General features: G+C 45.0%; 1 protein-coding gene across 6 annotated transcripts; it reads right to left on the bottom strand.

Moving 5' to 3' along the window:
* Positions 1-23,204: 23,204 nt before the first annotated feature.
* Positions 23,205-63,297, bottom strand: LOC140626863 (interferon-activable protein 203-like). 6 transcript variants are annotated; one of them, XM_072814616.1, is made up of 10 exons: positions 62,725-63,297; positions 40,888-41,006; positions 36,084-36,366; positions 35,047-35,177; positions 33,899-34,066; positions 33,242-33,364; positions 32,239-32,406; positions 26,073-26,492; positions 24,512-24,697; positions 23,205-23,548 (listed from the first exon to the last, which is right to left on the bottom strand). In XM_072814616.1, the coding sequence occupies exons 3-10, from the start codon at positions 36,346-36,348 to the stop codon at positions 23,480-23,482; spliced, it is 1,530 nt and encodes a 509-aa protein (XP_072670717.1). In that variant the 5' UTR covers positions 36,349-36,366; positions 40,888-41,006; positions 62,725-63,297; the 3' UTR covers positions 23,205-23,479. The 6 variants fall into 6 exon arrangements, with proteins under 6 accessions (XP_072670717.1, XP_072670719.1, XP_072670718.1 ...); XM_072814618.1 differs by having other exon boundaries at positions 62,815-63,297; XM_072814617.1 differs by lacking the exon at positions 62,725-63,297 and adding an exon at positions 41,328-41,368.
* Positions 63,298-64,976: the final 1,679 nt, after the last annotated feature.

The following is a 64,976-nucleotide window of genomic DNA, read 5'->3' as shown; positions in this document are numbered from 1 at the left end:
GTAATGTCCTGCTACACAAATCTATGAATATACCACAATTTATTTGCCCATTGGACAGTTGGTTACTTACTTTTTTTGTTTGTTTGTTTGCTTTTGTTTTTATGGTTACTTACTTTTTTTTTTAAGATTTTTTATTTTATTTATTCATGAGAGACACACACACACACACACAGAGAAAGAGAGGCAGAGACACAGGCAGAGGGAGAAGCAGGCTCCATGCCGGGAGCCCGATGTGGGACTCGATCCCGGGTCTCCAGGATCACGCCCTGGGCCGAAGGCAGGCGCTAAACCGCTGAGCCACCCGGGTTGCCCGGTTACTTACTTTTTTAAAAAACAAACAGTGCTACTAAAAATCTTCTCTAGGACTTGGAGCGCTGTGTCATAGGATAGGTGTTTATCTTTATTTTTTTTTCTTTTTTTTTGTTTATCTTTAAAATTAACTAGCACTGTATGTTTGTAAACCACACATCTGATAAGGGTTAATATGCAAAATAAATAAGGAGCTCATACAAGTCAATAGTAAAAAAAACACAAACAAAAAACAAAAAACCTCAAATATTGCAATTTCAGAATGAGCAAAAAATCTGAATAGATATTTTTCCTAAAAAAGGTATTCAGATGGCCAAACAGATACACGAAAAGATGCTCAGCATCACTAATTGCCAGGAAAAATGCAAATTAAGACCACAGCCAGGTATCACCTCACACCTGTTAGAGTGACCATCACCAAAAAGACAAGAATTAGCAGGTGTTGGAGGAGAGGGAGCCCTGGTGCGCTGCTGGGGGGAACGAAGACTGGTGCAGCCACTATGCAAAACAGTATGGCGGTCCCTCCAAAAATCAAAAATAGAACCCGTGATTCCACCTCTGGCTATAAATCTGAAGGAAATGAAGTCACTGTCCTGAACAGATACACGCACCCGTGTGTGTTCACTGCAGCATCAGTCACAACAGCCGAGACGTGGAAACGACCCCGCGTCCACCAGCAGATGGGTGGATACAGAAGACGGGGGCGTCTGCAGTGGAGTGTCATCCAGTCACAGAAGAGGAGGGCATTGAACTCTCTGAGGGTGGACCTGGAGGGCGTTTTGCAAAGGGAAACAGGTCCAGGAAAGACAAATACTCCATGATCTCACGTATAAGTAGAAATTTTTTTTTAAAGATTTTATCTATTTATTCATGAGAGACACAGAGAGAGGGGCAGAGACATGGGCAGAGGGAGAAGCAGGCTCCATGCAGGGAGCCCGATGTGGAACTGGATCCCGGGTCTCCAGGATCAGGTCCTGGGCTGAAGGCGGCGCTAAACTGCTGATCCAGCTGGGCTGCCCTGTAAGTAGAATCAGGAAAAAAACAAAACAAAACAAAACAAAACAAAAAAACAACAAGACAAAAAAAGACCCAAACTCATGGTGATAGAGAGGTCAGAGTTGTGGTTCCAGAGGTGGGGAGTCAGGCCTGGGGCCCCGGGGAAGGTGGCCAAAAGGTTCAAACTCCCAGGACTAAAAACCATTCTGAGGATGGGATGCGCGGCTTGGTGACGACAGGTAACAATGCCTCGTGTGTATGTGAACGTTGCTGAGACGGTAGATCTCGAAAGTTCTCATCACAAGGGGAAAAAAATTGAACTGTGTGTGTCGACGGCCGTTGCGTAGATTTTCTGTGGCGCTCCTTCCACTGCCTGCACGATTATCGAACCATGATGGTCTGCGCACTAAGCCCATCAATATCAGGTCAATCATAGCGGAATGAAATTGGGGGAAAAAACAACCCTTAATTATCTATTAAAGATAATGCCACGCTATGCTCCCAGCACATCTGCCTCCTCACACTTCCCCCGCAGGAATAAGGTTTTCTTTTCTTTTTTCTTTTCTTTTCTTTTCTTTTCTTTCTTTCTTTTCTTTCTTTTCTCTTTTCCTTTCTTTATTTTATTATTTTATTTTATTTTATTTATTTAATTTTAATTTTATTTTATTTTAATTTTTTTTTTTAAGGTTTTTCGCACCGGTCCCCGGCCTTGTCAGACCTGCACTTGCTTCTCCCCGGGCCTCACGGTGGCTCCGCGTCCGGTCCCTCGATGGCCCGCGTTCGAGGGGCAGCCCGGGGCTGCTGCTCTTTGGCCCCCACTTTGCAGGTACACCCCTCGGCGGGCGCTGCACATGGGTCCTTTGTCACTTAGGCTCTGCACACGCTTGCTCCCCGTTTCTGGTGGGTTCTTCACGCTTCCTCTGAAAGGTTTTAATGAACAGGTCATCTCAATTTTCATGTAATAGGATTTATCAACTTCTTTCCCCCCCTGGTTTTCATCCTGGATGCTTCACTGCCGTGAAGCTGCTGTTTTATGATTTCACCTAAAAGGGTGAGGATTTTGTCTCTCTCACTTCAGTTTCCAGTCCACCGGGAACTGATTTACGTGCATTGTTTCCTTTCTACTTCCCACCGAGAGATGCAAGGCCCTATTCACACGGCCCTTCCTGGTCAAATAGGCGCGGACACATTTCATGTGTTCTATGTTCCAGGACTTAACTGGGTGAAAATTAATTCTGCCAATATTTGGTGCATATCTGTCGTGGCCCGTGTAGGTTACCTGAGAACTCTCTTGCGCTGACCAGTATCCGCAAGCCTCCCCTTCCATCCTGGTGTTTTCAGCACATCTGCCCGGTGTTCTCCGCGGCTCCGCATGAATGATGCACGGCTTGCTCGGAACCCAATCCCGCGGCACGTCTCTCCGCATATTGTTCTTCTGGGCTCAGTTCTAGCCAGAGGTCAAAACTCCAGAGGTGCGCATCTCGAAGCACCTGCAAATTCACCGATCAGTGTCACGAATGTGTTCCGTTCTTGGTGATCCATTGCAAAGATTAAATCCAGTCCACCCGCCCAGCCCCCCGAATCTGATGCGCCTGCCCGCATCCCTCCACCGATCCTCAGGACATTCAGATGCCTTAGAACACTCTGCAGCCAGGAAGGAGAACCGAAGTAACGTGCTCTACCTTGTGGAATCCCGTACGCCGCCACGGATATTGTTTCCACCTCTAGATGGCACGGAGGGGCGTGTGTGGGCGCGTGAGCATCTTTGTAGTATTTTATTTACGCAGAAACAAACCGGTGTTTGGTTAAGATTTTAGGCCCCGGAGGAAACACTAGCTGGGATCAAATTCTGACTCTTCTACTGTGTCTCCGTGACCTTGGGGGGGGGGTAACCTCTCCTCTTCACACCTTTGTTTCTCTAGCCGAACCTGGACAGCAGAGTTGTTCCCGTTCGCAGGGCTGTGGTTAGGCCCGGTTGACCCCAGAACAGCATGAGGATGGACCCCCGGCCTGCGGAGGTGGGGCCTGCAGAGAACGGGATCCAGTCTCTACTCTGTGCAACGGAGCCTGTCGCGTGGGGTTCCGTCTCTGCCTCGGGAGGATGAGAACTGTGACGCGCCGTCTCAAACTCTCGCTGCATAGATACGCAGGGAATGTGGGTCATCTCGTGGGTGGAAGGTGGTCACTCACTGTCCTCAGATAATGCGACACCGTGAACCAGTCCCTGGGGCGCATTCGTCTTCGACACCATTCTGGTAGCCGGGATCGCACTTTGGCAGGTAACGTTTTCATATTTTACTGTTCAAATTGCATGAAGAGGGCAGCCCGGGTGGCTCAACGGTTTAGCGCCGCCTTCTGATCAGGTCATGACCCTGGGGGGTCCTGGGATGGAGTCCCACGTCGGGCTCCCTGCATGGACCCTGCTTCTCCCTCTGCCTGTGTCTCTGCCTCTCCCTCTCAGTGTGTCTCTCATGAATAAATCAATCAATCAATCAATCAATCAATCTTAAAATTGCATGAAGATGAGTAGCCATTTATTTAAGTCTGAGGTCACACGTGCATTTCCTGAGCTAAACACCGGCGAGTGGCTTGCCACCTTATGACCACTTGCTCTCCCTTTTTGAAGAATCTTTCATTCACTCTAAGATCCAGCCTAATCTAAGGCTTTCGCTCGGTCATTTCCTTCCTTAGTGTGGAAGGAAGCGCTCTCTTTGAGGGATGGGATGCTCTTTGGACAGAAAACCCGTTACCTTGTGAGCCTGAGCCACCCAGGGGCCCCCTGGGGGTTATTCCTGCCGTCCTGGCGCAGAGGAGGGCCTCGTGGGCCAAGTTCTGGGCCAAGTTCCCTAAAGCTAGGGTTCAGACTGAGATTTCCCACCCAGCTGATTGTCTTCCTCACTTTCACAGCCTGTGTTCCCCCTTGAAGAGGAAACGCGAGGGGCAAGGATGTGAGGGGGCAGCTCCTCTCTCCTCCGCCCCCCTCCTCCTTCCTCCCTCCCCCGTACAGTACACGTACACCCCCTCCTCCCTCCTCCCTCCGCGCCCTCCTCCCTCCCCCTCCCCCCTTCCTCCCCCTCCCCCTCCTCCTCCTTCCTCCCTCCTCCCTCCCCCGTCCGCCCCCTCCTCCCTCCTCCCCCCTCGCAGGTGGAGCTGTAGTTCTGCGCGCTGTCGCCGGGGGGCAGTGGTGCGTCACCTTTCGGGGCGGGCGCTCGGGCTTGGGGCTGCAGATCCCAGCGGGTTCCCTCCGCGCATCACCCAACACCCCTGCCCCCCCTCCAGCTCCTCCTCTGTGAGACCGGGAGGGTCACGTGGCTCACTCTGCACGCTTGTAGGCGAGCCTTTTTTTTTTTTTTTTTAAGATGTTATTTATTTATTCATGAGACAGAGAGAGAGAGGCAGAGACGCAGGCAGAGGGAGGAGCAGGCTCCGTGCCGGGAGCCCGAGCGGGACTCAATCCCAGGACCCCGGGGTCACGGCCTGACGCCCAACCGCTGAGCCACCCGGTCCCGCCCGCCAGCAATCTTCAGTGACCTAGGGCCTGCGCCGGGAGGGGAGGGGCCGGAGCTGCGGAGCAGACCCTGTGCATCTCCCCGCTGCCTCAGCAGGGACAGGGACGCGGTGTTTCCCGGAGGGAGAGTCCTTGGGGCGGACGGTGCACTGGCGCCCGGCTGGGGGGGCAGGGGGTGTGCACGCCGCGGGGCGGAAGAGCACGGTTCCCCTCCTGGGGGGGCGCCCAGGCAGGTGCTGCAGGGCAGGCCCTGGCGAGTGGAGCCCACGGTCAGCAGGAGCCCAGGCCTCCCCAGCACAGGGTCCCGGCCAACACCCGCGCTCCACTCTCTGGCCGCCTCCCTGCAGGTGTTCTGCGCCCCCCCGCCACCCCCCCCCCCCGCGCCCTCCCTGCAGGTGTCCTGCGCCCCCCCTGCCCCCCTCCCCGCGCCCTCCCTGCAGGTGTCCTGCGCCCCCCCGCCCCCCTCCCCGCTCCCTCCCTGCAGGTGTCCCAGGCAACAAGGGAAGCGCCCGACGATGCAGAAGCCCTGGGGCTGGAAGGGCCGCTGGCGCTGCAGAAACCTTCCCGCCTGTGCCACTCGTCACCACCCACCACCGGGCTCCAGAAGGAAGGCGAAGCCAGGGGTTGCCTTTCCGGACACACACGTGCTGTGACGGATTAGCCTCATTAAAAATCCATTAACACATGATGAAAATAAATGTTGGGATTCCAATACCAATTGGAATTCCAACTCCAATTCACCATTCTGGGCCCCCTGGTTCTGGGGTCAGGTGCCCCCCCCCCCGCCCCCCCCGAGCTCAGCGCAAGTTTGGTTCCTTCAGGGGGGCTGGGGGGGCGGGGGGTTATAGGGTGACCTAGTGTCAGGTATGGTGGCCTGTGGATTCCTTATCACAGCCTCGCCCGCCGGTCGTCATCCCTACGTTCACCGGTTCACCGGGTCTCACCAGTTGCACTAGTGGTCCTGCAAAGAAGGATGAGGGCTGGATGATGGGGACACCGAGGAGGGGAAAGGGAGAGGAGGGGGAAGGGAGAGGAGGGGGGAAGGGGAGGGGCAGGGGAAGGGGAGGGGGAGGGGAGGAGGGAGAGGAGGATGGAGGGGGAGGAGGAAGGGAGAAGGGGGAGGAAGGGGGAGGGGGGAGGAAGGGGGAGGGGGAGGGGAGGAAGGGGAGGAAGGGGGAAGGGCAGGGGAAGGAAGGGGAGGGGGAGGGGAGGAAGGGGGAAGGAAAGGGGGGAAGGAGAGGAGGATGGAGGGGGAGAAGGGGGAGAAGGGGGAGAGGGGGAGGGGGGAGGAGGATGAAGGGAGAGGAGAAGGGGAAGGGGGAGGAGAGAGGGGGGAGGAGAGAGGGGGAGGAAGAGGGGGGAGGAGAAGAGGGAGGGGGAGGGGAGGGAGGGGAGGGGAGGGGGCAGTGGGCCGGTGGGCGAGGCCGCGCTGCTGGAGCGGTGCTCCCTGGAGGATGCTCTGCGGGGCGCAGGGAAGGTGTGGAGGGGCCTGGTCTCCGCGCTGCAGGATACCTGAGGTGGGGTTTTCATCCCACACCTGGACGGAGCGCCGTGAGCTCCTGAAGGCTCGCCTCAGGGTGGGGGGCCTGGCCATTGTGGCGAACTGTTCTTTACGCGTGGGACACGAGGGTCGGACGTTTAACAACTGCGCTGTCGCCCTAACCATATTCCGAGCCCCGGGCTGGTCTCTTTCTTATGTTTTTAAACGCAAGAGACGCACCGCAGTCCGCGGCCCTACAGGGTTGACATTTGGGTGCATCAGGCGGAGGAGCCATTGGGCCTCCTGAATCAATATGAAGACAGCGGGGATGCTGGTGGCCGTGGGCGCGGGCGCGGGCGCGGGCGGCCTTGGCTGAGCACCTTCCCCCTTCGGGTCCTCCTGGTGCGCTGGGGCATCGCCTTGTAACGCCCTGTGCATCGGGGCCCTCGGCCTTCCCAGGTCAGGAGCCGGGCCCAAGGTCTCACGGCCGGAGGGGCGGGGCGGGGCGGGGCTTTAGGCCCCAGCGGAGGTGCCAGAGCCTGGGTGGGGGCTTGCGCAGCATCGCCAGGCCAGAGGCGGCGGAGGGGACGGGAGAGGGGGGAGGGAGGGGGACGGGAGAGGGGGAGGGAGGGAAGGGGACGGAGAGGGGTAGGGGGAGAGGGGGACGGCAGAGAGGGAGGGGGAGAGGGGGAGGGAGGGAGGGGGACGGGAGAGGGGGAGGGGGACGGGGGTGACCACGCAGCAGCCGCAGGGGCGCGCTGGCGAGTAGGGGCGCTGGACCCCGGGCGCACGGGTGGGGCGCAGGGCTGGCGGGGGGCGGGCGGTGCTCTGGGGCGGCGGGACGCGGGGAGGAGGCGCAGCCCGGCCGCCTGAGCCATTATCTGGGACCCTTCCCTGGACGGGTTTGCTGGGTCTGGGCGGTGCCTTCCCGGAGGCCCGCCTGGCTCCCCCTCCTCCTCCCCCTCCCAGGGCTCCCGTCGCCGAAGCGCCCTGCCGACTCTTCCCCTTGGGCCCAACTGCAAGCCCTCGAGCTCCCACGGCGCCCAGGCCCAGCCTCCCCTCACCCGCAGGCCGGCCCTGCCCACGCCCCCCTCCCCGCCCTGCGCTGTCGGATGCACCTGCACTGCGAGGCCGCCCGCGTGGGCACCTGCAGACCTGACCCTCGGCCCCTGCACCCCCTTCCCGGCAGTGACCCCATCCCTCACCCACTCTCCGGGGCCACACACCAGCCAGGACTTCTCCGCTCCCCTTCGTCCTTGCACGGGTAGAGGGTAGGCACGCATGTGTGGGGGGGTGGCCCACGTCTTTTACATGATTCCCGTGTAGCAGGTCATCTCCGCATTCCGAGGTCACACCTGCAGCCTGTCGCTGCCGGGAAGCCACAGTCATGGGGCCCAGGCCTGCCGGTGCCTCCTTTCTGCTGAGGCTGGATCTGGAAGTGGCCAGGTGAGAAGCAGGCTCCACGTGAGGCATCTGGCTGCGATGCACCTGCTCCTAGAGGCCTCTCTGGCTCACGGGGTGGGGGGGCCCGGGGCAACTGCAGGGTCAACTCCCTGCTCCGGAGGTGGCTTCGGGCAGGTGTTGACATCCCTCTGCCGCGGCAAGGCAGCACACCTGCTCACTGAGCCTCGCTCTTGCTGTGGAGCATCCCTGTGCGTGGGGCGGGGAGAGGACAGCCGCTGGCTCCGGGGGTTTCCTTCCCCGAGTTTGGGCTGCACTCTCCGTAGGCGTGCCCATGACCAGAGACGTTGATAGTTTCTAATAACACTGCTGTGAGCATGTCCACCAAGTCATCGCATCGTACACCTTTTGAAAAAATCACATTGTGCAAAAGAAAAAAAAAATTAAAGATTTTATTGACTTACTCATGAGAGACACAGGCAGAGGGAGAAGCAGGCTCCATGCAGGGCACCCAATGTGGGACTCGATCCCGGGACCCCAGGATCACGCCCTGGGCCCAAGGTGGTGCTAAACCTCTGGGCCACCCGGGCTGCCCACCCGCCTTCCCTCTTAAGTCTCAGATCCGTGTCACCGCCTCCCACAGGGGTAGAACCACTATGTGTTGCAAAGTCTCGCTCCTACCCGCCGCCGTCCCGCACGTGCGTGGTACGCTCATAGCTGACTTTGAACGTCTGTCCTTTGCGAGGCTCTATGACACGGTTTGACTTCCCTGCGTGGACTCCTCTCGTTCTAACCATGTCCTTCAGTTCAGATCGATAGCGTCCCCCCCATTTTATAGTTGAGGACGTAGACACGGGGAGGAGGGATGTCATTTTGCACATGTCCTACGTAACTACGAACGGCCCAACGAGGGTTTGCACCCACGTGTGTCTGGCTGTTAGCAGCAGGTCAACGCAGCCGGACATCCTTGGGGGGGGTCCGGAAATCCCGGGGGTGCGAGCAGAGTGGGCGCTGCTCCCTCGCAGCAGGTGCCACGCAGGGAAGCACTGGGTGGCCTTCCTTTTTTTCCAGGGTGCATCGCAGACAGACACCTTCTAAGGCGCCACCGATTTCCTCCCCCTGCCTGGCCTTTCTCAGTATGAAAACAATCTGTTATTTCTCTCCCAGATTCAAAAAGCCAGTGAGCCCACGGAAGACCTCCCCGCGCCCGCATCTCCCTCCTGCTTGCAGCGCGTTCCCTGGCTCCTTTGCCACCAGCGTGTCGGCCTTGCTGGCATTGTCCCGTGTCTCTGCAGCGCTCCATCACGTCTGCCCGCCTCAGGGGCACCAGGGGAGTCACGTTGCCCGGTCCATCAGAAACACGTGCCCCAGGTGAGAACTCTCCTGTATCCCCTGAAGAACTCTCTTAACACCTCTGTGCCGGTTTTCATCGTCCCCCCACAAGACTCCCTCTTACCGTCCTAGGGGCTGGTCAACCTTTGCCCCGCACGCTCTGAACACCTGCACGGTGTTTGCTCACTTTACAGACAGACTGATTATCTTTTCCCTTATCAATAGACCCTTTTCCATATGTTCCAAATTTGAGACTTTTATTAGTTACACACATTGCAGACATTGTCTCCGTTTGGGACTTGTATTTTTACTTTGTGTACTGTGTATGTGTGTATGTGTGTTTCTTCCCACAAAGAGATTCAGAACTTGCATGCAGTTATATGCGACCAAGTTTCTCCCTCTGGCTTGTCCTTTTGGGCCTCGTTCGAGAAGCGCTGCCCCGTCTCACTGAGAGACTGTCCTGTGACTTCCTCGGCAGTATGCTCTTCCTGCGTAGGTGCTCAATCCACCTACATACATATTTTTTTTTTTGTAAAGATTTTATTTATTTATTCATGAAACACACAGGGAGGGAGAGAGAGGCAGAGACACAGACAGAGGGAGAAGCAGGCTCCATGCAGGGAGCCCGATGTGGGACTTGATCCCAGGACCCCCGGGGTCATGACCTGAGCTGAAGGCAGCGCTAAACCTCTGAGCCACCGGGCTGCCCTAGATACATGTTTTGTATGGCGTGAGGTAAGGCTTCCGTGTTATGTGTCCCCACGTAGATTGCCATTTGTCCCTCCACTCCTAAGAGCTGCCCATCCCCTCCAGGCGATGCGTAACGCCACTTCATTATAGACCATTTTCATGAACACGTGATTCTGTTCCCACATTCTCTGGTTGCTGGTCGATTTTTCTCTGTGCCACTATCACATCACTTTAATCGTCACATATTCGCAGTAAGTGTTGATATCTAGGAGGATGGTCCTTCCTAACAGATCTCTTAAACTTGTGCACTATTTTTGTCCTTTGTCTTTTTTTTTTTTTAAGATTTTTATTTATTTGTTAGAGACAGAGAGCAACAGAGAGCATGAGTAAGGAGGAGAGGGAGAAGCAGGCTCCCACTGAGCAGGGAGCCCGAGGTGGAGCTCGATACCACCTGGGATCATGACCTGAGCTGAAGGCAGACGCTCAACTGACTGAGCCACCCAGGGGCCCCTTGTCCTTCCTCTTTATCCTGATCTTGGGCTCACCCTGATGAGCGCTACCGAAAGCCCTTTGAGGCTCTGCGTGGAGTTTATAGGTTAATTCGATAAGTGGCCATTTTCATGTTATTGAATCTTTATTGATTAAAAATATCATCGATATCCTTATTTATTTAGCTCTTCTTATAAATCATTCAACAAAGCTTTAAAATTTTCTCTTTAAAGACCTTACACATCTTTTGTGAGATGCTCTCGAGTACCTCATAGTTTGTTACTGGAAATTGTACTTTTTTATTCAAGATTTTTTTTTTCTATTGGAGTCTTCCTGAAATAAAAAAAAGCGCAATTTTTGTATGTTTATCTTATCTAGGAATATTGCTGAGTTGTTATTGTTGATATTTTGTATATTATTTTGGATATCTCACATAGATAGCAAAATTATAATGTGGGTATTGGCAACAGGACAGAAAAATCAATGGCATGAAATAAAGAATCCAGAAATGGACCCACTTATACACGGATAACTGATTTTTCACAAGAATGTAAGACTGAATGAGTAGAATCTGGTTTTATTTTTTTATTTCTTAAATTAAAAAAAAATTAAAGATTTTATTTATTTATCATGAGAGACACAGAGAGAAAGAGAGGCAGAGACACAGGCAGAGGGAGAAGCAGGCTCCCCATGGGGAGCCTGACGTGGAACTCGATCCCGGGACCCCGGGGTCATGCCCTGGGCTGAAGGCAGATGCCCACCCACGGAGCCCCCCTGGGCTTCCCTAGAATTTGTTTTTAAAATACCTGTAGAAGGTATGCTATTTCCTGAGAATTGCAGAGGCGTTGTGCAACCTCCGGAGACTCCCTTTCTTGGACATGGATCCAGGACGTCACCACAAGTTCTTAACCATTAATGCAAGCGTGCAGTGTTCCCTCCACCGCAGGCCTGAGGTCCCATGAAGAGAGGATCTCACTGGGCACCGCAGTCTGTTTCCCGTCCACGTACCCTGGCCCCTAGGCTGCCGTGGTCCCACCTCCCCTACCCACGGATCCTTCCCTTCCGACTCAGGGGTTCCCTCCCACCACTGATGACAGTTTCCATTTCCCACCATTTCATATCACTCAGTAAAGCACTGAATCTGAAAAAGTACCCGCAGGTGCTTTTCATTCCTGATTTTGTTCCCTGACAGCATCTGGCTTTACATCAGCATGAGCATCAGAGCCAGCAACGGAGCCTCTGCCCAAGGACCCCTCGCAACGTGAGTCTCCAGGTGCAGCAATCTAGGGTTGTACCTACGCCTTCAATAGCAAAAATCTCCACGGCTCTTGTATACTACTTGGGTGTGTGCACCGTGAACATCACCGCTTCCCACGCATGACTCTACAGTGGGTGACGGTGACTGTGAGTAGCAACCTAAGCCTACGGAGCTACCCAGGGAGACGGCTACAGCACCCGACCCGCCAGCAGAACTCAAGGCGTGGTCTTTTCCTGGGCCGGGAAGTTAGACCGTGCGGTTCTTGGGCTTGGCCCCAAGAGGGCACTAACTACACGTGATTGCTCCCAGAACAACATGGCCAAGGCCTCTCGGATTCTGAGCCAGGAACTGAATCTGGGCAGACGTAGGCTGACAACCTAGAGAGAGGTCTTTCGGTTTTTCTCTCAAATCTAGAATCCATCCTTCTCCCTGTCTGGGAGAGCCCCCAGTTTCCCTTCCGGCAACCTTTTAACATTTTGCTATGGTGACAAGAGTCCTAGGATCTTATTATCCCAACTAGGTAAGCGTGATCCAGTCTGGGACCACGGAGGACGCAGGACTGGCTGTAGCTGTGTGGCGCATTCAGGAAGCCGGCTGCAGTTCTATTCTGTGACCCCACCACGGCTTCCTAGGTCACCCTTAGGCCTCCTCTGGAGGGGAACGTTTACCTGTGCTGCCCTGAACTACTCTGGCAGGAAACCGGGTTTTGTTCTGTTGCCCGTCGCCCTCCATCCTTTGTGGAATGTTCTCTCTGCCCGACCGCTGCCCGTCCACACTCCCCACGACCTCACCCCAGGGAAGGTAGAGGAGACCTGGGCAGACCGTGAATGGGCACAGAGCCGATGATCCGTGCTCGGGCCCGACTAGCACAGGAAGAGAGACGAAGAAGAGGAGGACCCTGAGGGCCAGAAGCAGGGGGCCGAGAGGAGACGTGATCAGGGCCTGAGAGAGCTCCGCACGATTAAAGCAGAAGGTTGAAAATGAAACTGGGATGATACGTAGAAATGTGCACCTGCTTGTTAAGGAAAGTGAGATCCTCGGGACCGCCGATGCCTCCTTGGTACCGCTGGGTGTGGGGTACGGTGGCAGCCGTGCTAGGGGTCATGGTGCGGTGACTCCCCCTGTTTCTGGAGCCCGTGTCTCTCCCATGCCACCAGCGTGGAAGGGACATGTGATCCACACGCCTCCTGACACACCTGCTTCGTGGGACTAACTTACCTGTGGCACTAGTCCCCCTCCTGCCCAGGGCAGGGATCTCTCATGCTCCCCCGGCACAGAGCCTACCACTTTCTACTCTCTGAGACGGAGTGACAGAGAACCCTGTGCCCCATAAGACAGCTCACTCTACACTCAGACAGCCCTACTAATTAAATCATCCCTCTTTCAGTAAATTCACAGATTGTCTTGTTCCTTTTAGCCCCAAACCACTCATTTCTATCAGAAACAACATCCAATAACTCTTCGCCTTCTGCTGCCTGAGAGTATCTCAAATAACTGACCGTGACCGTCTTGGTATTTTGAAAATCACGACTGGAATCTGGCTTTTCGTGATGAGATCTAACTTGGCCATCGACCTGGGGCACCGTAGCCAGATTATACAGCTGCGTTACATGGTCTTGGTGAGGAGCCAGCATGTCATCCACCCTTCCATCTATGCGTCCTTTCAGTAAATACGCATTGAGCTCCTACGAGGCAACAGGAAGGTTCTGGTGATAAAACAGGGAGTGGAAAACAAATCCAAGTTTTGGAGAGTGTACGCTCTAATGAGTGAGGTCTAATTATTTTTCTGATGAATGAAAATTAATGAATTAATAAGGTGACATATGGCTTATAAATGAAGAAGATGGTCCTTCAAGACCAGGTGTCAAGGGAACCTAACAAAAGCCAGGAGTGAGGGGTCGTGGTATCAGATGAGGCCTCTCATGGCAGGTGACCATTGGGTTCAACTCTGAGAAATGAATAGGGGTGGATGGTGCTTCCGTCGGAGGGAACACCATGTGACAAAGCCTTGTTGCAGAAGTCGTTGGCTTATTTAAGGACTAGAGAGAAAACCAGTGTGAGTGGAATGCAGACAATCAGCAGAGGGTGGTTGAGATGCCCTTTGAGAGACACACATGGTGCGGCTGGGTGGAGCATTATTAGAATTGTCTTTGTTTTAAGAGAATCAGAAGTGATCAAAAGGATTTAAGCAGGGGAATGAAACTAGATTTTCGTTTTGAAGTGATGCCTCTAGATATTGTTGGGGGAAAATGTGATGGGCCAGTTTGATGCTGGAAACCACTCTAAGTCAGGAAGAGCTAGTAGTAGCTTTGATTAGGTCATAAAATGGAAATGGAGGAAAATACACAGACTTGGTCATAAAATGGAAATGGAAGGAAATACACTGAGCTGAAAGAGATTTGAGAAGAAGAACCAGGATTCATGACAGATTGGAAGTGAAAGGCTAGTGAACAAGCACCGTCAGGGAGGATGCTTTGGTTTTTGGCAAGTAATTACATTTGCCACGATGAATGTACGTATGCTGCATGGGCTACAGACAGTCAGTTCTTTTCTGTAAAAGTTTTCGTAAGAGCTAAAAGGTAAATTCACTCCAAAAAAATAATTACATTATCAAAATATTATTGGCATGGTCATTTCCCAGAAGTGAATGGTGCTTTATTTGTGTGTGATGCAGATCAGTGTCCCAATGCACATTATCAGAGATGTTGGTGAAACCCCAAAGATCAAGGAGCTTCAAGCTCAGCCCCTTGGAACAATTGTGAATGGGCTGTTTGCAGTCCTGAAGGTATGTTTAAATATATGGTTTTATATTGCTTACTAAGACTAGCTTATTCTCCACTAGGAGCTTGAAGAGGACTCAGGAATTATTCATTTCAAAGTCTCTCTATATAGAATAAAACCAAATGTAATAACCTCCTCCTCAAAACTAAAGAGCTGCCGAGTGAATATACTAAAACCAAAATACTTTAAAAGTGTCTTTATTTTCAAGAAACTGTCACAATCCTGGTTCAACTGCCTTTCATCCTTGTAGCTTCTGAAAGAGGGATTATTTCATACACAAACAGGGTCTGCCCTCTTGGCAATTTTTGCACCTTATACATAGGATCTGTATTCTAGGTGACTAATCCAGCCATCCTTGCACCTACCAGACTCCAGGGCAATTGAGTCAGGATGAGCTCCCTTCCTCCTCCTTCTTTGTCTCCCCTTCATACTGGTGCATGCCGCTGCCTCCAATCGGTCCTCTTCCTCATGCCCCAACCTTGTTTGCACTGGCTCCTGTCCCTATAGAGAAGTGAGAGTGCAGACAGGAAAACAGTGGCATGTGCCCTTGTTAAGCAGGAATATATATCTCAGGCCAGACACAACTTAAGGAGAGACGCTTAAGAGTGAAAAAAATGTACTAGAAGGAACAGAAGGAGATAATTTTATGAGAAGAAAAGAAATTACATTTTACGAGGATGGAGTCACTGCAAGCAGAGGACGGGTAACTAATCAACTACTTCTTAGACTACATGTATTTTTTTCCATGCAAGTTATTAAGCCCCAAATTAAAATAAAAAGGGTCCATTCAGATCAAATTGGTCTAAACAGCATTTAATCGAATAGCTGATACATACACCCTCTGCAACTAGACTGCGAGCTTCCTGAGAATAGCAAGTATAGGCTACTGCAGCCACTGCCAGATTAGCAAAAACAAATCCAAAGTCACAACATATTGTCACAATAAAGGTCTGTTTCTCATCCACTGCAGCCTTGTGTCAGGTTTAGTTTGGGGTGAGGATAGGGCCCTGTGCTCTATTGTGGACATTCAGGGAGATTATCATCCAATAAATACTCATCGAATAAAATGGTTAATAGAAAAATGTTTATTATATATAGTTATACAAATCAAATGATGTAAGTTATAAGTAACCAAATTCACAGAACAAACATAACATGAAAACACTGTCAACCTCACGGATAATCTGACCCAATTAAGTAAGGAGTAAGATGACTCTGCTCCTATTTAGAATGTAGAAAATTAGGAAGAGTGCTGCTCCCACCACAAAATTAAGCCAGATAATCTACAAAAGTACAACCTTTTCTAAACCCATTAGAGAGCTGAGGCTGCCTAGCAAGCATCTAATGAAAAATCTAAGGAAAGAGAGATACCTCCAAGGAGAGAGAAGGTGCAAGCACTCACTCACATGGGAGCAGATGATAGACACTAAGTTCCCCATAAGATGGAAAAATTCAGCTAAAAGTTTTAATGGGTTGCTCAAGGGGGACTTTGAACTAGCATAAAAGTATAGAACCACTGAGAGTCTCAACCATAAGGAGAATTTACACCCTCTTATAGGTCCTTCTCTGTGGGTCTCACTGGATGATATGAGAAAGATCGGGGTTGGGGAGACTAACCCAATGGGGAACATGAAGCCATGCCTGGATCCTCCCTTATAGAACACTAATCCTCTAAAGGAAGAGAGGCAAATTGTGCCATCATTAGGACATGGATAAAGACTATCACAACAGAGAGGAGAAAAAATTGATCTACTCCTGAGGAAAGGGCAGGAATAGGTCCTGGGAGCAGGATACAAAGGGTTCTCTTACATCTGAGGGAAGGGCAGGATCAGGAATGAAAGTGTCACCTATAACACTTAGGATACGATGCCTACCAAAGACCAATGCTGAGCCGGGGCAATATGGAATTCCCCCATCACTCCTCCCACAGCCTGCTGCTGGTTGCCAGGCTAAGCAAGCACCAAATAATAAGTCACCACAGTTGATTGCTAGGCATGTAAAAAAATAATAATAGCTTCTTAGGTTCAGGTGTGAAGGGAAGGACGAAAGCTAATGGTAGTACTAGAAGAAGTTTAAACACATGGTGCCCTGACAACAAATAGCACCAGTCAATCTCAAAGCCAGCTCAACTCCTGACCAGATTAATTCAACCACTATGGTAAAGTCCTAGCAAAAGATAACCCATGCTCATTTCCAGGTATTAATACTGTCTACCTCAGTCTCTACCATCATGGATAGCTTTTGGCAAAATTTGTGAGGCACACAAAGAAGTAGAAGAAAAATAGTCTGTGCACAAATCAATCTTGGTGCACCTGGGTGGCTCAATTGGTTAAGCCTCTGATTTTGGCTAGGTCATGATTTCAGGGTCCTGGGATCGAGTCCCATGTAGGGTTTCCTGCTCAGTGGGGAGTCTGTTTCTCCCCCTCCCTCTGCCCTTCCCTGTGCTCCTACTCTCTCTGTCTCTAAATAAAATCTAAAATAAATAAATAAATAAATAAATAAATAAATAAATAAATATAAAATCTTTAAAAAGAAAAGGATACAAATCAACCAAAAGAAACAGAGTCAGGATTCAGATGTTGAAATGATCTGATTGGGTATTTAAAATAGCTGGAAAACATGTATCATTAAATGGACAATTTCAGTAGAAAAATGGAAACTAAGGAAAAGAATTAAATGGAATTACTAGAAGTGAAAAAACACAGTTATAGGGTTAAGGGAATTCTACAACAGAATCATCAGTAGACTTAGCAAAGGAAAGAGTCAATATCCTAGAGAGAGATAAAAAAAATCACTCACTTGGAAACATTAAAAAGAAAAAAAATCAAAAGAAAGGAAAGATTAGAGTATCTAAGAGATGTGGGACAATGTCAAGCAGTTTAAAATACCAATAATTGGAGATAAATATATGTCTCAATCTCTCTCTCTGTTCTCAGAGAGAGAGACTGAGGCATAAGAAATATGTGAAAAGAGATGAAGGCAAAGAATTTCTTAAAATGAATCAAAGATAAATCACCACAGACTGGAGAACCTCAGGGAACACCAGGCTGAATAAATATAATGATGAAATATTAGTAATGAATCACACACACACACTTAGGTTTACCATATTCAAACTGCTAAAAGACAAAGCAAAAATCCTGAAGGCAGCCAGGGCATGGGGTGGGGGTGGGGGGGTGGTAGCGAGGAGTCGCACAGACGCAGGTATAGGAATGACGGCAGACTTCTCACCAGAAACTATGGAAGCCAGAAGATCCTGTACTGACATCTTTGCTGTTCTGGAGGAAAAACTATCAAAGCAGAATTCTCAACCAGTAAAAATATTCAAACAGGAGGCAAAATAGACATTTTCAGACCCCTAAAACTAAGGTAATGTATTCAGGGTGGGACTGAATTAAAGGAAATGTTAAATATTTTAGGCAAGGGAGTTTACTTATTAAAATATTTATTTATTTTTTGAGAGATAGCAGGGGGTAGAAGGGCAGAGGAAAAGAGAGAGAGAGTGAAAGTCTCAAGCAGACTCTGTGCTGAGTGTGGAGCTCGTCATGGGGCTTGATCCCAAAACCACGAGATCACAACCTGAGCTGAAACCAAGAGTCGGATACTCAACCGACTGTACTACCCAGGTGCCCCTAGGCAAAAGAATTTAAAAACATGTGAAAATTTAAACCTATACAAAGAAAAGTACATTCAAGGTATTATAAAGTCTATTTTTCTTTTTTTTAAGATTTTATTTATTTATTCATGAGAGACACAGAGAGAGAGAGAACTAGGGACACAGGCAGAGGGAGAAGCAGACTCCATGCAGGGAGCCCGATGTGGGACTCGATTCCTGGTCTCTAGGATCACACCTGGGCTGAAGGCGGCACTAAACCGCTTGGCCACTCAGGCTGCCCTATTTTTTCTTATTTTTAAGCACTCTAAAAGGTAACATATTCAAAAAGAGGAGTTGGCAAAATATGTCTGTAAAGGGCCAACATATATTTTCCACTATGTTCCCTACAGTCTCTGTTATAGCTGCTGACCTCTATTCCAGCTCAAAAGTATTCTTGGACAATTCATGAATGAATGAGCATGCTTATGTTCCCGTAATACTATATTATGGATGTTGAAAATTGAATATTTTTATAATTTTCATGCATCATACAATATTCTTTTGGTTTCCCACCTCCAACATCAAAAACATGTAAAGACCATTCTTTGCTTGTGGACTGTACAAAAACAGGTGGCATCTAGACAGATACAGTCAACAGGCTGGACTAAGCCTGTGGGCCATCGTTTGTCAATTCCTTGTCTGAAGCAAATATACTAGCAAACTGTTATGTGTTTATACAATAAACAAAAATAAAATATTTGGCAACAATAACACAAAACACAAGAGGGAGGAATTAGAAGTATGCTCCTGGAAGGTCCTTACACAACATGCCAGGTAGCATGATGATATTGAAATACTTCTGATTGAAGACATGTGTTGTAAGCTCTAAGGCAAGGACTAAGAAATATTTTTAAAAGAGAGCTAATAAGACAGCCTGTCATATTGGAGAAAAGATAGGCATATAGACTCAATGGAAATGACAATTCAGAAAGAGGCCCACACACATAGAATCTGTTGATTGTCTACAAAAGTACAACCAGAATTCAAGGGAGAAAGGACCTTTTTTCAACAAATAGTACCAGAACAATGGAATATTCATATTTTAAAAAAAATGAACCTGGCCCATACCTTGCTCTCTACATAAAAATTAACCCAAATGGATCATTGACTCAAATGCAGAACCTAAAACTATAAAGCTAGAAGAAAGCACAAGTGAAAATATATGATGTTGGTTTAAACAAAGATTTCCTGGATATAACACCAAAAGCACCCAGGATACATTTTTTGATAATTTAACTTTATCAACATAAGATTCTCTTGGAAAGATACCTTTAAGGCATAGAAATGTATATCATAATTTGAGACTTAATATTTGATAGCCGCATAGCTGCTAACGATTCTATTCCCAAAATTTGTAAATAACTCTTAAAACTCTTTAAGAACTCCTTAAGAACAAACAACTGAATTTTTTTTTTAAATTTATTTATTCATGAGAGACACAGAGAGAAAGAGGCAGAGACACAGGCAGAGAGAGAAACAGGCTCCATGCAGGGAGCCTGACGTGGGACTCGATCCTGGAACTCCAGGATCATGCCCTGAGCCAAAGGCAGGCACTAAACCGCTGAGCCACCCAGGATCCCCAAACAACTGACTTTTTATAAAGAAAGAAAAAAAGATACACAGGTGGCAAATGAGCACATAGCAAGCTGCTCAAAATAATTCCTCTTTAGGGAAATTCACATTAAAACTGCTGCAAGATGTCATCATACACCAACTGGATGGGCTGAAATTGAAAAAGACTGGCCACGCCAAGTGCCGATGAGGTTGTGAAGGAGCCAGAACCCTAGGGAACGGTGGGTTCCAGATGACACAACCATGCAGGAAAGAGTTCCGCAGGCTTTTGTAAAAGTTAACACGTACGTACAAGTCTGAGCCCATGGAGGATGTAGAGCCAATGAAACGTTCACACCCTGCTTATGGGAACAAACAATGTTACAGTTTGGAAATTTCTTGTAAATTTAAACATACACTTATATAAACCAGCATCTTGCTCCAAGGTTTCCCAGGTGAAATGATAACCTGAGTCCACACAAACATCTGCATGTGGATGTTTATAGAAATTTTATGTGTAATTAGGCAAAAATGTACACAAGTCAATCATTCCTCACCTGGGGAATGGATAAGAAAACTTTGGTAGACTCACACTATTGAATTGCATACAACAAAAAAAGAATAAACTGCAGATACACAAGTACATGGATGAATCATAAATGCATCATACTATGTGAAAGAAGCCAGACTCAGAATTCCATATACACTTTTATTTTATTTTATTTTAGAGAGAGAGAAAGAGAGAGAGAGAGAGAGAGTGCTCACAGGCAGCAGGGCGGGTGCAGAGGGAGCGGGAGGGAAAGCATCCTAAGCAGGCTCCATGCCCAGCAGGGATGCATCTCTTGATGCTGAGATCATGACCTGAGCTGAAAACAAGAGTCCGACGTTTCACTGACTGAGCCACTCGGGCGCCCCATATATACATTTTTCACTCCACTTTGTGAAATTCTGGGGAAGGCGAAAGTATAAAATAAGTAAGTCATGGAAATGAAAAGTACAGCATAGGGAGGATAGTGGATAATATAATCATGTTGTATGATGACAGAGGTGGACTACACTTATGATGGGTATTGAATGATGTTCGGAATTGCTAGCAATATGTTGTACGCCTACAACGAATATAACATTATATGTTGATTATACTTTAATAATAAATTTAACTTTTTTTTTTTTTAAAGAAGCTATGTCCGTGGTTGTCAGGAGCCTGGAACTGGGGGGAAGAGTCGATAATAAAGTAGTATGAAGGAAATCTTGGCTACAGAACTGTTCTAGATCTTGATTTTGTGGTAAACAACTGCATGCACTTGTAAAAACTCAGAGAACTTCGAGTGCCTGGGTAGCTCAGTAGGTTAAACATCTGACTCTTGATTTTAGCTCAGGTCATGATCTCAGGATCATGGGATTGAGCCCTGCATAGGGCTTCTCACTCAGTGTGGAGTGGGCTTCGCATTCTTTCTCTCTCCCTTTACCCCTCCCCCTGCTCGTGCACACTCTATAAATAAATAAATAAATAAATAAATAAATAAAATCTTTAAAAAACCCTCAAAGAACTTTGCACTAATAACAGTGAATTTTACTGTATGCACATTATACCTTAATTTAAAAAGTGAAAAGAAAATATGTACCACACAGGAAGATAAAATTGTGGATGTTTCTAATACTCTTTTGATTGTGTTTTTTTATTTCTCTGGAATAAGCACCCATTGCTTTTATAATAAATAAGATGAAATTATTTTTTAAAAGATTCACAAAGACCGGATCAAGGATTTTACTATTATTGTTATTGTTATTATTATTCTAATAATCTCTATGTACAACGTGGGGCTTGAACTCACAGTCTTGAGATAAAAAAGTTACATGCTCTACCAACTAAGCCAGCCAGGCTCCCACGGATCAAAGATTTTAAAACAATACGTATTTCTTATCCATTAAATTAATAATATGCAGTTTATGAATGTGATAATGATATCACATTAAGAATAATGTTCTCAGAGTATTAATTGGGACATCAATTGGGCAATATTATTAACAAATATATTCATATTCTATTTTTAGAATATAAGCTCTATTTTAGCTCTATTTTTAGAAATGAAAAAAAATGAGGCATTCAGTTTGGAGGTGCATTACAAAAACTCCATTTATACTTATTTAACATGGAAATATGTTGGCTTATGGGCGTCACATAAATATTGCTTTAAATTAAGAAGGATTCAAAATAATTGAAGTAACCAATGAGTTAAATGAGTCATGATGAATCCGTTATCGAATATGACCACAATTTGTGATAATGTTCTGACACATAAAAATTTATAACAGATAATAAATGCAAGTTACAAACAGCAGTGTAACAGCTTTCTTTACTAATTTTTACAGGGTAGCTAATTGCTAAGCACTTTATATAGGTGCCTTGTTTAATGGCCACCACAGATACAACTATTATGTTTTCACCATTATTAACTCTATTTTTACAAATTAAAAAATGAAGCATTCCATTTGGATGTGCATCTTCTAATCAGAGCAATGCCGTGATACTTTTGAGATCCTTGGAGATATTTCTCTGCCACTTGTGTACCTTAAAACCACTTGGTACAACTATAGGAATAAGGTGTTTGTGCTGGCAGATATACATCTCTGAGTTGTGAACTTCTCTTGGATCCCACTTCAAATCTAGAAGAAGTTCCAGCTTCTCACCTGGTTCATGCTGGGGTCAAGGAGGAGCTCCAAAGGGTGCAAAGTGCAAAAATAGAAGATAGACCAGGTCCATGGTGTTGGGGATAAAGCTATTTAGGTGAAAACAAAATCAAAGACCCAAATAAATTCTTTTGGGTTGAGGGTCATTTCTTGTTCATCTCCCTTAGAGACACAAGGTGCTTGGAAGTAACAAGTTCAAGAGGGAATTGGCATGACGGTAAGGAAAGTCAAGACGGGGACTGGGCAGGTCACTGGAAGCTCATTCTTTAACTCTTAGTCACCATTGTCTATATGCTATAGAACGGTCAATTACAGAAAGTTCCTATAAAGTGACAAGAATATGAAGTAATAAGAGTCAGAACACGACGACTATGAGCATGTAGCTCAGAATACAAACATCATTCTGTGTGAAGCCATCTTAATCCTGAGGGTCCATAAATCAAGTTTGAGCTGGAGGAAGATTAGGCGGTCAGTGACATCTTTTCATCATCTCAGCATGAAATCTGTTCCCGAACCAGCGGAGTGATGTTACAATCTTAACAACTTCCCTCAATCTCTCCAAACTTCACTTTTTTCATTGCAGGTGATGAAACTGCTTTCCACCTTCGTGCAGCACGAGAACCAGCAAATAGGGTTGCACAGCTACTGAGCTATCGCTGTTTGAGTAAAGGAATGGAGCCAGTGACTCCACGGCACGAGAGCTGCAATCCCGTGCAACACAGAAGCGTCTTCCTGCAAATCCCCAAAAGGCGCCTCGTTCTGCAGCCCGCTGGCCGTGACACCCCCTCAGGGACACCAATTCTGAATACATACCCATTGTTTTGAGCAAAAGCAATCCTTCTCTTGCACACAGGCCTTGGCAACAGAAGCACAGAGGATTTCCGTGTTGACCTGTGCCCTCAGCTGGGTTTCTCAGAGCCTATTCTTGACTCCAGGCTCACCTTGTCAGGGTCACCCCCAAAGTCTAAGTGCAAATATTGCTTTGGAGCCTGTGTGCCCGACCCTGATCTGCAGCCCACAAATGATTCTCTTTTAAGCAACACACCAATGAATTAGACTCCCGTTATAGCACTCTTTTAGGAAAAAATGTTTATTATTTTTTTCCAAATTATGAAAACGATACATGCAAAATAGGGTATTAGGATGGCACAGCAAAGTATAAAAAAGAAAATAAAAACTACCCATGACCACTCTATTCCTTAGAATTGATAGATGGTATATCTATCGCTGAATTTCTCTCATGTATATATATATTTTTTTTTTTCCCTCTGAACTTAGATTTTATCTCCATAGAGATCATTGTTGATGCCATCCATTGTTGATGTTCTTAGAAGGACATCATGGTGAGGTTTCCATATGTGAATCAGGATCGAGTGGTTGTTTCTTGTTCTTCCTGGACTTGATGACCTTGAAGAAGAGAGAGATAAAGACAGGACAGTTGAGACGCAGCTGATTCTACCTTTCTCTCTGCACTGACTCTATCTCCCCGCCACTGGCTGCATCCCCTTTGCTCTTCCTTCCTGTAAGGCTGTCACTCTCATCCATCCGCTTCAATGAATTCCCATCCTTTGAGTCACCCCCCTTCCCACCTTGGTTGAGACCCTGAAATGAGGTAATCACTCGCATACAGCAGGAGTACCTGTGGACAGGGCGGGAGAAGGAGCAGATGTACTCAATGGCAAGAGCTGAGGGGAAGGTTCTCACTGGGAAAACACGTTGGGAGGAGGGTCTGAGCCTGCGAGGGAAAGGCTGGAAGGTTTGAGGGCCTCAGAAGTGGAGAGACTTCAGAGTGTGGGCACTGCCATGCGTCTGGATGCGTCAACCTTTGTGTTGATCTGTGTCATTCTAGCCTTTGATAGTCTTCCCACAATCCTGCATGGATGTGTGTGACAAAGAGCATGGACTTCGTCCTGTACGACCAGCCCCTTCCGCTGTGTAGACCAGTCTGTATATAACACTAAAATAAAAACTGGTCCCTTTGTGTTTTGAGATATTCAGTGGCACCGTGGATCCTTTAGGTCTGGCATGAACTCTGTTTAACAGCCTCTGGGATAGATGACATTCCCCGCCTATTATAGATGAAGAACCTGAGGTTCCTGGTGTTTAAGTTCACCACCAGTTAGAAAATCACAGAGCCAGGATTTGAAACAAGCCTGCCTTAATGAAGCTCAAATTTACTAAATAATCTCCCTACTCTGACACATTCAATCAACTCTGTAATATTTAGCTAGATATTATATACTTTGAAGGCCTCAATAAGATTACACATCCCCTTCTCTGATAAAGGAAAGAATGACAGGAAAGGACAGTCAGTCTAGTTTTCTTAAAGTCTTCTTTGTTGGAAGAATGATATTCCCCAGAAGTTCCCACCTTCATGAAACTGTGAATTACAGATCTCAGCTTCTTCACATTGTCACTTAGTTCAAAGCAGGTAAGTCTGAGTTTATCGCCTTCCTCACAGTCGACTTCGGTCAGGCGTCCATACACCCAGACCTCCATCTTCCCTGTATTGTCTTGTATCTCATACGAAATGATCTGTTCATTTAACACGTTTTTCTGCAAAAGAAAGTCAGAACCATTCTCCTGAGAACTGGATCAGGTTTCCACATCTATTAGAAACACAGGGTGTGAGTGTAAACTGTTGTCTCTGACAGGTTAACATGATCTAGAGGTCCAGAATGAGGGGCAGCAAATAGGTTAAAGTATTTTGTTCAGGGGATTCTCCTTATGGGTCTGGCGATTGTCATTAATTCTCATTAAGTAGAGAATTATTTCAGTCTATAATTTTCCTTTTTTTTTCTATTCTCTATTCACTCTCAATCTGCCTGAATCCTTAATCTAGATTATCCAGTCACATTGCTCTAGGTATCCTCTCACTCACTCTACTCACTAATTCTGCATATGCACCTGTGTGCATAGCCACTTACACAGGGGGCACAGGAAACAACAGGGGTCGAAGGAAAGAGCCACCCTAGAAGACATGTTAAATGGAGTATGGAACAAAACTCGTCATGGAAAGTAGGGTGGCTCAGCCTAGTATCTCCATGATGTGCTGGGACAGAAATATCTACACCAGTTCTAAGAATTCACCAAAATTCTACATTTCATTGCCCATATTAATAAATTGAGTATTTTTAACTTTTGTTTTGTTTTGAGAGAGAGAAAGAGAGAGAATATGTGTGGGGCAACAGATGGAGGAGAGAGAATCTTAAGCAGGCTTCACACCCAGCATGGAGCCCAATGTGGGGCTCAATCTCACAACCCTGAGATCATGACTTGAGCCAAAATCAAGAATTGGAGACTTAACCGAACAAACCAACCCAGACACCCCATAAATTGCATATGAAACAACCTGATTTCTCTAGTCTTTTCAATATCCATATTTCCTGTTAGATAATGCTAATGTTGATGCCCAACAATATTTCGATGGATGAGTGTGAAGAGAGGAGCACTTTGGGATTCAGAGGATCAGAATCTTAGCTAAGTGTTAGAAACAGCTGCATTTTAGGGCAGAATCTATTGATTTCTCGCTCTGGTCGTCACCGCTAGCATCCAAGTTTGGGAGGACAGTTTTTTATTTACAGTTAAGCTGTCACCGAAATGGATGGGACAGAGCTCAAACAAAATCATGAAGATATGGACACAAATAGAAAGAGTCTGCACTGCTCTGGACCAGGGTGCCTGTGAATAGATGATTAAATCTGACAAATGCCAAGGATTCTGAGAAACTCTTTCTGCAGAACTTGCATGGCAGAATATGAAGAGCTCTCCTGTCCCATACCCTGAGGTGGGACGCTTCTACCCAACTACCCTGGTCACTGGTACCTCGAGTTCCTGTGTTTCAGAAGTGAGCCAAACTTTACTTGGCAAGTTCAGACTTCACATTCTGGGGTTGCAGAAGAAATAGTACAACACAATGGTGTGGGCTTACCTTGTGCACCTCATATATCCCATTCACAAACGTTCCTGGCTTTTGCAAGTAAAGATCACGGATTTTTGGAGTTGCATTTGCCTTTTGGATCAGTGCGCTTGAGACCTCCATCTTTTGGTCAGCGCTGACTTCAGACACAGAAGAGGCATCGTACACCTCCAGAAACCCATTGCGACCAACATAATCTGATATGGTGATGATGTTCTTTGAGACGAACTTTTCCTTCAGGTTGACCTGGAAAACCTTCACTTGGAAGAATTGGCTCTCAGTAGCTACAGTGGCATGGAACATCTTTTTCCCCGGCTCCATGGTATCATATACAAATGGCTCTGTTGCTTTCAGCACCATCACTTTCTTGGGACCCTTCTGGACACCCTCCTCTCTGGCAGCTTCTCTAGGTATAGCCTTCAATCTTGGTTTCTACTTGGAAGTACACACCAAAAAAGAAGCATGTTAAGAAAGAGAATAAACCGTCACTTTCTAGTGTGAGCTTTTAGGCTCAATGTTGAGCCTCCAGAAATACCTGATGGGATGGATTTGGGAAAAAAGTGAGCTAGGTAGAAATGGCTGGCCTGGTATAATGTAGCCCGTGAAAGACATAGAGGAGAGTTTGACATAATTCTATTTCTCCATTGTTTTAAGAGTTTGGGAAGAATATGTTTTCTTTAAAAGTGATCAACCCAAGATAAAAAGTATTTCTCCTAGGAGAGTCCTGTTGAGCAAGGAAGTGGGCAACAGCCATGTTGTCATGAAGGGATTCCCAGTGGAAATGAGGATGAATATATCATCTTAATTTACCAATCAATTCATTTTAGTGAGCAAACTAAGATATAAACAGGGAAGAAAATAATTCCCCCTCACAGCACTGACAGTGGGAACGGCTCCAATCAGTAACCACTGCTTTCATCTGGAACCAATCCCAGTAGATGTCACTATTGAAAGACGGAAACCACGAGCTCTTTTCAAGAAGTGCTGTGCTAAAAAGAGATTAAATAAGCACTGGAGAATCTCATGAACTTCCCTAATTCGGAAAGGTCCTGGCTCGGGGCTCTTGAAGAGTAGCAGAATGAGCCATCTGAAGGTATGCTCCCTTGGTATAAAATTATTTTGAGCTTATTATTTTAAAAAAACAGCAAATATAGGAAACACTCTACAAAGAGAACAGAAATTGCTCTTGTGTAAGGAACATGCATTTGTAACAGTGTCTCTCTCTCTACCGGGAAGAGAAGGGGACCCTAAATCACAACAGAATCTCATGATGAAGGATGGCCTGCCTGAAATCTGCATAAGAAACACCGTTGTTTATTCTGTTTTTCCTGGTAATCTTCATAAGTGGCCTCCACACCTTCCTTTCTCTTGTCTTCGGCTGAAGATGGTATTTCAGCTGTTGGTTCAAGCCACCGCAGGGAGTTACTAAGTTTTCCCTGGTTTCTCCCAGGTGTACATGAGGTAGACATGTTATAACAGACTTCTGCTTGTTTTTCTTTTGTTAATATGTCTCTTATTACAGGGGACTCAGCCAGGTATTTAGAAGGGTAAAGAAGGAGAATAATTTCCTCCTCTTCCACACTTCTCTGTTGGAATAATGGTAGGACCCTTAGGGAAAGCATGCCGGCAGAGAACTCGCCAAGAATCAGGGGTCTGACATCTCGTCTCCCCAGGGGCCTGAACCATGTTGGAGTTTCAGGAGAGCATTTGGAATTGGAGGAAAGTATTGATCTGCAAAAGAAAGTATGAAGGTGAGGGCAAAGGTGGGCTCTGGGAGTGCCAGGGCTGAGTATGAGGCCACAGCTGGCTGTCTCACAGCTAGCAACGCTTCTTGTGATCTCACCTAGAAAATTATTATGGATCTACTCTGAGGCTCATAGAAGCATATTTGATGGGCATATTTTTCTTATGCTCATTCCAGGCTTGAGGAATACTGGAAATAATCTAAAGCCAAAATATACAGAATTATTTTTCTAATTTATGGAATAACTGAGTATTTTTTCTTATACATTAAAACAAGAATTTAATTCTACATTGGTTGACTTAAATAGCACTTTAAAGCATATGAAGTGAAAATAAAAACCTCAAACTGGATTATAGAAAAATATATGTCAGGTGACAAAATTATATTCTTTGTGCATACATAATAAAGGGTAAAAATCCGAAAGACACTTTCAAAATGTGATGTTTGATGTAAAAGAGATCAGATAGCAAAAAATTTACTTATTTTTGTCTGTGTATCTCCATTTCCTAAATTTTCTAAGGTAATATTATTTAGGTAATAAAAAACGAGAGAGGAAGAACTGGTGATAGTGCTTTGGTAGGCTCTGTATTTCCATGCCCTCTTCCACCGCAAGTGATCTCTGTTGCTGTATATTGAGGGATACACAAAAATAAAATCAAACAAAAAAATGACCAATCATATTCCATGTGGAATAAGGATGATCAGCTGTCCACTGGCTCATAGGTGATTTTAATGCAGAGGGGGACATAATAAGAGTTGGAATTTGAATTCAGGTAGGCTTTTAAAATACACACTTTGTAAATAAGCAAGTAATTTAAATAAAGAAATAATTGTATGTATTTGGGGGTTGCCCTTCCAGGGTTCTGTTGGTCCTTGCCATGACCTCACAGGGAAGGGAAATACTGGAAACAGGAACCTTGTACCTTGATTAAGAAACTGCTGGATGGGGGTGTTGGCAGGAATGCAGGGAGGGCTTGCATTTGTGCCTGTGCTGGTTGCTGAAGGTATTAGGGACTGACTCTGTTCCTGGGATGGCTACATCCTTACGGTGTAATCAGTTTTGGTGGTTATGTCAACCCTTCCCTGTAGAAAAATAGATTTTGTGTGTTTGTGTTTTGTGTGTGTGTGTGTAGTCGTTTTTGAAATTAGATGAAATACAATACACTTTCATTTCATTTCTACTTTGTAAAACAGGACCTTAACTCTACCAATTAGATCCTATTGCAAGGGGAATAGGAGTGAATACACAGACATCCTACCCTTACCTTCCTCTCATCTCAGCCGGGATCAATTACCTCACTCTGCAAACCTGAAAAGCTCAGGTGACTGAAATTTCATTGGTCTGAGATAGAATACGGTGGTGGCTCTACATTTCCTGCAGAACTGGTCCAAATCCCTCGATGAGGCCTAACCCTTGGAGCTATCTTTCTGCAGTAAGGGTAGCATGTCTCACACGAGGTTGGCCACACTTATGGGCACTGATGAACTCAGCCTTTCTCATCCAGTTCATCAGTTTCCAGCACCCGATCTTCAGCACATAGGAGACCCAGCCCTCCAAGCATTGGGAGCTCTAACCCTGACCCTGACGGAGAGGTTCTCTCAATGCATGATTCCTCAGCCATGGGTTCTGCTATCTTTACAGCAAGTCAGGCAATTTGAAACTTTCAGCATTCTGAGCTCTATTCACCGTATTGAATAGTCCACCCAAACCATGACCACTGGCCGAACGTTTCCTCAGTAAGACTGGGGAATTTTGCTGTAATCATGGGCCTTTATTGCCTTTCATCGTTTAATGACAGCTATTAAATAGTCATCCCATTAGTTAATTAGTCACAGTTTCCACCACTTCTGGCATTCAGTAATTTAATTTTTAAAGTATCAGATGTTGATAGGCATATGACAGAGCTGCTTCTGTAGGGCAGCTTCTTGGTGACAACAGTCTCTGGCCACCTTGGGCACCTGGCTTACAGAAACAACCCCAAACCTAACGCTGTCTGCCTAAATGTAAAAAAATGAATTGAAGACATTTTAACATCTGCATTTCAAGTCTAGATTCAACATATGACAACAAAATGTTCAAACCTTAGATTTCAAAGCCTGGATTTGAACTAAGCGCTAAGTAAATGCCCAGTGCACAGAAATGTCTTCATCATTGTTTTCCTATGTTTTTTCAAAAGTTTGTACTCTGCTCCGATAAGCAGTATTTCAGGCTTTATGATGACCCTGTTGGAAGCTCTGTTATCGGCTCGCCTTATAAAAGAAGTCTCTCCATTCAGGTTGTCCACATATACTTAGCAATCTCATTGACAGGACGATCTTGAGCTATTACCTTTTAAAACTCAGTTTTCATAAATGGGCATCACAAGAAGAGGACAAGGATGATGAAAATATAGTCTTGGTTTGGATCAATTTTGAAAGCATAAGCAGGCCATTTTCTCTTGAGTATATCCTTCACCTCCTACCTTGTCTATGAATCGTGCCCTTCTGTGCTGCTTGCTTCATGGACACATAACAGCAGAAATCAAAGGTGATAGTGATGTTTCTGGATTTGAATCCAAAAAAAGCAAACAGAACACACGCCCTAGAGAAAATTGTTGGGAGACCCCATGATGCATCAGTGCAAGGCTTTCCTGCTCACCTAATGAACCACTGACTGTTTGGTCAGACACTTTTTTGTAGGCTTCCCGTGCAGGTGGATGGACCCCGGAGGAGAAATGAGTGGCTGAGGGAGCAGATGAGCCTCCCTGGGGTGGTTGTGCTTCAAGAAGTATGCAGGGCAGCAGAAGGATTCTCATGGGATTAGCAATGACCCTGTCACCTGTATAGGCCGAGGGGGACTTAGAAAGTATCCCTGCCAAGCCAGTCTGCAAGGCATAAGTAGAGTTGGCTTGAGATGGGCACCTATGTCCTTGTCATGGCAGAGAGACAGGGGCTGAAGTTCCAATGACCAGATAAGGTCACAGCTATGGCCACTAGTCTCAAGATAGACACAGGTATGGGCAGCTAGTCCTGTACACCAAATAACCATGAGAGACTCGAGGGGAGAAAATAGAGTCCTCACACTAACAACAACAATAAACACAAAATTCATTGAGAAAAACTGTATGTAGGAAGACCGGCCTCGGCTGGTCACAGTGGGTAGTTTGGGGTTTGAGTGAGAATAATGATTTAAATGTTGATCCCTTCTAGCCTTCAGGCTGTCTTACAATTCTTCCCTGTCCATTCTCCTCAGATGCTCAGATGTAGGCTTTGTAGCCCAGAGTGGGTAACCACAGGGGTCTCGCAGGGCAGAAGCAAGGGCTGGGTGGGAGGGCAGTCGGTGCACACAGGTGTCCTCTCACTTTCCCACCGCTGTCTGGCTTCCCATGGAAAACAATATCCATAACCTAAGCTTATTGTCTAAAGAGGAAGAAAGACATTGATTTTTTTTTTCTCACTTGTGATAAAAGGTGATACAGAGGAAAATAAAGGGAACCGTGAAAGTGAACAAAGGGAAGATCTGACCTACTCTGAAAGGCAATGTCGGTGAGGATCACCAAGGAATACATTCAGTCTGGCACGACATAGTGGAAAACACTTCAGCCTAAATAAGATGAGAAGACTTCTTATCAAAGGAAGTATTAAAATACCTCATCTGCTTAGGAGCAGATACTGACAAAACACCTGATGTGGCTCGGAGCAAGGTGCTGACAATACGCAGGATGTGGCTCGGAGCACAGGAGCTGACAGTACACAGGATGTGGCTCGGAGCACAGGTGCAGACAGTACACCTGATGTGGCTCGGAGCACAGGTGCTGACAGTACACAGGATGTGGCTCGGAGCACAGGAGCTGACAGTACACAGGATGTGGCTCAGAGCACAGGTGCTGACAGTACACCTGATGTGGCTCGGAGCACAGGTGCTGACAGTACACAGGATGTGGCTCAGAGCACAGGTGCTGACAGTACACAGGATGTGGCTCGGAGCACAGGTGCAGACAGTACACCTGATGTGGCTCGGAGCACAGGAGCTGACAGTACACCTGATGTGGCTCGGAGCACAGGAGCTGACAATACCGGAGATGCTGCTTGGAGCACATGTGCGGACAATACACCAACGTAAATAAGCAGAATGGAGTGGAACCGAAATGGGCCGTAGTAGCTGAACCTGCTTGTCACCCATCACTTCCCGTCTGGCTACGTCCCCACATGCTCTAATCGTGGACAAGGCAAGGTAACCGTCCCCTGGAGGTCAGAGGTCACCTCCGGCATGCACACCCCCTAATAGAAAACGACTGAGACTCCAGGAGGCTCTCTAGATGCCTGCTTGGTGAGTAAGTGACTTAATCAGAGAAGAGTTAGAGGCGGTCGCCGGCAGGATTACAAGCTTTTTCAGGATTCTGATGAACCCTGTGATTTCCGCGGAGGGCGGCGGGTGGGAGAGGCTTGCGCTACCTTGACCGAGGCGAGGCTGGCGGGAGCTGCCGCGGGCAGGTGTGAGCTGGGGACGCAGGGCTGGGCTGCGAGCCCGCTGCTCCGGGGCGACCTGGGCGGCTGCGTGGGCTCCAAGGATATGCTCATCCTCTTGAAAGTGTCCTTCAGCTCATCGGCGCCTCTGCCGTTCTGAAGCAAGGATTTCGTTTCCTGGTTAGTGGTTTTCCACGTCGCGTGGACCACAGCCTCTCTCTCCATCCTGTCTCTCTCGCACACGCGCACACGCACACACCCCGATGTGCACACTGCAGTAACCCCCGTAGGCAGCGACCACCAACACCTCCCCGCCTCACACCCTACCGGGATCACAATCGTCACTCTGCAAATTCTAACAACTCAGGTGATTCGAATTTCATGGGTTGTGAATTCTGTTCACCACTGCTACGCACTGGACCGCGTAAGTTCCTCAGGCGAATATTGGGGTTTATTGATTGTAGAAAATCAATCCCAGGCTCTAAGAGAAGCAGGTTCCCCCAAGAACTTCGGGGATACTATTTAACCATAATCACTGATTATTTTCCCAGGAGATTATTTCCCTCGTCTCCCTGTCCTGCTCATGAAGCAGGATGTTCTTTTCTTTCCTTTTTTTTTTTTTTTTTAAGATTTCATTTATTTATATGAGAAGGAGAGAGAGAGAGCATGAGCAGAAGGAAGGGCAGAGGGAGAGGGAGAAGCAGACTCCCTGCTCAGCAGGCAGCCCCTTGTGGGATTTGATCCCAGGACCCTGAGACCATGCCCTGAGCTGCAGGCTGATGCTTAACCCCCTGAGCCTCCCAGGGGCCCCAGAACAGGCTGTTCTGAGCTCTTTGCTTCTGGAGAGACAGAGCAGCGGGTGTCAAGGTGATACTGGTCTGTGTCTGGTTTGAAGCCACACCCTGGAGAAAATCTTCGGGGGACCCAGTGACGGATCAGAGCCAAGCTTTCCCGCCCACCGAATGAGCCACAGACCCAATGGTCAGACAACCTTTTGTAGGCTCCCCATGCAGGTGGACGGACCCCAGAGGAGAAGTGAGTGGCTGAGGGAGCAGATGAGCCTCCCTGGGGTGGTTGTGCTCCAAGGAGGTTTCAGGGCACCAGCAGGATTCTTCTGCGAGTAGAAATGACCCTGTCACCTGTAGAGGCTGGGGGGGACTTAGAAAGTATCCCTTCCAAGCCAGTCTGCAAGGCAGAAGCAGAGTTGTCTTGAAATGGGCACCTAGGTCATTGTCGTGACAGAGAGACGGGGACTGAGGTTCCGATGATGGGTAAGGTCACACCCATGGGCCTGGCCTAAAGGCAAATAGGCTCCGTCTTATCAGGAAATCCCGGAGAGATGTGAGTCAAGGCTGTGGAGGGATTGTGAATCATGGGGGCTGACAAGAGCAAGCAAAACAAGACAGAACTTGAGAAATAATCCACGATATGAGATCTGGAATTAGGTCAAAACGCTTACCTTGCTCATATCAAAGGGTTTGTAAAACACAGAAGTCTCAGTGTTTCCCTTTGATGAACTAGTGGGTCGTTTTTGTTATATATATAGAGAACTCATACGGAGTACGGAAGGGCTGAGGAGCCCTCTCGCGTCAGGGTGACGCCTGCGGCATGTGGCGGAGAGGTTCGGGTATGGGGCGGGGGACCGTACCTTGGTGGAGCCACTGCTGCATGGGGTTGCTGGAGGCTGCTGAGGACCCTGAAGGGAGCTCCCAGATGACTGGGTACTTGTTGCAGAAGGTTCTGGAAGCTGACTCTGTTGCTGGGTTGGCTGCACCTTCTTCTTTCCACCTTTTGGTGTGGTTTTGCTTTTCTGTTTCTGAAGTTAATCCCCACACACACACACTTCTGGTTAATCGTTTTCAATATTAGATTAAACACATCATTACTACTGAGCATATCGACTTCCTATTAACTCGAGTCTAATTGTACTAAAATTTCTGTGCTCCTGAAATGCTGGAGCTATGGGGAGTCTATCCTCCCAAGAGATGATGGGAAGGCCGGCGGCCCACACAGATGATTGGTTCACGCAAGAGCTGGGAAACCTTCCTCTCCCCAGGTGGCGAGGATGCTGTATTGGGACTTAGAAAATCTAGGTTTGAATTTTGTGTCTCAGAGTGGGTTTGGGCAAGCGGCTCTCCTCGTGTGACTTCCAATTTTGTCCGCAGCTAACGAGGGGTAACGACTCCACATCTCCTTCGCAGGGAGTCATACATGCAAGGTCAGGTGCACATGATTCTGAGACCTAATGGGTGATCGGGAGCTACAAGATGCTGACTCTAAACCTCATCTTCTTGTCTTTTTTTTTTTTTTTAAGATTTTATCTATTTATTCATAAAAGACACAGAGAGAGGCAGAGACACAGGCAGAGGGAGAAGCAGGCTTCCCCCCACCCCGATGTGGGACTCGATCCCAGGACTCCGGGATCACACCCTGAGTAGACACTCAACCACTGAGCCACCCAGGCATCCCTTTGCATCTCATTTTCATTCTGCCCCTGGAAGTCCCTTTTCTTGATTCTTCTTCTATTTGCAGGTTGATAAATGAATAAAGAGCTCAGTGTACATAGGAAGGTAATAGGGGATCCCTGGATGGCTCAGCGGTTTAGTGCCTGCCTTTGGCCCAGGGCGCGATCCTGGAGTCCTGGGATCGAGTTCCGCTCGGGCTCCTGGCATGGAGCCTGCCTCTCTCTCTCTCTCTGTCTATCATGAATAAAATAAATTAAGAAAAAAAAAAAAAGAAGGTAATAGGTGGAAGAGCCATAGGAGAAGCTTCCTGGGCAGGACTTTGCCATCCTACCTTGGACTCAGGTGTATCATGGACTGATCCCGAAGCCCCGTCTGCGGTAGATGTGGATTCCTCAGTGCTGGATGCACCCGGCTTTATTTTCTTCATAGGTATTGTTTCTTTTCCTCTGCTTTGCCTCATAACTGCAGTAAAAAAAAAAAAAAAAAGGCATGATAATTCCAAGGGAGCTGGTCTAGGGCAGCTGTAGGACTTGCAGTGCTATGTCCTCTCAGCTCTGCTTGTGGGGCTGGGAGTGCTGGTGTCCTCCCCTCCTGCATCAGCCCACCCGCCCTGGCTACAGGTGCTGACCCGCGCCGCCAGATGGCTTCCTTGCTTCCCCATGGGCACGAGCACGCCTCTCCATCCTCTGCACTCCCAGGTACCTCCGTCAAATCCTTTTCCAGCCCACTTAGCCTCTATGTTCTTTTTAAGAAACTGCAGTTTTCACGATGCCGATCGTGGGTTAGTTCCTATGCAAGGTCTGTTTGAATTATAGAAACCAGAGAAAAGACATCTGATCTCATTGGTGATGAGACAAACTGGTGACATTGGACTTGACTTTTTACACCATGTTTTTAGTGTCCAGTGATTTTTGGAAGAGGCAAATTCTTCACACCCCCAGGAGGTAGGTTACTCGCTAAGTCCTGTCTTATGTTTGTTGCTAGAGAATATAGTAGCGATGGATTAAATATTGTAATAGAACACGGCATGAACTGATAGAAGAATTCTTATATCTCATGAATTTTTCTAATTTTATTTTACCCCTGTCCAACCTTTCTAATATGTAGAAGCCTCCATATCTTTCTTGTCAACCCTTTCTGCTTTTTTCTTTACCTGTACCTCCTCAAAAACACCCTGTATAATACAATACAGTGGGCCTCTTTGTAGGAAAGGAATTGTCTGGGCTGTCAACTCATGGCATCTGAAGGGCCACCTCATCTCAGCCACCAGGTCAGAAACTGGAAAACCCCTCTCTGAGCTCTGCCGACACCAAGGCTCTGCTGGACGCAGGGGGCACACACCCGACAGTGAAGGCTCCTGTCCATTACCTTTTCTCTTTCCATTTCGAAGATTTATAACAATGTCTTCACAATCTTGCATTTCCTTGAACAGGTCTATTAGCTTGTTCACACAGGCAACCCCTGGGAACTTCTTTTCCATCAGGTCGGCAATCTTGACCTTGTTATATTCTTTTTGCATGTTTGCGGTCAGTCCCAAATCGCGGGCCAGTACGGACTTGACTATGCTAAACTGGTAGTCATTGATGGGCTCCAGTCCTTTCAGCAGAATAATCTTCTTGTACTCACCCTCCATCTCCAGGTGTGGCTGAACCTGGGAGAGAAAAATACCGCAGGGCGTTAGACTTTGATCTGCAAGAGGTAAAAGCCTGGTTGTGTCTACGTCAGTGAGTGGCCCATGCCGGGCTGTCATCCTCGAGTGTGTGTGACAAAGAAGAACTGAATTTCCAGGTGTCACTATGGAAAATGGGTTGAGAACTATATTGGGACTCATATATATGGCTTGAGCTTATTTGGGACTTCTACGAAATTCTCTCCTTTTAATAATGACAGTTGAGTTGGGTCGCAATGGGTGTGGCGGCAGGAAGTGTGGAAGGAGGCAGTTGTCGCCCTGCGTGGCATGTGGGCTACAGGGCATCGGAGTACCCGCCCCCCCTCCCATCCCGTGCTGGGACTGCGTCTCTCCTTGGATGCCCACCTGCTGGCTCCTGACTGGGCCGCCCGCTCTGGCTGAAGGGGCCGCGTGCAGAGTGGGCTGCAGCCTCTCACCCCCCGCGACTGTCCTCCCACCACGCCAGGTCCTCGGCCCCGCACAGCTGACTCTTCCCGAGTCAGCCCATCATGCATCCTCTCTTCCTGGGGCTCAGGCCACGTTCTCAAGGCCTCTGGCCCCTCGACCTCCCGTGGGACATCTATCTGCTCTCCCCCGCAGAATCATAGCACTGGTTGGCCAGGACTATTTAGTAGTCCTTTTGCTGGAGTTCTACTTTCTTGCTGGAGCAGGAGCCCAGCATTTATTGGCTGGAATTATTTCAATAGTTGCTTGATTTTACCCTTCTAGGCTGAATTCCTCTTATCAGTTGTTTTTGGAGAGCCAGATACCCCTCTATGCAGCCACAATTTTATCCCACTTGACATCCCACAATAGTTCTCCATTTGTATTTGAAAAATCTCTTGCTCTTTAGCCTAGGTTGGAAAGCCTTGGATACTCTGCATCTTTTTTCATCTGTAACTTTTGCATTCGTATGTCTTATGCTCCAGAAATATACACCACGTCTTGCCTTTCAATGTTTCATGCCTTTGCTAATTCACTCCCTGCTGCCTAAAGTGCCAGTCACTTTCCTTCCTCTGCCTACCTCCTTATAGCCTTCACAACTCCACTGAGGTTCTTGTCTTCTGAAAGCCTCCAGAATTCCTATTTTGGACTGGGTGTCACTCCTCTGGGCCTCTTTATCACCTTATGTACTTCCTCAATGGCACTCAGTACATGGGAGAGATTCTAATTTTCTGTTTAAATTCATCAGTTCTTTTCACTTAGGGACCATGTGTTTGTGAACCTTTTGTATAATTGGCATGTTCAAATTCCCAGGGCTGTCCTTTGACAGATGACTCGATAAGAAGATGTGGTCTATGTATACAATGGAATATTCCTCAGCCATCAGAAAGGATGAACACCCACCATTTGCTTCGACGTGGATGGAACTGGAGGGTATAATGCTGAGTGAAGTAAGTCAGTTGGAGAAGGACAATCATTATATGGTCTCATTCATATGGGGAATATAAGAAATAGTGAAAGGGATTATAGGGGAAAGGAGAGAAAATGAGTGGGAAATATCAGAGAGGGAGACAGAACAGGAGAGACTCGTAACTCTGAGAAACGAACAAGGGGAAGGGAAGGGGAGGTGGCCGAAGGGCTGGAGTTACTGGGTGACAGGCACTGAGGGGGGTGCTTGATGGGATGAGCATTGGGTTTTACAATATATGTTGGCAAATTAAATTTAAATTAAAATTTTTAAAGATTTTTTTGGTAAAAGATTTTAAAATTTGTTTCTGATAGGCTTTAATAATGGTTTAATAAAAGAAATAGTTAATAAAAAAAAACAATGCGACACAAATTCCCTCTTGAGAGAATGTGAGCATTTCCAGATTGATGAGGCCCATAGAGTGAAGGGTAAATCCTCAAGATATAGAGGAATTGAAGATTATTAAAAACAAAGTAAAAACTCTGAAAGCTTCCAGAAATAAAGAGTAGATCACCTGCAAGAATTCAAGGATCAGATTGAAACTGATGTTTAACAGTAAAGCTGCCCATCACAGGAAAATAGGGTGATTTTCATATAATATTCATCCAAATGCCGTATTTCAAAATCAAATAATTTTTTAAATGAAATTTTTGTGTTTTGTGTGTGTGACAGCATAATTTATTTGCAAAATAAAACCAGCATAAAGTGACAGGAGGCGATCCATAATCTTTCTTCATTCCATTTACATGTGAACATTCATATGCTTTATTGCTAAAATATTAGTGTGTTTGATTTTAGAGTAATGATCCGGATCCCACTATTGTGTGTAATATTATTATGGTCTTTAAAATACGTGTATTTAATAGCCTTTTTAAAAGGCCCCAATTCTGAATTTCAAAGCATATGTAGCCCCAGGGATATCAGAAAAGGTCCTGTCTACCCATCTTCAGGGCCAAGTAATTCTGAGCATAGAATTTAAAGCTAGCCCAAATGATATTTGAATGTGAGGGCCTGGGGATCCCTGGATGGCGCAGCGGTTTAGCGCCTGCCTTTGGCCCAGGGCGCGATCCTGGAGACCCGGGATCGAATCCCATGTCAGGCTTCCCGTGCATGGAGCCTGCTTCTCCCTCTGCCTGTGTCTCTGCCTCTCTCTCTCTCTCTGAGTGTGATTATCATAAATAAATAAAAATGAATGTGAGGGCCTCAGAAACTACTGTCTGATATTCAAAGCATTGATAGTTTGTAAGACAAAGCCCTATATGGAAGCATCTATTGGAGGAAATATTCAATATGAAGCCAAGAAACACCACACGCCCAAAGGTAAATAAGAGTAGGAACCTAACTTGGTCTGCTGTGCCTATGTCTTCCATGTAAATACAGCGCTGAGTGAAGACAAGAGAGACAGGGAGCACATCAACATGGTGGAGGGAGGGAGGAAAATACGGCAGTTCACTGAAGGACCAAAAAAAGTGTCTTCAAGGGTACGATAAAGGAGTAAGCAAAAACAGAAGTACAAGAAAGGAGAATATAGAAATGTCATAAGTGAAATTGAGGATAACAAGCAAAATCATATATGCTGATCATCAGCATATACATAAATGGCCTAACCAGATAAGTGACAAGTTTGGTCAAATTGCATTTATGGGAAAAAAGCTTACAATCTTTTTTGCAAAAAAGCTTGAAATCTGCCAATATATTGTTAACAGAGATCATTTAAAGGTGGGAAAATAAAAGAAAAATATTTTACCATACAAAGAGTAACTAAAAGAAACCCGGTTTATCTATACTAGCATCGCCGTAAACAGACCTGAAGATAAAAAGCATCACCAGAATTCAACACAATGACAGAGGCTGACCTTTGACCTTCTCGGGAAACAAAACAGTTGTGATTATGTATTTACCTGCTAATGGCAAATATCTATTATAGTTACTCTATAGTCCTTTATACTGGTATAAATATTATGTGTCATATTTTATAACGTGATTTACATATTATAAAAATCATATTCATAGTATTGTGTAGCGTAGTCCTCTTCACACATCCACACACATTTTACATATATGTGTGTACGTATGTATGTAATTACATACATGATATACATTATATTATTGTATATATAAATTTGAGAGAACTATGAGCAAAAACCTTACAATTTTTGTGGTAGGAGATTTCAGCTTGTCTCTTAATTCCTAAATAAACATGGTAAAAAAAAATCAGTAGAGATTTTGGAAAAGGACTAACATTATTAATAAACATAATTAACAAGGTTTAACATACAAAAATTCTGAAATCAGCATTAAAAATCTCTCACTCTAATCAAGCACATATGAAGTGTTATTATAACAGGCCCTACAGAAAGTCACTCAATTATTCTGAAAGTCTTTTTTTAGTTGGCTTCCTGCCTCCCCCTTGTACTTTGCCACTAGAAAAAAAAAATCAGCAATATTCAGGAAGGCAGACAGTAATACAAAAAAGAACTGAAGGAACAGCTTTGGCAGTGTAGACTAGAGTATAATATAAAAATTAAACTGTCTGAAGAGAGGCAAAGAGGCCATATTTTTGTGTAGCTCTGCCTGGGGAAGTGAAAGTTTTTCTGCTCTGCGGTTATGTGTGCATGTATGCTTGTTTTCTAAAATCATGATAATACCATACAATGCAGCTTTAAATACAGATGTGTGTGTTTTTTTAACTTAATATTATGTTCTGATACCTTCCTCATGCCCCTAACTTGACTTCTCCCCAGAACTCCACTATGGCCACCAAGAATTTCCAGTGCACCATTTAGAGAAAGGAAACCAAGCCCCTTTTTTTTTGAACTATCACTCATAATCACCTGGGGAATAAATTTTTACATCTTCTGTACTCAGAATGCATCTCCCTTTGTTCAGGTGTCAGATGTGCTGTAATAAGGATGTCTGTTGTTTGCCTAAGTAGTAAAGGATTAGAATCAAGCTACTAATATTTTCTCGTCTCTGACTGGAGTTGATACCAGCTCCTGCCCCCCAATTCTTCATAACCGAACCCCCCCTAGTTGTTTTGTGTTCAGCCAGCAGGTGCCCACAGCTATCTACAGAAAGCCCACAGGCCTCACCTTGCTGAAGTTCTCCACCAAGTCCGGATCCTGAGGTCAGAGATGCTGGAATCACTGCTTATGGAGGAAGAACACTCAGCAAAGCCCTCCGAGACTGAACAGCAGGATGTTATAATCTCCTGAAGGGCGCAGGAAAAAGAAGTATTTTGAAAGATAACAAGTACAGATGGCACTGATGAGAGTCACTCAAAACTTTACTAGTGCTGCTTCCTCCACACCACACTGTCCTCCGGAGAAAAGTTGCAAAACAATTTTGAGACTCCTCCCTCTCAGTGTTCTTAGCTTTCAGTTTCTTTAGTCAGAGAAAATAAGCAATTTCCTTCCTTCAAGTACTTAATTGAATGAGAGATCATAGCAAAGATGTAATTAAGTGTTTTTTTTTTTACTATAAATGTCAGTAGACCAAAGGAGTTTCAGCATTAGAACTTCAGGGGACTTACCTGTGGGTCATTAGAAACCTATATTCCCTTGAATGATGCTCAAATGTTCGAGAAATAAGATGAGTCACTGGGCTGCTTATCCCTCACTTCCTGTTCTTAGAGTTGTAGGAGGAGATGTTGGAAGAGTCCCCTTCTCTACTGGCACTCGACTGTACCCCTCAGAAGAGGGTGGGTCAGCTATGAAATCACTCTTGGTTTAAATAGTGCCTGAAGCATTCACCCAGTTAAAAACTGACACACCTGGAGTTTGATAAAAGTGGGAGGTCATTACGAATCTTTCCTTAGATATATAGCAAGGAAGTCGCCCTCCCAACTATGACTTGGCTATTTTACCTCACTGATCACTCATTATTCATGAGTGCATTATTTATGGAAAAAACACAGGTGGGTAGTAAGGACATATCATGACGGCATAAGCCTTTGCAAATTCTGGAAGAACACTGAAACTCTAAACCGAGGGGGGCTTGATAAACCTTTCCTTCTGCAGTGTTTTTTCTGTGATGGACAGTGGATGCATTCCAGAGTACCATGAACCCTGACATGTCAAATAAATGGCACCAGTCAGCTGACATGAGGGTTATAACCCACCAGCTGATTTGCAAGTAGGATGAAGCTATGGCTGGAAAGGGATCCCAAAGGACAGCTGATGTTGGTGGGTGATGTGAGGTCATCTAAAGAGAAGAAAGCTGGTTATTTTAATTCAAACTATAGTTGCGAATTGAATAGCTGAAGTCTAGATTTGGGACCATCTGAAAACTCCACCAAAGCATGAGAAAGACGTGGGAAAGCGAGGGCAATCTGGTGGCATGTTCACAAACATCTGTGGGTGTTCACTCCTCTTCTCAAGATGTGTGTTGCAGTTTTTATGAATGTATGGAGCTGGTCTTAAGGTAATGGGTGGGGACGCACATTCGGGAGGTCAGAAGGGGCCCCATCTCAGAGATTAGAAAGTAGAAGACACATGGGGGAAAATGACCATATCAAGATATTTTCCTGATCCTTTTCTTATAATCAGCTCATGAGGGATAATGTCCTTGGTTGGGGCTCCAGCATGTAACACACAGAGTACTGTCACCAATAAGGACAGTTCAGAACGATGCTCCATCATTCATACAGTACAGTTGGAATTTTAATAGATGAAACAAAGAAATGTTAAAAAAATGTGCATTTTTCCTGACTTCCAGGTAGTAGCCAATTGGTGATTTGTGCTGTCATGCAGAAAACTCACTAGTAGAGAACATATAAGAACTCTTGATATAGAGAAAAATGAATAAATTTACACGACTTTTTATTATCTGAAGTATTAATTCACATGGTCAAAATCCTCAGGAAGAGTCCCCACTGGATTGATGTCCTATGGGTCAAAGCAATACACTGTCTGTTTTTGTGAATAAAGTTTTATTGGAATACAGATATGCTCATTTAATTATGCATCATTTCTGTCTGCCTTCATGGTGCAACTGTAGACCTGACTAGCCACAGAGCCTAAGGTTTCACCCTATGGCTCTTTGCAGAAGAAAAGTTTGTCAATCTGCACCTTAACCCATCATCTAGGAGATAGTAGAGAGAATCTAAGGGAAAAAGCAGAAGTAAGTAAAACAGCAATCACATCGGGAAACCACGATCAGGCCTTTTCAAACCTACATTTGGGCCCGTGGAGACTTAGTGATAAAGTTTGTGTCTCTGGGAAAGAAACAGAAAGTTTGTGTCTCATGGCTGAACTATGTTCCCATAAATTCATACGTTGAAGCCCTAACCCCTGCTGTGACTATACAAGGTTGGAGACTCGACCTCAAAGAGGAAAGAAGTTAAGATAATGTCATAAGGGAGGGACATTCATCCAATGTGACTGGTGCTTTTCTAAAAAGAGATTTTAACATACCCAGAGACCAGGATGCACACATCCAGATGAAGACCACGCAAAGGGCACGGTGAAAGGGTGGCCACCGGCAAGCTGGAACAGAGGTCTCAGGAGAAGGCAAGCATCTCAACACTTTGATCTTGGACATCCAGTCTCAAGAACACTAGGAAAATAGATTTCTGCTGTGTAAGCCAGTCTGTGTATTTTGTCAGGGCAGCTCTAACAAAGGAATCCAGGGAGAGTGGCAAAATCCTTATCCTCAAGAGCGAGAATAAAACCTGCTGCTGTGGGAGCCTTAGCTGGCTTGATTTACGAGTTCACGGGACTACCTGTCACCAAAATAGCATGGTTTCTCAGGGAAGTCGACTTCCCCTTCCAAGGAGAATGATGATTATGATGATGATGATGATGATGAAGAAGAAGAATATGAAGTGTGACTGAGGTTTACTCATGGAATCAGTCTTGTATCCCTGAGATGAAGCACATGATCCCAGGATAACTATCACTTATTACATATTGCCAGATTCCTTTTTCAGTATTTAAAAATACTGAACATTTACTTTTAGAGAGACATTGACCTTTATTTTTCTTTTTGTTTGATCTTTTGGTATGATGGTGATGTTGGCATTTCTAAAAGCATGTGTTTAGGATTAGTAATGCTTCCTCCTTCGCTGTTTGATAGAATTCACCAAGTGTTTATTCCCAGAACTTCTATTGTGAAAATATTTTTATTACAAATAAATTTCCTTGCATAGATATAGGGATATTTAGATGTTCTGTATCTTTATGAGGCAGTTTCAGTAAGCTGTGTTTCACAGGAATTTTGTCCATTGGATCTAAGTAACCAAATCTACTGGCCTAAAGTTGTTCAAGTATTCTTTTTGTTATCTTTTAAATATCTGTAGGATCTGCAGTGTCACCTTGCATTCCAGAAAGTGGTCATTTCCATAATCTCCATATTGGACACAATGAGCAGCCTCCCTAGACAGACTGTCTCTGAGGAAGGTTATGCAGGGAAGCCTGAAGGCCAGAGGGGAGGTGGAAGGAGACTAGAGTGCTTGAAGCCTCTGCCATGTGCAGCTGGAGCAAACATTAAGCACAGTCTAACACTAAAGGTGTGTTTACTTCGTTCTTATTACCTAATAAAACATGTCCTGCTTTCAACAAAACATTACGGGGCATGTCAAAAGACAAGGACAAACAGTCTGGGAAGAAAAAACCAGCATCAGAGCCAAACTCAGATGTGACATTGATGTTGAAATTATCAGACAGAGAAACTAAAATAACTATGGTTAATATGGCAAGGGCTTGTATTCACTTCTAGGCATGCCATGAAAAAATCTCACACATGGGTTAAACAGCAGAAATTTATTTTTTCACAGTTCTGGAGGCTGGAGTCCAATATCAGGGTACCAGCAGGGTTGGTTCCCTCAGGGGATTCTCTCCTTGACACATGCATGGCCATCCTCTTCACAGGGTTGTTCCTCTGTCCTTGTACTCCGAACGTCTCTTTGTGTGTCCACATGTTCTCTACATAAATGAAACTGGGTTAGGGACCCACCCATGATGTCATGTGACCTTAATCAACTCTTTAAGGGCTCTATTTACAAATACATTCTAAGGTACTCCCTGTTAGGGCTTCAAGAGATGAATGTGAGGGGTGGGGGACACAAGTTAGCCCATCGCCCATGGAAAAAGCAAAGCACATGCAAGCACAGGTGGGTACTATAAACAGAAAGATGGAAACTCTAAGAAAGAATAAAAAGGAAATTCAAGATATAAAAAATGTTGTGACAGAGAAGATAAGTATTCAGTAAAGTGGACACAACCAAGGAAAGGACCACTGAGCTTAAATAGGTCAGCTGAAACTTCTTACACTAAAATGCAAAGACAAAGAAAGAAAGAAAAACTAGGATGTCCAATATCTGTGGCATAATATTATAAGATGCAGCATATGCATAATAGGAAATCTAAAAGGTAAAGAAAAAGGCACTGGAGCAGGAAAAATATTTGAAAGAATAAAGGCAAAGCAGTCTCTAAGCTTAATGGCAAACACAGAACCACAGATACAGGATGTTCAGACAAGGTCAGAAATGACAAATACCAAAAATTCACTACTAGTGAATTTATTCATGCATGTTATTTTCAAATGGCAAAAGACAAAAGACAGAGAAAATCATGAAAGAAGTCAAGGGAAAATAAGCACCCTCTCTACAGAGGAACAAAGATAAGAATGTCATGGCCTTCTTGTCAGAAATGTTGCATAAAGAGAGTGAAGTGAAATATTTAACATGTTGAAGAAAAAAAGCATATCAATCTAGAATTCTGTATCCACAAATATTATCCTTCAAAAGTGAAGGAGAAATAAAGGCTTTCTTAGCCAAACGAAACCTGAGGGTATTTGTTGTCCACAGACCTGCCCTATAAGAAATGAAATGTTAAGTTCTTCAAGGGGAAGAAAAATGGTAGGGGTCAGAAATTCAGACCTCCATGAAGAAGGAAAGAGCATTGGAGAGGAATAAATAAAAGTGAAATATTTTGCTTTTCTGATTCTTAATTGATCTAAAAGATAACTGCCTGTTTCAAGTGATCATGGCAACAACGTAGTTGGCCCTGTAGTGCACAGATAGTGAGTGACCGGCACAGGTGCTACAAAGGTGGGATGGAGGGCTAGCGGATGCTCTGCTGTGAGTTAACAGCATTATATGGGAAGCAATCGAGTGTTGTCCGAAGGCAGATCTAGATGGTTTAAAAACCATTCTGGAAACTCCCAAAAAATGACTGAAAATGTTATAAGTATAGTTGAAATGCTAAGAAAGGAAGGAAGGAAAACTAAGTCATATAAAAGGATTAGTTAAAACCAAGGGAGGTAGAAAAAAAATAGGGGCAAAGAAACAAAGAACAAATGCAAGGAATAGAAAACAATGGCAAACAATGGTAGTTATCAATCTAAGCCTGTCAATAATCACCTTAAATGCTGATGGTCTAAATACATCAATTAAATGAGAACCCAACTCTACATTTTGTATAGGAAATTCACTTTAAAGGTAAAGATTCAGGTTAAAAGCAAAAGAATAGACACTGATACACCTGACTAATACTGATAAAACCAAAATGGAGCAGCTACGTTGAATTCTGATGAAATGATTTCAGAACAATGAGAATTTTCCAGCTTACAGATGGCTGTTACTTAATGATAGAGGGGTAAATTATTCATAAAGACATAACTATTCTTTTTTTAACAATATTTTAATTTATTTGGGAGATAGAGAGCATGAAAGAGAGAGAGTGCAACCAGAGAGTGGGGGAGACAGAGAAGCATTCTCCCCGATGAGGGAGCCTGACCTGGGGCTTGATCCCAGGACCCCAAGATCTTGACCTGAGCTGAAGGCAGAGACTTAACAGACTGAGCCACCGAGGCGCCCCAAGACAAAACAGTTCTAAATATGCGTGCACTTGAGAGAACATTAAAACGCATGCGGCAAAAACTGATATATATGTGTATACGTCTCTCTGTAGACGTGTATCCACCACTACAATATTACACAGAATATTTCCTCTCCCTTAAAAATCTCCCGTACTCTCTTCGTCCCATCCTCCCTCCCCACCTCCCTACGGGCAACCACGGAGTTAGAAAGTGCGCCTTCTGCTACAGTTTTCTTCAAGAGATCGTAGAGAATTGGTAAAAATTTCCTCCTTAGGAAAGGAGAATTCACCATTGAAACCACTTGGACTTGGTGCTTTTGTTTTGGAAGATTATTATTAATTCAGCTTCTTTAATATGAGCCTATTCAGATTACCTACTTCATCTTGTGTGAGTGCTGATAGGTTGTGTCTTTGAAGCAATTGTTCTATTCATCTGGGTTATCAAATTTGTGGACACACAGCTGTTCATAAAATTCCTTTATTCTTTTTTTTTAATTTTTATTTTTATTTATGATAGTCACACACACACACACACACACACACACACACACACACACACACACACACATAGAGAGGCAGAGACACAGGCAGAGGGAGAAGCAGGCTCCATGCACCGGGAGCCTGATGTGGGATTTGATCCCGGGTCTCCAGGATCGCGCCCTGGGCCAAAGGCAGGCGCCAAACCGCTGCACCACCCAGGGATCCCCTTTATTATTCTTTTCATTCCCATGGGATCAGTAGTTTGGCCCCTCGGTCATTTCCGATGTCAGTAATCTGTGTCTTCTCTCTTTTTTTCTTGGCTTAACTGCCTAGGGTTTTATTAGTTTTATTAACCTTTTTTCAAAGAACCAGCTTTTTAATTCTTTGACTTCTTGTTTTCAATTTCATTGATTTCTACTCTAGTTTTTATGTCTTTTCTTTGTTCTGTTTGCATTTAATTTGCTCTTCTTTTTCTAGTTTCCTAAGGTAGGAGCTGAGAGTATTAATTTTAGATCATTTTTCTTTCTTCTTTTTAAGACTTGGCTTATTTCAGACAGAAAGAGGGAGGGAGAGAGAGGGTGTGTGTGCATAAGCAGGGAGGAGAGGGAGAAGCAGGCTCCCCACTAAGTAGAGAGCCTGATGTGGGGCTCAGTCCCAAGGCCCCGGGGTCATGACTTGAGCCAAAGGCAGACATTCAATCACTCAGCCCCCAAGGTGCCCCAGATCATTTTTCTTTAATAATTCACAGATTCCCCTTCCCAATACTGCTTTTGTTGCTTCAACATATTTTAACATGTCATATTTTCATTTTCATTTAGTTCTAAATATATTCAAATTTCTCTTGAAACTTCTTTGACCCATGTGTTATTTAGAAGTCTTATGTTTACCTTCTACATATGCTATTGATACTTTCAACCTCTTTTTGCATTATGGATTTCTAGTTTAATTCTACTGTGGTCTGCAAGGTAGGCATTGTATGATTTCTCTTCTTTTAAATTTGTTTAAGAGTGATTTTGGTCCAGGATGAGATCTGTCTTGGAGAATGTTCCATGTGAGCTTGAGAGAATGTATATTCTCTGTTGTTGGATGAAATATTCTTAGATGTCTATTAGATCTAGGGATCAAGGGTGCTGTTTGGTTCAACCATATCCTTACTTATTTTGTGCTTGCTGGATCTGTCAGGTGCTGGTGGAGAGCATTAAAATCTCCAAGTATGAGTGGATAACAACCTCTGAATATCTTATCTTTCTCAACACTATCACTTAATTAGCCACAAATACTTGAGGACTACCTTTAAAAAGGCTTTTTTTCTTTTAAAAGATTTTATTTATTTATTCGTGAGAGACACACACACACAGAGGTAAAGACACAGGCAGAGGGAGAAGCGGGCTCCTCACGGGAAGCCCGATGTGGGACTCGATTCCGGGACCCTGGGATTACGTCCTGAGCCGAAGGCAGATGCTCAACCCCTGAGCCACCCAGGCATCTGAGTCTTTTTCTTTCTTTCTTTCTTTCTTTCTTTCTTTCTTTCTTTCTTTCTTTCTTTCTTTCTTTCTTTCTTCTTTTTCTTTCTTTCTTCTTTCTTTCTCTTTCTTTTCTTACTTTCTTCTTTCTTTCTTTTCTTTCTTTCTTTCTTTCTTTCTTTCTTTCTTTCTTTCTTTTCTTCTTTCTCTCTTTCTCTCTCTCTTTCTCTTTCTTTCTCTTTCTTTCTTTCTTTCTTTCTTTCTTTCTTTCTTCTTTCTTTCTTCCTTTCTTTCTTTTCTTTTCTTTCTTTCTTTCTTTCTTTCTTTCTTTCTTTCTTTCTTTCTTTCTTTCTTTCTTTCTTTCTTTCTTTCTTTCTTTCTTTCTTTCTTTCTTCTTTTTAAAAATATATCAATCCAAGTCTCTTCTTTTTCTTATCTGGATTTCTGAAATTGCCTATTGAGCTGTGCTTTAATTTTAAGAGCATTTGCCAGTTTCCACAGTGTAAATACTACAGGTTGATTTCATGATGCCCAATATTTGTCCACTTGTGTGTAAAGTCTCTAAATACTTAACAGTTAGCTCTTTATACCTGTGGAATGAGGACAGCCCACCATGTTGCCGTCACTTCCAATTCATGGTTCCTGCCTTCAAACGTGGCCTCTCTTTGCTAGAATAATTAATTCTTTGACTTATTGTTTTCAATTTCACTAAAATGAAATGTCAGAAGGTAGTGGAGGGGCAAGATGGCAGAAGAGTAGGGTCCCCAAATCACCTGTCCCCACCAAATTACCTAGAAAACCTTCAAATCATCCTGAAAATCTACGAATTCGGCCTGAGAATTAAAGAGAGACCACCTGGAATGCTACAGTGAGAAGAGTTCGCGCTTCTATCAAGGTAGGAAGACGGGAAAAAAGAAATAAAGAAACAAAGGCCTCCAAGAGGGAGGGGCCCCGCGAGGAGCCGGGCTGAGGCCGGGGCGAGTGTCCCCAGGACAGGAGAGCCCCGTCCCGGAGGAGCAGGAGCTGCACCGACCTTCCCGGGGGGAAAGGGGCTCGCAGGGGGTTGGAGCAGGACCCAGGAGGGCGGGGATGCCCTCGGGCTCGAGGGGACAGTAACAGGCACCTGCGCCCCGGGAGAGCGCCCCGAGCTCCCTAAGGGCTGCAGCGCGCACGGGGGACCCGGAGCAGCTCGGGGGGCTCGGGGGCGGCTCCGCGGAGGGGGCTGCGGGGCGGGAGCAGCTCGGAGGGGCTCGGGCGGAGGCTCCGCGGAGGGGGCTGCGGGGCGGGAGCAGCTCGGGGGGCTCGGGGGCGGCTCCGCGGAGGGGGCTGGGGGCGGGAGCCCGAATCCAACAGCGCAGGCCCGGGAGCACTGGGCGCCGGGACACAGCCCAGGATCCGGCCTCCCCCGGGACAGGCAGAGGCCAGGAGGGCCCAGGACCGCGAGGACGCTCCTGCCCCGAGCTGAGCAGATCAGCGGCCCCGCCCGGAGCCTCCAGGCCCTGCAGACGGAGAGCTCTGGAGCTACTGCGGGAGCTGACTCCAGGGCTGCAGAGCTGGCCGCCACTGCGGTTGTTCCTCCTGGGGCCTCACGGGGTGAACAACCCCCAAGGAGCCCTGCACCAGGCAGGGGCACAGCAGCTCCCCCAAGTGCTAACACCTGAAAATCAGCACAACAGGCCCCTCCCCCAGAACACCAGCTAGACGGACAAGTTCCAGGGGAAGTCAAGGGACTTAAAGTACACAGAATCAGAAGATACTCCCCCGTGATTTTTTTTCCTGTTTTCTTTTGTTTTGTTTTGTTTTGCTTTTTGATTTGTTTCCTTCCCCCACCCTTTTTTCCTTTCTTTCTTTTTCTTTCTCTTTTTCTTCTTTTTTTTTTCTTCCTTTTTTTTCTCTTTCTCTTTTCTTTCCTTCTCTCTCTCCTCTTTTTCTCCTTTTCCCAATACAACTTGCTTTTGGCCACTCTGCACTGAGCAAAATGAGTAGAAGGGAAACCTCACCTCAAAAGAAAGAATCAGAAACAGTCCTCTCTCCCACAGAGTTACAAAATCTGGATTACAATTCAATGTCAGAAAGCCAATTCAGAAGCACGATTATACAGCTACTGGTGGCTCTAGAAAAAAGCATAAAGGACTCAAGAGACTTTACGACTGCAGAATTTAGAGCTAATCAGGCAGAAATTAAAAATCAATTGAATGAGATGCAATCCAAACTAGAAGTCCTAACGACGAGGGTTAACGAGGTGGAAGAACGAGTGAGTGACATAGAAGACAAGTTGATGGCAAAGAGGGAAACTGAGGAAAAAAGAGACAATTAAAAGACCATGAAGATAGATTAAGGGAAATAAACGACAGCCTGAGGAAGAAAACCTACGTTTAATTGGGGTTCCCAAGGGTGCCAAAAGGGCCAGAGGGCCAGAATATGTATTTGAACAAATTCTAGCTGAAAACTTTCCTAATCTGGGAAGAGAAACAGGCATTCAGATCCAGGAAATAGAGAGATCCCCCCAGAAAATCAATAAAAACCGTTCAACACCTCGACATTTAATAGTGAAGCTTGCAAATTCCAAAGATAAAGAGAAGATCCTTAAAGCAGCAAGAGACAAGAAATCCCTGACTTTTATGGGGAGGAGTATTAGGGTAACAGCAGACCTCTCCACAGAGACCTGGCAGGCCAGAAAGGGCTGGCAGGATATATTCAGGGTCCTAAATGAGAAGAACATGCAACCAAGAATACTTTATCCAGCAAGGCTCTCATTCAAAATGGAAGGAGAGATAAAGAGCTTCCAAGACAGGCAGCAACTAAAAGAATATGTGACCTCCAAACCAGCTCTGCAAGAAATTTTAAGGGGGACTCTTAAAATTCCCCTTTAAGAAGAAGTTCAGTGGAACAGTCCACAAAAACAAGGACTGAATAGATATCATGATGACACTAAACTCATATCTCTCAATAGTAACTCTGAATGTGAACGGGCTTAATGACCCCATCAAAAGGTGCAGGGTTTCAGACTGGATAAAAAAGCAGGACCCATCTATTTGCTGTCTACAAGAGACTCATTTTTGACAGAAGGACACCTACAGCCTGAAAATAAAAGGTTGAAGAACCATTTACCATTCGAATGGTCCTCAAAAGAAAGCAGGGGTAGCCATCCTTATATCAGATAAACTAAAATTTACCCCGAAGATTGTAGTGAGAGATGAAGAGGGACACTATCTCATACTTAAAGGATCTATCCAACAAGAGGACTTAACAATCCTCAATATATATGCCTTTAATGTGGGAGCTGCCAAATATCTAAATCAATTAATAACCAAAGTGAAGAAATACTTAGATAATAATACACTTATACTTGGTGACTTCAATCTAGCTCTTTCTACACTCGATAGGTCTTCTAAGCACAACATCTCCAAAGAAACGAGAGCTTTAAATGATACACTGGACCAGATGGATTTCACAGATATCTACAGAACTTTACATCCAAACTCAAATGAATACACATTCTTCTCAAGTGCACATGGAACTTTCTCCAGAATAGACCACATACTGGGTCACAAATCGGGTCTGAACCGATACCAAAAGATTGGGATCGTCACCTGCATATTCTCGGACCATAATGCCTTGAAATTAGAACTAAATCACAACAAGAAGTTTGGAAGGACCTCAAACACGTGGAGGTTAAGGACCATCCTGCTAAAAGATAAAAGGGTCAACCAGGAAATTAAGGTAGAATTAAAAAGATTCATGGAAACTAATGAGAATGAAGATACAACCGTTCAAAATCTTTGGGATGCAGCAAAAGCAGTCCTAAGGGGGAAATACATCGCAATACAAGCATCCATTCAAAAACTGGAAAGAACTCAAATACAAAAGCTAACCTTACACATAAAGGAGCCAGAGAAAAAACAGCAAATAGATCCTACACCGAGGAGAAGAAGGGAGTTAATAAAGATTCGAGCAGAACTCAACGAAACCGAGACCAGAACTGTGGAAGAGATCAACAGAACCAGGAGTTGGTTCTTTGAAAGAATTAATAAGATAGATAAACCATTAGCCAGCCTTATTAAAAAGAAGAGAGAGAAGACTCAAATTAATAAAATCATGAATGAGAAAGGAGAGATCACTACCAACACCAAGGAAATACAAACGATTTTAAAAACATATTATGAACAGCTATACGCCAATAAATTAGGCAATCTAGAAGAAATGGACGCATTCCTGGAAAGCCACAAACTACCAAAACTGGAACAGGAAGAAATAGAAAACCTGAACAGGCCAATAACCAGGGAGGAAATTGAAGCAGTCATCAAAAACCTCCCAAGACACAAGAGTCCAGGGCCAGATGGCTTCCCAGGGGAATTCTATCAAACGTTTAAAGAAGAAACCATACCTATTCTCCTAAAGCTGTTTGGAAAGATAGAAAGAGATGGAGTACTTCCAAATTCGTTCTATGAGGCCAGCATCACCTTAATTCCAAAACCAGACAAAGACCCCACCAAAAAGGAGAATTACAGACCAATATCCCTGATGAACATGGATGCAAAAATTCTCAACAAGATACTGGCCAATAGGATCCAATAGTACATTAAGAAAATTATTCACCATGACCAAGTAGGATTTATCCCTGGGACACAAGGCTGGTTCAACACCCATAAAACAATCAATGTGATTCATCATATCAACAAGAGAAAAACCAAGAACCATATGATCCTCTCATTAGATGCAGAGAAAGCATTTGACAAAATACAGCATCCATTCCTGATCAAAACTCTTCAGAGTGTAGGGATAGAGGGAACATTCCTCAACATCTTAAAAGCCATCTACGAAAAGCCCACAGCAAATATCATTCTCAATGGGGAAGCACTGGGAGCCTTTCCCCTAAGATCAGGAACAAGACAGGGATGTCCACTCTCACCACTGCTATTCAACACAGTACTGGAAGTCCTAGCCTCAGCAATCAGACAACAAAAAGACATTAAAGGCATTCAAATTGGCAAAGAAGAAGTCAAACTCTCCCTCTTCGCCGATGACATGATACTCTACATAGAAAACCCAAAAGTCTCCACCCCAAGATTGCTAGAACTCATACAGCAATTCGGTAGCGTGGCAGGATACAAAATCAATGCCCAGAAATCAGTGGCATTTCTATACACTAACAATGAGACTGAAGAAAGAGAAATGAAGGAGTCAATCCCATTTACAATTGCACCCAAAAGCATAAGATACCTAGGAATAAACCTAACCAAAGAGGTAAAGGATCTATACCCTAAAAGCTATAGAAAACTTCTGAAAGAAATTGAGGAAGACACAAAGAGATGGAAAAATATTCCATGCTCATGGATTGGCAGAATTAATATTGTGAAAATGTCAATGTTACCCAGGGCAATATACACGTTTAATGCAATCCCTATCAAAATACCATGGACTTTCTTCAGAGAGTTAGAACAAATTATTTTAAGATTTGTGTGGTGAAATCAGAAAAGACCCTGAATAGCCAGGGGAATTTTAAAAAAGAAAACCATATCTGGGGGCATCACAATGCCAGATTTCAGGTTGTACTACAAAGCTGTGGTCATCAAGACAGTGTGGTACTGGCACAAAAACAGACGCATAGATCAATGGAACAGAATAGAGAACCCAGAAGTGGACCCTGAACTCTATGGTCAACTAATATTCGATAAAGGAGGAAAAACTATCCATTGGAAGAAAGACAGTCTCTTCAATAAAGGGTTCTGGGAAAATTGGACATCCACATGCAGAAGAATGAAAGTAGACCACTCTCTTTCACCAGACACAAAGATAAACTCAAAATGGATGAAAGATCTAAATGTGAGAAAAGATTCCATCAAAATCCTAGAGAAGAACACAGGCAACACCCTTTTTGAACTCGGCCACAGTAACTTCTTGCAAGATACATCCACGAAGGCAAAAGAAACAAAAGCAAAAATGAACTATTGGGACTTCATCAAGATTAAAAGCTTCTGCAGAGCAAAGGAAACAAACAAATCTAAAGTTAACCAGCAAAATGAGGAAAGATATTTGCAAGTGATATATTGGCTAGTATCTAAAACCTATGAAGAACTTATTAAACTAAACACTCAAAAAATACAAAATCCAGTGAAGAAAAGGGCAGAAGACATGAACAAACATTTCTCCAAAGATGACATACCAATGGCCAACAAACACATGAAAAGATGCTCAACATCACTCATCATCAGGGAAATACAAATCAAAACCACAATGAGGGATCCCTGGGTGGCGCAGCGGTTTGGCGCCTGCCTTTGGCCCAGGGCGCGATCCTGGAGACCTGGGATCGAATCCCACATCGGGCTCCCGGTGCATGGAGCCTGCTTCTCCCTCTGCCTTTGTTTCTGGCTCTCTCTGTCTCTCAGTCTTTCATGAATAAATAAATAAATAAAATCTTTAAAAAAAAAAAAAAGAAAGAAAGAAAACCACAATGAGATACCACCTCACACCTGTCAGAATGGCTAGGATTAGCAACTCTGGAAATAACAGAAGTTGGTGAGGATGTGGAGAAAGGGGAAGCAGCCCTTTTACACTGTGGGTTGGGAATGCAAGCTGTTGTGGCCACTCTGAAAACAGTGTGGAGGTTCCTCAAAAAGTTTCAGATAGAGCTGCCCTATGACCCAGCAATTGCACTACTAGGTATTTATCCAAAGGATACAAATATAGTGATTTGAAGGGGCACCTGCACCCCAGTGTTTATAGCACCAGTGTCCACAATAGCCAAACTCTGGAGAGAGCCAGATGTCCACCGACAGGTGAGTGGATAAAGAAGATGTGGTGTATATACAATGGAATATTACTCAGCCATCAGAAAGAATGAAATCTTATCATTTGTAACAACATAGATGGTACTAGAGGGTATTATGCTGAGCAAAATATGTCAGTCAGAGAAAGACAAATGCCATATGATTTTACTCATACGTAGAATTAAAGAAACAAAACAGATGAACATAAGGGGAAGGGAAGGAAAAATTTTTAAAAATATAAAAACAGAGCAGGAGGCAAACTCTAAGAGACTATTAAGTCTAGGAACTGAACTGAGAGTTGCTGGAGGGGATGTGGGGATTGAAGTAGACGGGTGATGGGCATTAAGGAGGGAACTCGTGATGACACAGGGTGTTGTACGTAAGTGATGAATCACTAAATTCTACGCCTGAAACTAATACCACGGTATATGTTGACTAACTAGAATTTAAATAAAATCTTGAAAGAAAAAAAAAATAAAGCCTGTATGAAGGTAAGCCTACATGTCCTTAATATCTCTTAATAAAATTCTTCACCGAAAATATTAGTGCAAGTATGAGATCCTCATACTTTTGGTGTCAGCTGAAATTTATGTGTACAACCACAGGAATATAGTTTTTCCAAAGCCTGTCCCGTTTTCTTTCACCTTTTTTTGAAAACTAATGTTTGCCTACACAGCTCCCACTTGTATGAAACTATGAATTTTGTATATAAGCTTTGACCTCTGGCCTGTTATTCGCAGTGAAAAGCAGAGGAGGGGGTGATTATCTACAACTTCGCACTTGATACTGTGCCATTTTCATTCCCCTACGTCATCTATCTTTTCTGGACTATTCTCTGTTTCACAGTGTTCTTACTCTTCTACAAAATGTGACTGTATTATATAATATGGCTACAGGAAGATTAAATCACACATTAGGATGAGGAGACATTAGGACACATTTGGACACATTAGGATGAGGAGAAGTTGCGGCAAGTGGGAATTCATTTAAGTTGTAAGGTGACCTTCTTCCCTCTCCAACTTGAAAGCTTCTCCCACTTAGCTCTTCTCCCCTGGCGTTTGCGTCTTGGTTTTGACTTCTTGTATTCTTTCTTTTGCCTCCAAACAGTACCTTAAAATGCAAACAATTCTGGTGGCAGAAAGGGCATCTGTAGCCCTCTCTCTACTCTGAGTGGAATAAAAGTGAGACTCGATGTTGGGGCAGAAGAGAGTGCTCAGTTGTGTCCTGCGTATGCCTGAAACTGGCCCCTTTAACCTCATCTTCATAGCCTGACGCAGGGAAAGACGAAGGCCCACAGCGTCTGGCTTACCTGAGCTCCTGTCCTCTGACCCTGGATCGAATGGACAAGGCATATTTTCCCACCTTTCCGCCTTTATCTCTGCTCTTCCCATTCTTTGTTTGATCTTTTCCTCTAACGTAGACCAACGTCTGCAAAGGCTTCTCTGATGATCCTTGCTGGAATGAGAAACCCTTTGCTTTATTTTTGTACTTCTGTTTTGCTCTCAAGACCTTCCCTGATATTGTTTTATTCTAAAATTGGAGATGAGATTTTTTACTGTTGCTAATACTGAACTTCCAATCCACCATAAATATCTAATGGTGGGGGGGGCAGGATTCTTTCCACCACTTACTAAAAAAAATAATTTACTAAGCCAGCAATAAAGACAAAATGAATTGGAACTTTGAGAAGAGGAAAATGATTTGATAAATTTATCACTGATAAATGATAGAGATAAATCATTTATCAGTGATAAATTTAGATTTATCATTGATAGGGATCCCTGGGTGGCGCAGCGGTTTAGCACCTGCCTTTGGCCCAGGGCGTGATCCTGGAGACCCGGGATCGAATCCCACGTCGGGCTCCTGGTGCATGGAGCCTGCTTCTCCCTCTGCCTATGTGTCTCTGCCCCTCTCTCTCTCTCTCTCTCTGTGTGTGTGTCTCTCATGAATAAATAAATAAATCTTAAAAAAAAAGAATATCAAAAAAAAAAAAGATTTATCATTGATAAATGATAGAGAGGTTTGACTTCAGAATTGTGTTTCCTTTTAGTTTCAGGTTAGGGCTTAAGGGTCTTTGGCCCAGGAGAAGAAGCTCTTATGCACCCAAATAAATGTTTCTGTATTCTTAAAATGTTTAATATCACCTCATGAGTGTCAAAAGGAAAAGAAACAAACAAGCAAAAATATTGACATGCAAGATGGTAGAAAGTTTGTGGAAGAAATATTTCCTAATATGGTCTTTTTCTTCAGTCAATGACAAATGTAACAAATTTAAGATTCTGAGTTCAATTCTAAATTACAGTAAACATTTATTTAGTGCCGCGTGTGTGTGTGTGCATGAGCACGTGTGTATGTCTGCGTATGACATGGATAACATAGATTCTCTCTGGTGATTTCCATGAAGGCTAAATAACCATATGAGTGATGAGATAAGCTCACAGTGCCGTGCATGCATGGACTGCCACGCCAATAGCTAAGGCACTTTAGAGGAGGGACCAATTGCGTCTTGCGTTGTATTGAGAAGTTGTAGCTCTTAGAGATGGTCTCAGGGTGGCAGTAATTACACATAATGGCACAAAATTACCATCAGCCCCTCCTGGAAGCTAAATACATTTCTTTATGACTTGACCACGGCTTCCTAGGTCACCCTTAGGCCTCCTCTGGAGGGGAACGTTTACCTGTGCTGCCCTGAACTACTCTGGCAGGAAACCGGGCTTTGTTCTGTTGCCCGTCGCCCTCCATCCTTTGTGGAATGTTCTCTCTGCCCGACCGCTGCCCGTCCACACTCCCCACGACCTCACCCCAGGGAAGGTAGAGGAGACCTGGGCAGACCGTGAATGGGCACAGAGCCGATGATCCGTGCTTGGGCCTGACTAGCACAGGAAGAGAGACGAAGAAGAGGAGGACCCTGAAAGCCGAGAGGAGACGTGATCAGGGCCTGAGAGAGCTCCGCACGATTAAAGCAGAAGGTTGAAAATGAAACTGGGATGATACGTAGAAATGTGCACCTGCTTGTTAAGGAAAGTGAGATCCTCGGGACCGCCGATGCCTCCTTGGTACCGCTGGGTGTGGGGTACGGTGGCGGCCGTGCTGGGGGTCATGGTGCGGTGACTCCCCCTGTCTCTGGAGCCCGTGTCTCTCCCGTGCCACCAGCGTGGAAGGGACACGTGATCCACACGCCTCCTGACACACCTGCTTCGTGGGACTAACTTACCTGTGGCACTAGTCCCCCTCCTGCCCAGGGCAGGGATCTCTCATGCTCCCCCGGCACAGAGCCTACCACTTTCTACTCTCTGAGACGGAGTGACAGAGAACCCTGTGCCCCATAAGACAGCTCACTCTACTCTCAGACAGCCCTACTAATTAAATCATCCCTCTTTCAGTAAATTCACAGATGTCTTGTTCCTTTTAGTCCAGAGCTACTTGATTCTTTTTTTTTTTTCAAAGATTTTATTTATTTATTCACGAGAGAGAAAGAGGGAGAGAGAGAGGCAGAGACACAGGCAGAGGGAGAAGCAGTCTCCATGCAGGGAGCCCGACGTGGGACTCGATCCCGGGGCCCCAGGATCACGCCCTGGGCTGAAGGCGGCGCTGAACCACTGAGCCACCCAGGCTGCCCAGCCCAGAGCTACTCATTTCTACCAGAAACATCCAATAACTCTTTGCCTTCTGCTGCCCAAGAGTATTTCAAATAACTGACCGTGACCATCTTGGTATTTTAAAAATCACGACTGGAATTTGGCTTTTCGTGATGAGATCTAACTTGGCCATCGACCTGGGGCACCGTAGCCAGATTATACAGCTGCGTTACGTGGTCTGGGTGAGGAGCCAGCATGTCATCCGTCCTTCCATCTATGCGTCCTTTCAGTAAATACACATTGAGCTTCTACAAGGCAACAGGAAGGTTCTGGTGATAAAATAGGGAGTGGAAAACAAATCCAAGATTTGGAGAGTGTACGCTCTAATGAGGGAGATACGTATTTTTCTTGACAGCAAATTAATGAATTAATAAATTGAGATATACACTCTGATTGAAAGATGATTCTTTAAATCTGGAAGGAAAGTTCGAGCTTCTCCTCTGTTTTATGTTGGTCTCAAGGATGAGTTGCAGTATGTGGCAAAGTGCAAAAATATAAGATACAATAGGGCCACAGCATTAAAGAGTGAAGTTATTTAAGTGAAAACAGAAGCAAGGAGGCAAATTCTTTTGGATGTATGTATATATGAGTGTCATTTTTTGCATCTCTTGTTTAGAGACACAATATGTTTGGAAGTTACAAGGTCAAAGGGGAATCCATATGACCTTCAGGAAAGCAAAATATTGATGGGGCAGATCACTAGAAAGCCTTGCTCTCTTACTTCTATCACATCATATTCAGACTCCAGAGCAGCCAATTACAGAAAGTTTATATAAAGTGATATGACTTTGAAGTATTAGAACAGCTCAGAATACAGACATCATTTCTGTATGGAAGCCATCCTAATCCTCAGAGTCCAAAAATCAAGTCTGAGTTGGAGGAAGTTTTAGCAGTTGGTGACATGGATTGGATTTCAGGATGAAATCCAATTCCTAACCAGCTGAGTGATATTATGATCTTGATCATTTCACTCAATCTCTCTAAACTTCAATTTTCACATCACAGATGAAAAAATTGGATTCCGTAACTTCTGATTTCCTGCAAACTCTGGTTTCTTAAAATGACCAAAATAATATGAACATTATTAGAATGATTTCAGGCAAGGAGATAAAAATAAGTCAATATTTTACTCTTGGCACCTCAGCCTACTTACTAGAAGGAAAGACATACCAGCAGCAGAAAGAAGCAGCTCAAGGGAGAACAACTCATTATTCTTCCCTGGTCCTTGGCCCCAAACCAAAAGGGCAGATCTGTAAAGCCTCTTTCCTTAGATTAGTTGCACATCAACAGCCTTGGACCTTCACAGAGAGAGACATCCCATCCCATCCTTCACACCTTCCACCTCACCCTGTTCCCTCCCCCTAACACACCTACCCCAAACCAGGACCACAGCCCCTTTCTCAATCCAGGACTGCCATTGACCATCTGAGTATCTTTAGGAAAATGATTTCGCATTTCTCTTCCTTGTTTTCTCTCAGGAGAGTAAAGAGGAGAAAACTATCAACCATCTATAGTTAGGCTGAAGATAAAATAACACAAAATAATTAATTGCAAAACACCCGGTAGTAAATACGTGATCAAGAAACTTGTAAATGTCAGATTTTGGATACCCACTTTCTACCATTGCACTCTAGAGTAGACTAATTATTCTTCAGTGCTTGCCTGATGCAGGGCTTTGTCTAGGGCAGCTTCCTGATGGAATCCACTTATACGCAGCACGAGAACCAGCAAATCGGGTTGCACAGCTACTGAGCTATCGCTGCTTGAGTAAAGGAATGGAGCCAGTGACTCCACGGCACGAGAGCTGCAATCCCGTGCAACACAGAAGCGTCTTCCTGCAAATCCCCAAAAGGCGCCTCGTTCTGCAGCCCGCTGGCCGTGACACCCCCTCAGGGACACCAATTCTGAATACATACCCATTGTTTTGAGCAAAAGCAATCCTTCTCTTGCACACAGGCCTTGGCAACAGAAGCACAGAGGATTTCCGTGTTGACCTGTGCCCTCAGCTGGGTTTCTCGGAGCGGGGCACAGTCTGTTCAACATGCCTATTCTTGACTCCAGGCTCACCTTGTCAGGGTCACCCCCAAAGTCTAAGTGCAAATATTGCTTTGGAGCCTGTGTGCCCGACCCTGATCTGCAGCCCACAAATGATTCGCTTTTCAGCAACACACCAACGAATTAGACTCCCGTTATAGCACTCTTTTAGGAAAAAATGTTTATTATTTTTTTCCAAATTATGAAAACGATACATGCAAAATATGGTATTAGGATGGCACAGCAAAGTATAAAAGAGAAAATAAAAACTACCCATGACCACTCTATTCCTTAGAATTGATAGATGGTATATCTATCGCTGAATTTCTCTCATATGTATATTTTTTTCTCTGTACTTAGATTTTATCTCCACATGCATATTGTTAATGGCATCCAGGTTTTTAGGAGGACATTGTAGTGAGTTTTCCGTATACGAATAAGGAGAACATCTGGAGAAAAAGAGTTTTTGAGCTTTTATCTGGCTGATTGTTTTTAAAATGAGATGAAATACGGTACATTTTCATTTCATTCATGCTTTTTAAAATAGAATCTTTTTTTAATAAATTTATTTTTTATTGGTGTTCAATTTGCCAACATATAGAATAACACCCAGTGCTCATCCCGTCAAGTGCCCCCCCTCAGTGCCCGTCACCCACCTGCCCACTTCCCCTTCCACCACCTCTAGATCTTTTCCCAGAGTTAGGAGTGTCTCATGTTCTGTCTCCCTTTCTGATATTTCCCACTCATTTTTCTCTCCTTTCCCCTTTATTCCCTTTTACTATAAAATAGAATCTTTAAAACTCTGCCGTTTTTTCAGCAATTATAGCATATTTTCAGATATCTTCACCACGTTCTCCTCTCCCACCCCGACCAGTATTGAACTCTCACTCTAAGATGTTGAAGGACCGCATGATTGAAATCTCATCATTCTGAGGTGGATCTTGTTCTGTCTCAGCTAAAAGTCGGCCTGAGCCACTGGGTCACCCAGAATTCTCAAGGTTATTCTTTAGTTGCTAACCTTCCCGGGTTACAAGGAAACAAGTTTAAGACTAGAATCTTCCACACTTCTGGGCATTTATTAACTATATCTTTCACATTAACCAAACACTCAAATTAGTTCTCAGACTGATCTTCGGGCTTCAGGGAATAATAGCTCTCCATTCTTTGGTGTGTTTTTAGCATCACCTCGTGGGAGGAATTCTCCTAAGGCCTCAATTCCAGAGGCAAGACCCGGCGGCCACATCAGCCATATTCAAGACAATTCCAGATTCCACCTGGGCGTACGGATTCTCTCACACCGTGTATGTGCAAAACCAGACGTGTCTACTACCTTCAGTATCACTGATGAAAACCCTTTTGTGTAACAGTCGTATGTCGAGGTTAATTTGCCACTGGGTTACCATCTGGCAAGCAGCCAGCTGATTTGTGTAATGCCACCTATTGATAGAGAGGTAGGAGACAGCTAGTGGAAGTTCCTGCAGGCGGAGTGAATTTTAAGATCTGCAAGAGTCAAATGTCTCTTCTGCTCCCAGGTAAATGAAGGGTTAGGATGAAGCCACTGGGGTTTTCACTTTTCTGAACACGAGCTAGCTCATGCAGGTTCCCCTCCCCACCCCAAGAACCAGACTGAATTCTCCCTACTTGTGAACCTGGGGTGACAAGCTGAGCCCTGGGGTCCGTCTGTGTGGAGAGCGTCACAGGACCCGTCCAACGCGAACATCCTACCTGGTGTCTAGATCCTGAGACTTCATCAGAAATACAAGAATCACTGCTTGTTGTAACCGGAGGAGAAATCAGTAAAGATCTCAGACTTACACCTGCAGGATGTTACAGTCTCCCGAAGGGCAGAGGAAAATGAGGTGTTTTGAAAGATGACACGGCAGGGGCACCTGGGTGGCTCAATCGGCCAAGCATTTGTCTTCGGCTCAGGTCATGGTGTCAGGGTCCTGGGATGGAGCTCCGGGCCCAGCTCCCTGTTCAGCCGGGAGTCTCTGCTGCTTCTCCTTGCTTGTGCTTCCTCTCTCTCGCTCACACACTCTCTCTCAATAAATAAATAAAATCGTTAAAAAAAAAAAAAAGATGGGGGACGCCTGGGTGGCTCAGCAGTTGAGCGTCTGCCTTCGGCTCAGGGCATGACCCTGGGGTCCCGGGATCGAGTCCCACATCGGGATCCGTGCAGGGAGCCTGCTTCTCCCTCTGCCTGTGTCTCTGCCTCTCTCTGTGTCTCCCATGAATAAATAAATAAATAAACCTTAAAAAAAAAAAAAAAGATAGCAAGGCAGGGGCAGTGGCCTGAGTTCCCTGACTAGAGCTTGCTGTCTCCAACTTTGGTCCTTCAGGCCACATAATTCGAGACTCCTCCCCTCAATGTCTGTAACTTTCAATTTCTCAGCCAGAGAAACTGAACAGTTTCCTTCCTGTAAACATCTTAGTCACAATGAAAAATTACAGCCAAGTTTTTTTCTTAAATTTTTGTCGTTAAAAAAAAATGGTCTGTAGCTGAAAGGAGTTACAACACTGAAATTTCCTTAATCCAGCAGATTTAAATGTGGATCAGCAGATGCCAACCCGCCCTGCACTGGGGCTCAGATTTCAAAGGGGGAGGTGAGTCACTCAGCCACTTCTCTCAGTTCTCTTTCCCTTTAGGAGACTCCTATGGCGGGAGGGGAAGGTAGACGTCAGCCTTTGCCGCCTTTGCCGGTACTTGAGTGGCCTCCTGGATGGAGGAAGGTCTGCGTTAAAGATGCTTTTGGTTTCAATGCCACCTGACACACATACCAGAGGCCTAATAAAGGGACAAACTCGTTACAAGTATGTGAATCCTTCGAGGGTATTTGCACATGGGTTGTGCACTACTTATCCGCCTGTCTATGCCCAGGATCCTTTGCTTCAAGGAGTGAAGTCCAGTATTACTCTTGCCATTCCCGCTTATACAGAGAACACGAGCTTGTAAAGTGTGTAAATGACTCATATAATTGTGATCACAAAGCCTTTCAGAATTTAAAAAAAAAACCACAAAGCCTCTAGAAGGTTGAAAGCCTGCTACATACTTTTCCTTGTATTTTTCCTTTTTTAAATCCTATTAAGGGCACAGACTATGCCCTGGAGAATCTGGAGATGTCAAATAAATGGAATGAATTGGCAGATGGTACTGTTTTTACCTGGTATGTGATCTTCACGAAGGATGAGGTTGTGACTAGGAGGGAGGGTCTCAAAGACCAGCTAAATTTGGTATCTGAGGTGAAGTCATCTAAAGGGAAAAAACTTACTGCATTCATCTGCACGAGGGTGGAGGAGAAGTGAAGTCTGGATTTGGAAACCATCTGGATGATTCCACCAAAACAAGAGTAAGTCAGTGAAAACCGAGGAGGATCTGCAGACTGCAACAGACTTCTATGGGTTTTCAGGATTATTTATGACAGACGTGAACCCTGCAGAGGTAGTTGTGTTGCACTGGTCTTAGGTGAAAGGTAGAGGAACCTCAGGAAGTCTGTTACTCAGCAGTTAAAGGGTTGCTCTATGACAATGACCTCTTTAAGAGAATGCACACAGAATAATAAAGGTAAAGTGAAGGAACCATCCTAGGAGACAAGTATGTTGGGGTTATGGAGCTGCTGGTCATGTAAGAGTTAGTTGAGCTGATAGCAGCATGCAAATAGTTTTATGAATTGAAATACTCCCTTCTAACTATAATTAAACAGCGTCGTCAGGCCTGAATGTTTAATCATATGCTTAGCCGCTGAATGTATTTCCATCCCAGGGAATAGCAGCCAATCTATATCTTACTCTGATGACACATCACAACCCGAATCCAAGCTTGGTTGGGAATGCATTATATAAATGAAAATAAAATGACTATTGATGCAGTTCAGTTGGGAAAGATTGTATCTCACACACACAAATATCAGCTGTTCTTTTGTCATTGATCATTGTGGCAAAAAATAGATAATCATAGCTGATTAGATGCCAGGCTTGCC

Source organism: Canis lupus, chromosome 38, assembly GCF_048164855.1.
Source record: "Canis lupus baileyi chromosome 38, mCanLup2.hap1, whole genome shotgun sequence".
Taxonomy (NCBI): Eukaryota; Metazoa; Chordata; class Mammalia; order Carnivora; family Canidae; genus Canis; species Canis lupus.
Note: the sequence above shows the minus strand (reverse complement) of the source record. Positions and strands in the feature narration are given on the sequence as shown.

Excerpts from the sequence above, each read along its gene's own strand:
- LOC140626863 (XM_072814616.1), bottom strand. The coding sequence starts at position 36,348 with ATGGAGGGTGAGTACAAGAAGATTATTCTGCTGAAAGGACTGGAGCCC. Across the intron at positions 34,067-35,046 it reads ATGATACACCTGAGTCCAAG|AAACAGAAAAGCAAAACCAC; the intron begins GTAGGATGGCAA and ends GATTAACTTCAG. Across the intron at positions 33,365-33,898 it reads GCAGCAGTGGCTCCACCAAG|AAGAATCCTGCTGGTGCCCT; the intron begins GTACGGTCCCCC and ends TTCTACTCGCAG.